General features: G+C 45.0%; 1 protein-coding gene across 2 annotated transcripts; it reads right to left on the bottom strand.

Annotated features, from left to right (window-relative positions):
• Window positions 1–18,559: 18,559 nt before the first annotated feature.
• On the bottom strand, window positions 18,560–47,885 carry CDC42EP3 (CDC42 effector protein 3). 2 transcript variants are annotated; one of them, XM_075596475.1, is made up of 3 exons: window positions 47,597–47,885; window positions 47,309–47,472; window positions 18,560–21,497 (listed from the first exon to the last, which is right to left on the bottom strand). In XM_075596475.1, the coding sequence occupies exon 3, from the start codon at window positions 21,241–21,243 to the stop codon at window positions 20,473–20,475; it is 771 nt and encodes a 256-aa protein (XP_075452590.1). In that variant the 5' UTR covers window positions 21,244–21,497; window positions 47,309–47,472; window positions 47,597–47,885; the 3' UTR covers window positions 18,560–20,472. The 2 variants fall into 2 exon arrangements, with proteins under 2 accessions (XP_075452590.1, XP_075452591.1); XM_075596476.1 differs by having other exon boundaries at window positions 47,801–47,881.
• Between the last annotated feature and the right edge of the window lie 24,204 nt (window positions 47,886–72,089).

Here is a 72,089-nt window from a genome sequence, read left to right on the forward strand (position 1 = left end):
GACAATCTTTCCTGTACCTCCGTTTCCTTCTATGTTCTCATCTCCAGGAGCCGTTTATCAATCCGGATACATAGAGCGACGAGCTCCTCTAGTTCAGTGGGACGTTCCTGTGCCGCCAGTTCGTCCTTGAGATTTTCGGACAAACCTTGCCAGAAGGGCGCAGTCAAGGCCTCGTCTTTCCAGCCAGTCTCAGCGGCTATGATCCAAAATTTGACCGCGTACCGGGCCACAGGACGGCTACCCTGGAAAATATTCAGAAGAGAAGAGGCAGCAGTTATCTTGCGTTCGGGGGTATCGAATACTCTGCGGAATTCCTTGGTGAAGCATGTGATGTCACTAGTAAGGTCCGGCCTTTGCTCCCAGATGGGTGAAGCCCACGCCACAGTGTCATCCATTAGCAAGAATACAATGTATGCCACCTTAGAACACTGGGACTGAAAGCGGGATGGCAAGAGTTCAAAGTGAATAGAACATTGGTTAAAAAAAACACGACAGCCCAGGGGGTCGCTACCATAGCTGTTGGGAGTAGGCAGTCATGGTTCGGAAGCTGCGGTCATAGAAATGGGTGCTGGGACAGGAGTCGCTGGGGAGGCAAAGTGAGAGGAGTTACGTTGTGTGTGGTTAGTGATGTCATGCACCAAGCGTTGGAGTAGCTCTATACGTTGGTCATTTTCTGCCAGGTACTTTTCTACTTTGTCAAACATGTTGGCATGTGCGTTCAAAAGTCGACCCACTTCAGCGGGTTCCGTGTTTGTGGGGCTGAGCATACTGTAATGTATGCATACTGTAACTGCATTTCTACAGCGGCATGATCCTTACCGGACAGAAGCAGAAAAGGGTGAGTACCCCTAAATACCCTTTCGGCACAGCTCTCTTAGCTCTGACCTAAACTCCCATCTTCCTTAACCCTTTCAGATCTGGCCTCGGGCCTCCACCCTGCTCCTGAAGGGGTACAGGGCTCTACACTCTTATGTTCCTACTGTTCTCACAATAATGTTAACAATAACCTCCACTAAATCTTTAATTTTCAAAATTAATATTTTGCATCAGTATTTACACTATGATTTCGCTTTCCGTCAATTACAACACATAATCACAAGATAACCCGTAGCCACAGTAACTTTTGCATAAATGGTTTGACAGAAAGTTGCAATATTAATGGGGCAGCATTTTGGATAATTTAAAATCACTATGAAATTGATAGTTGTCATTTGTGTTTGTGTTATAATTTGGGAAATGTGGGAGGCAGGAAACACGTCCCTTTGTGAAACCTACCACAAGGTTCAATGCCTTTGGTTCAAGGGCCGTAGGAGATGCTGCACGTGCTGTTAGCTTTAATTACCCATATATATATATTCTTCGTTGAAGGAGGCATCACATTTTTTTTCCTGCTCTAGCATTTTTACACAGTGAGAATGTGTCTCAGACACATGTTACTCAGCTATAGTCCATCAGTTAATTTAATGAGAATGTCTGGATATTGATGTTATTTTCATACAATTACAGCATGGTCATAATCCGTATAGGCTTCGCTGCTCTTTTGTGCTAATTGCACAACCAATTTGTCTAGTGACCATTGCAGTATCTCCACTATCTCCTATGGATGGCAATTGAGATGCCGTTTAATAAAAATATTCCCCATAGATATTTGGGCATACTACTTATTTAGCATAGCCACATGAGGAGATCCCACATTGTGGGCCTTATTTACTAAGCAGTACTATGCCACAAGACACCTTCTGGCACTAGACAAACACCGTACAGCCTACAGTATTTGACAGAACATATCTTCTGGTACCAGTGTCTGTGTTCTGCCGTACTACCACTTAATATGGACCTTTCTGCCATAACATCCATGCACATTGTGTCCCCATGAAAATAAATTCTGCCCTCTATCCCCAAATGAATGGAGGCCAATCCTAGCCCACTAAACTTTTCTTATACTTCTTTACATTCAAAAATATCACATTCCTCTATCAAACATATCTTACCAAACAGTTAGACTTCAGTTCCACCCTTTCACCCGCAGCTGTAGGTGTCTGTAACTTTGCATGTAGCAACTAATCTTTTCATCAAGATTAAATGTAAACTTGCGAAGGCTTCTAATGGCATTACCTTAAATAGAGCGATATTTTCCTTGGGATTTAGGTTTCTGTTTAGACTTCATTTGGAGATGTTTGGATTTAAAAGAAGTTACATACTGTATTCATTTCCAGCACACTGATTTGACTTCAAATTATCCCTCTATCTCAGTGTTTTTAACCTTTTTTTTGTTAAGGAACCCTATAATTATATTGTGAAATTCTAAGGCTGCGTCCATAGTTTAGCAGCCAGCGCTCCTCCATGCTCACGCCGAGGCTCGTCTGCGCAATCAGGATCAATTGCATGAACTAGCAGACGAGCCAGCGTGCCCGATCCGGAGGCGGGGCACTGATGTCACTGGGCCAATAGCCCACGAAGCGCCAACGTCACGGCGCCATGACGTTGACGCTGCTTCGCTCTGAATGGAGGTTTTCAGCCGACCGCACGCTCAGAAACAGGTTCTGCTGTCGACTGGGGACGCTCGCGGGAGCCCCCTCTCAAGACATCCTCATTGAGGATGATGGGGCTCATCGTGGTACGTCCGCACAGCTCAACGCTGATTGACCTTCTATGGACGCTGCCTAAGGAACCTCAACCCTCTCTCATAGCGAGACTGAGATCAGATGAATTGTATGGGACCCCAAACCTCTCCAACAGCGCGCCTGAGATCAGATGCATTGTAAGGAACCCCAACCCTCTTTAACAGCACGCCTGAGATCAGATGCATTGTAAGGAACCCCAACCCTCTCTAATAGCGCGTCTGAGATCAGATGAATTGTATGGGACCCCAAACCTCTCCAACAGCGCGCCTGAGATCAGATGCATTGTAAGGAACCCCAAACCTCTCTAATAGAGCTTCAGAGAACAGCTACATTGTTAATTCTTCAGTATTTGGTACAATTTTCAAATGACCTGAAAATTGCATGGAACCCTTTAGGGATGCCCAGGGAACACAAGGGTTCCCAGTTGAAAAACAATGCTTTATCATACATTTTCAGGATAAAGAAACATAGGCCCACAATCATATGACTGAGTTATTGATAATATGCCAATATATTCTGTTATGGAACAAGAGCCACATTTCTGACTCACCCCCCTCTCTCCTTTGCAGTTTCTGCCTGTCAGAGTTTATTCCCAGCTGCATGGAGTCTGCAGACACATACTGTGCCTGCGTGGCTTGCAACAATGTTGCACTCCTTGCCTGCGAGCATGACATCAGTGAGCTGCTACAGCAGTCTCTGAGATCCTCACCAGAATGGGCTAGTCTGCCCCCCCTCCTGTTTGTTCAGGCATGGTCTGCCCCTAGACTATTCCTTTGCCCACACCGCACCTCACTTCCTCTTTTCAACCCTGGAGACAGTGAGTAAAGAACCTTTCTCTGTTTATCCCCCTTGGTGAGGCCATCTCTTTTTACCGGTTCCTAACTAATAATCACCAATACACACCATCCACAAGCATCTGTACCCTGCTACCTTTTCCCAATAAAGTGGAGGAAATATTACAGGACTTGGAGTGATTTAAAAGGGAACTGTGTTAATGCTATCGGGAGCCATTCATACCAACGTGCCCTGGCTTCAGAATAGTAAAAAGAGGACCGTGTGCCTTGGGAAATACACACAGAGGAGCTGCTACCCACAGCCTTTATGCTAAAGATACAAGCGAGCAGCTTACGTAGCAAATAAATAAACAGCAGTCTCTCACCACATTGCACAAGCACGTTGCTACACAGAGCCACAAGCCTCTACACAGCAAACTACCACAGCTTTATGCAAAGACAGTGAGCAGCCTTACTTTGCTAATACTACACAAAGGAATCACACAGCAGCTACTACTCAAAGACTTTATGCTATACAGAATAGTCTCTGCACCCCAGGACAAGCAGCAGCTTCACTCTGCCAGACAGGGCAGCAAGCTTTATACAGCAAACTGCACACAGCCTTGCAACTAACAGTGCTTCTCTCACAATACCTAATTGCCTTTTTCTCTGTCTGAGTCCACCCGCTGCTCAGCCCCACAGTGAGGAGCCAACGGACATCTGTAAGTACAGCTACCCCAACACTGCACGCTGCAGGACACCGCTCGGCATCATCTGAGACAGACGCCCATCGCTGACAAGGTAAAAGACCGCACGCCACACGCACTGGCAAAGGCCTACACACACCTACAGCATGGCAGAACTCAGAACCTCACCAGACATCACGCAGGAAAGCGATCTCTCAGACACAGAGACCGCTGCGCATCTGCAACAGGCGCAGGCAGGCGCAAGGCCTAAACGGACAGTCACACTGACACAAAAGGCCCGCGAAAAATATGAGAATGACATTGAAGCACACCGCGAAAGGTTAGAGAAGGCCTGGGAGGACACTGGTCGCGAAATATGTAACGTTGCAAGCACTAGTGATCAGGAGAAACAAATTAGGCAAGCTATAGCCCAATTGAGGTCAAGTCACAAACGTTACCAAATGCTGTCACAAACATATCTCGCCTACCTAAAAAGAATTAACACAGAGGAAAGCCTCAGCGAACGCGACCAGCAGGAGGCAACTGACCTGGAGCGTGACGGCTTCATGCAGACCACTATTACTGAGGCCGAAGACCAGAGAAAAGACCTTTTGCTGGAAACTGCATCGCAGCGCTCAAGCATATCCAGACACTCATCAAGGTCAGCAAGATCAGTGCAATCTCACGCGTCTAGCGCAAGCGTGAGCGCTACCAAGGCGCGAGCCACAGCAGAGGCCGCACGTGCCAGGGCCGAATATGGTCGGAGAGAGGCAGCCGTAAGGGCAGAAAGAGCGCGCATAGAAGAGGAGGAGCAGAATGCCGCCGCCGCTGCCACTGCCGCCGCTGCCACTGCCGCCGCTGCCAATGCCGCTGCTAATGCCACCGCCGCCAATGCCACCGCCGCTGCTACCGCCGCCGCTGCAAATGCCGCCGCTGCCGCGGCGCGTAAAAAGGCTGAATTGGACGCGGATCTAGAGGCACTTAATCAAGAGAAGGAAGCCGCCGCCGCCATAGCCCAAGCCGAAGTCCTAGAAGCAGCTGCGAGACAGGACGGCGGGGAGCTACCGTACAGACGGGTAGCTTCAGAGGATCCAGCCCAACGCACTGAAGACTACGTAAGGAGCCTCTTCAGTGTAAACACCAGCGCACCATCTCAACACGGAGGGAGCGACACCACAGACAACGAAGACTCGCTAGGACCACGAGGAGAAGACGCTGCTCTGTCAATGGCATACGCTGCCTGGGATAGCCACAGCCGCAACAGTGATCCACACGCCAGAGCGCACACGGATGCACCACAACAGGCTCGTAATCCAGGTACACCCACGCGGGAGAAAACAGCCCCTCACACTGGCCAGCAGCCATCACGCGTCCACACCAAGGAAGAGGCGACCGCACAGACCGTCCCAGCAACTACCTCAGAACGGGGCAAACGCGCCGACGTCTCAGGTCTGACAGACATAGCCAAGTACATGATCCGGCGCGACTTGGTGCACGCAGGACTCATCAGCTTCGACGACCGCCCTGAGAACTACAGGACGTGGAAGTTCACGTTCAAAGACGCAATCGACAGCTTGGACTTCTCAGCAAGGGAAGAGCTCAACCTGTTAGTTAAGTTCTTGGGGAACGTATCCAGGGAGCAAGCGCAGAGACTTCGGACGGCAAACGCACATCAACCCCAAGTAGGTCTGGACCTAGTGTGGGAAAGGCTAGAAGAGACCTATGGCAGCCCTGAAGCAGTCGAGGATTCACTCTTCAAAAGAATCGAGAGCTTCCCCAAGATCACGAGTAAAGACTACTCGAAGTTACGAGATCTTGGAGACCTGCTGCAAGAACTGGAGTTCGCAAGGAAAGACCATTCCTTAATAGGTCTCAACGCCCTAGATTCAGCCCGTGGAGTGAGACCCATCCTGGAGAAGCTACCCTTCAACCTCCAAGAAAGGTGGCTTTCACAAGGTTCCAAATACAAAAGGGAGAAGCAGGTTGTCTTCCCCCCATTCTCATTCTTCGTGAGCTTCATCTGCGAAGCGGCAAAGACAAGAAACGACCCCAGCTTCATCTTAGGGGCGCAAACCACATCCAGCGCCAGCCACCCGAGGAACGAAAGGTCAACAGCAAGGTGCAAGGACTCCAGAACACCCATCTCGGTCCACAGGACGGACGTGCCCCCTACGACCCACGCGAGTCCCAGCCAGACGGCCGACAGGGACAAAAAACCAAGGGACCTTAACAAAGAATGCCCTATCCACAAAAGGCCGCATCCACTTAACAAGTGCTTCGGATTCAGGATGAAACCCATAGAGGAGCGAAAGAACCTACTCAGGGAGTGGGGATACTGTTTCAAATGTTGTGCTTCCACAACTCATTTATTCAAGGACTGCAAAGAAGCTATGAAATGCACAGAGTGCGATAGCGACAGGCACATAGCCTCTCTACACCCGGAAGCTATGAAGCCCAAAGCAAGCAAAGCCCCTAACCCTCCGACAAAGCAGGGCGGGGAGGAAGAAGTGGGAGACACACCCCCCCCGACGTCAGTAGCATCCAAATGCACAGAAGTATGCGGAGAAGGAGACGACGGTAGATCTTGCTCTAAAATATGTCTGGTAGCAGTGCACCCAGAGGGACAACCCCAAAGAGCCAAACGGATGTATGCAATCATCGACGACCAGAGCAACCGATCGCTGGTCAGGTCAGAATTCTTCGATATGTTCGGCATACAAGACAGTACTTCTCCTTACACTCTCAGAACGTGCGCAGGGCGAATGGAGACTACAGGGAGAAGAGTGAATGGCTACACCATATGCTCAATAGACGGCAAAGTGAGCATGCCCCTTCCCACACTCATCGAGTGCAATCACATGGCGGAAGATAGGACTGAGATCCCCACGCCAGACGTGGCGCGACACCATCCCCATCTAAAAACCATTGCCGATCATATCCCACCACTAGACGAAGATGCCCAGATCCTGCTGCTACTTGGCAGAGACATCATGAGAGCACACAAGATCCGCGAACAGCGAAATGGGGACCACAACGGCCCAAGCGCCCAAAGGCTCGATCTAGGATGGGTGGTTGTTGGAGAAGGATACGAGGACCCGACAACGTAGGCGCCCTACAGACGAACTTGTTGGAGAACGGTCGTATATCCCACTTCAAACCTTGTCCGAACCACTTTCAGGTCCACGAGAAGCTCGAGACCAAAAGGAACTACGGAGACGCGCCTGTGGAAAGAAAATACCCCAATGACCTAGGGAGTACAGTGTTCCAGACAACAAAGGACGACGACAAACAGGCGCCATCAATGGAAGACAAAGAATTCTTGAGGTTAATGGATAAGGAGCTCTTCAAGGACGAATTGGGCAGTTGGGTGGCCCCACTACCTTTCCGCTCGCCAAGAAGACGCCTCCCAAACAACAGAGACCATGCTATGTCTAGGCTCGCTTCGCTCCGCCGTAACCTACAAAGGAAACCGGAGACCAAGGAACACTTTGTGGCCTTCATGCAAAAAATCTTCCACAGTGGCCATGCAGAGTCGGCGCCCCCAATGAAAGAAGGCGAAGAATGCTGGTACCTCCCGTCGTTTGGCGTCTACCACCCCCAGAAACCTGGCCAAATCCGAGTGGTATTCGACTCCAGCGCTCAGCATCAGGGAGTCTCCCTAAACGATGTTCTCCTCACCGGGCCGGATCTGACGAACAGTCTTCTGGGAGTGCTGATCCGCTTCCGCAAGGAACCTATCGCCGTAACCGCAGACATTCAACAGATGTTCCACTGCTTCCTTGTGCGAGAAGACAACCGTAACTACCTAAGATTCCTGTGGTACCAAGATGACGACGTAGAAAAAGAAATCACGGAGTACCGCATGAAAGTACATGTCTTCGGGAACAGCCCATCACCTGCAGTGGCAGCCTACGGCCTCAGAAGAACGGCCCAAGACGGAGAAGCAGAGTTCGGGAAAGACGCCAGGAGCTTCGTCGAAAGAGACTTCTATGTGGACGACGGATTAAAATCAGTTCCCACCGAAGAAGAAGCCGTAGATCTACTCAAGAGGACACAAAAGATGTTAGCGAAGGCCAACCTAAGGTTGCACAAAATAGCTTCCAACAGTGCCACAGTGATGAAGGCGTTTCACGCAGATGATCAAGCACCAGATCTCAAGAATTTGGATCTGGGGACCGACACGCCTCCCATACAGCGGAGCCTGGGGATAAGCTGGAATCTTAAAACAGACACCTTTACGTTCCAGGTAGCCATCGAAGAAAAACCCTTCACACGTCGCGGAGTCCTGTCCACCGTTAACAGTCTCTACGACCCGCTAGGATTCGTGGCTCCTGTCACTATACAAGGGAAGTCCCTCCTCAGAGAAATGTCCTTCGAAAAACAGGAATGGGACACCCCACTACCTCCAGAAAAACGGAAAGAGTGGGAAACGTGGAAACACTCCCTGAAGGCCCTCGAGCAACTTCAAATCCCACGCCCCTATTCACCTATATCTCTCACCGCCGCACACAGCAAAGAGCTTTGCGTGTTCTCAGATGCCTCCACCAAAGCTATAGCAGCGGTGGCCTACCTAAAAACCACGGACGTGGATGGAAGTTGCCACATCAGGTTCATCCTTGGCAAAGCTAAGCTGGCGCCACAACCTGACCATACTATACCCAGACTCGAGCTGTGTGGTGCAGTGCTAGCAGTAGAACTGGCGGAGCTTATCGAGAATGAGATGGACAGCAAACCAGATGCCGTCAAACTCTACACAGATAGCAAGGTGGTACTGGGATACATCTACAATAAGAAAAGGAGATTCTACGTATACGTAGCTAACCGCGTAGAAAGAATCAGGAAGTCAACCCAACCAGAACAATGGCACCACGTGCCCACAGAGCAAAATCCCGCAGATCACGCCACCAGATCAGTACCCGCATCTCAACTGCAGAATACGTCGTGGCTCACAGGACCAATGTTTCTTGCGCAGCCTGCGGAAACGCTACCAACCCCAGTTGACGATTTTGAACTCGTGGATCCCGAAAAGGATATGGAGATAAGGCCCCCACAAGTATCCGTGGTACTCACCAATGTATCGCACAAAAACGCATTCGGATCACATCGATTCCAACGCTTCTCAAAGTGGACGGCCCTTCTGCGAACAGTAGCCCATCTCGGGCATATAGCCTCCTCCTTCCGCCAGACACCAGACGGTAAAACTACCGGTTGCCACGGCTGGCACATCTGCAAAGAGCTGCGCACCGTAGAGGAAATTACAAAGGCTAAGGAAACTGTTCTGAGTCATGTTCAAAGGGAAACATATGCGGAAGAGATCAATTGCATTCACAGAAAGAAGAGTGTTAACAAAAACAGTCCACTTTGGAAGTTGAATCCCTTCATCGACAACGACGGCCTCATGAGAGTAGGAGGCCGCCTCAATAAGTCCCAACTGAGCAGGGAGGAAAGCAACCCTCTTATCATCCCTGGCCGGCATCACATCGCCACTTTGTTGGTGCGCCACTACCACGAACAAGTCATGCATCAGGGACGACACTTCACCGAAGGCGCCATTAGGGCGGCGGGCATTTGGGTCGTTGGCATGAAAAGGTGCGTGGCCAGTAATCTCCACAAATGTGTTAGGTGCCGAATGCTGAGAGGCAAAAGCCAAGACCAAAGGATGGCGGATCTACCTGTCGACAGACTTAACACAGAACCCCCCTTTACCTATGTAGGACTCAATGTATTTGGGCCCTGGATGGTCATCTCACGTAGAACTAGAGGCGGGCTAGCAAACAGCAAACGATGGGCGGTACTCTTCACCTGCATGAGTACACGAGCTATACACATCGAGGTTATAGAATCTATGGATGCTTCAAGCTTCATAAATGCCCTCAGAAGGTTCTTTGCAGTCAGAGGACCAGTTAAACAAATACGCTCCGATTGTGGTACCAATTTCGTTGGAGCATGCAAGGAATTACAAATAAACACTAAGGACAATAGAGACAATAGTATCCAAAGATACCTGCGCGACCAAGAGTGCACGTGGACATTCAACCCTCCTCACTCCTCTCACATGGGCGGAGCATGGGAGCGCATGATCTGAGTGGTTAGGCGTATCTTGGATTCTATAATGCTAAAAACCGACCTGACTCGACTCACTCACGAAGTGCTAACCACATTCATGGCCGAAATATCAGCAATAGTCAATGCTAGGCCCTTAATCCCAGTGTCAACAGATCCAGAATCGCCAAGCGTTTTGACACCAGCAATGCTGCTGACCCAGAAAGTAGGGAACGTCCCCACCCCAGTCGAAGGCTTCCACTCTAAGGATATGCACAAACGACAGTGGAGACAGGTGCAGTACTTGGCCAACACATTTTGGGATCGCTGGAGACGTGAGTATCTGGTGACACTCCAAGAACGCCACAAATGGCAAAAAGTGAAACCAGATATCCAAGTGGGGGATGTGGTCTTGTTGAAAGATAAACAGGTGGCAAGAAATGAATGGCCCATGGGACTTATAATCAGAACTATCCCAAGCGAAGACGAAAAGGTTCGCAAAGTGGAAGTACGAGTGGCCCAGAAGGGGATCGTTAAAACCTACTTAAGACCCATTACAGAGACTATCCTTCTAATGCCCAAATCGGACTGTGATGGGGAAAAACTGGTTACCAGTGCCGTGGACTTTTAAGAGACATTGTGGTGCATCAAGCTGACCAAGAGCTGCGCACCCACCTGGCTTCCCTTACTGGAAGGCCTGGCCAAAGGACTTTGATGCCAGTGGTACCAGCCGGTATCACATTGCTATGGAAATATGGACCTTTGCAGTATATTGTTATGTTGTATGTATTGCACATATGTTCCACATAGCTTGCCATATAGTGGTATCTACAGATACCAGGCGGGGAGTGTTATGGAACAAGAGCCACATTTCTGACTCACCCCCCTCTCTCCTTTGCAGTTTCTGCCTGTCAGAGTTTATTCCCAGCTGCATGGAGTCTGCAGACACATACTGTGCCTGCGTGGCTTGCAACAATGTTGCACTCCTTGCCTGCGAGCATGACATCAGTGAGCTGCTACAGCAGTCTCTGAGATCCTCACCAGAATGGGCTAGTCTGCCCCCCCTCCTGTTTGTTCAGGCATGGTCTGCCCCTAGACTATTCCTTTGCCCACACCGCACCTCACTTCCTCTTTTCAACCCTGGAGACAGTGAGTAAAGAACCTTTCTCTGTTTATCCCCCTTGTGAGGCCATCTCTTTTTACCGGTTCCTAACTAATAATCACCAATACACACCATCCACAAGCATCTGTACCCTGCTACCTTTTCCCAATAAAGTGGAGGAAATATTACAGGACTTGGAGTGATTTAAAAGGGAACTGTGTTAATGCTATCGGGAGCCATTCATACCAACGTGCCCTGGCTTCAGAATATATTCAACAAGGCAGTACAATTTAGATTAAAAGACAATAACTGTCTTAAACAGATTAACGTTAACAAACAATACCACAATAGATCTGGAGGTTTCTGGTACAATGAGCTTACAAATCTAAAATTTAAATTCATACTCTACTTTACCACTAGATTACTATTGTACTTCTCCCATATAGTTTTAGCTATTAAACCTCTAATTTAGATGAGATATTACTTACTACATGTTTTATTATTACGGTTTTGTGCTTTTGATGTTAATGTCAGCTTTTCCTGTGCCGGGCATACATTTTATAAGCAGTTTTCTCTTAATCCATTAAAACATACAGAAAGTAGGAGGATTTTTGCTCTAACCACTTCAGTACCAGAAGATTGCATATATTGTGGAATGTGATTGGGTCACTCTCGGTACTGAAGAGTTTAGGGTACCCTCAATGGAAATTAGCTAGGCTTGGTATTATGTGGCACGTTTATTTGCACTTCCTCAATTGCATAGTAACTAAGGGGCCTATGCAGAGAGCAGCGCTTTTAAAAATTGGCGAGGGTAATAAAAAGTAGCTTTAATGGAGAGTTTTATTCTCCATATGCAGAAATGTGTGAAATCTGCAATTTATAGCATGAATGCGTGTGGCGAGGTTAAAATGGAGAGATGCGCGCTGCTGAAATGTGTGAGAAATAAATCGCGCATTTTTTTTTTCCTATGGCCAGCGAGCTCCAGCTTCTTGCCAACTTTTGTTGGCGGAGCTAATTGTAGAAAATCGCGCCATTTTATTGGCGTGAACAGCCGCTAGATGGCGATCGCGCCTTTCTGAATTCGGATATTTTTAAAACTGGCGAGATGTAGGTTCTTGCCAGCCGCGCGGCGAGATTTACAAATAGAAAAAAAAAATGGCGCGTTTTTCGTAACCCGCCATTTTGTGCTGTTTTCTAAGCAAATTTCTCCAAAAAATGGCGATATTTACTATAGCGCTGCTCTCTGCATAGGCCCCTTAGTTATAAACAGCAGAAGAGACTTTTGACATGGTAGTGATTGGAGTTGAAAGATGCAATCCCCTCTACCTCACCAAGAAAAATAAACATTTCCTTTCTTTTTACCATGATATTACTAGGGTTGCCTTTAGCAATACCACCCTTTTGAAATTCGGTATTTGCATTCTAGAGATATTGCTGAAAATATGGGACATTAAAATGGCCACTACCATTCACAAAGAAAAATCAATGGTGTACTCCTCTAGATACAAAGTTATATGTCCAGCATTACTACTTGGCACAAAACAGGTGTATCCGCGTTCTTCTACTGCACAAAATGGCAGGCAATAACACCCACAGTAATAATGCAAGGAAAACAGCAGCACACCATATGTGCACAGGGGAAAAAAAAATGGAGGTAAGTACTTTCCAGCATTTCGGTCCCTCCGGTATCTTCCTTTAGGGAACAGAACACCATCATGACATCCACCTTATAACTCCTTCCCCATAGCTAAAGAACAAAATGGTGTGAAAATTATACAAAAATTGGGAAGGAAACATCTAGAGGCCGAGTGCATTTAAAACGCGACCCACGCGGTTTTCTACTCAAAATGTGGGCAGACGGTAAATTGATTTGGATCAATGACAAAGGTGTTTTTTCTATAACACTTATTCTCTATATTTAGGTATCATTCTAAGACCCATAATGAAAACCTATCATGCCACAAAGTGATTACTACTATTTGTAGAGAACAAGAAATAAAAAAATACCACTTGTCTGAGACATGTGAATGTGCTCAGAGGTCTGCAACACTGCTCTTCACCATTATCTCTAATCCCGCAGTCAGGGATTCTGGGAAATAACATGCAAACGAGCCCACCGTGTTACCGTTTGCTCTGTGTCAATTTTAACATGGACCCCTATAAGCATACGCCTGCCGTAGAGAACAAGATACATTATCTGGTTTCAGAAATAGTGATATATTTTCTGTCAAAGGTTGAGAAGAGGAGATTAGTTGTACTTTGTATGCTGTGAATTAGTCTAAATAGAAGTAATTTATAGAGGGAAAATAAGTGGTCCAATAAGTTATTAGTATGTAAATATAACAGATTAAATCATCTTGTACAGTATTCTAAAAGATTTGTACACATATTTACCCAGTTAGTAATAGAGGTAATTTTTTTTATGGATTAGCTTGTCTCCAGTGAATTTTTGGTATCTACCATGCTAGCATCTAGAAATAAAAATAAAGTATAATATTAATTTTACGTGAAACTTAAGTGAAAAGGTGATGTTACTGTAATCAGGTATCATAATAGCACAAGTCAATTTAAAAATGAATTTATAATATTTTCCATTCAAAATGTTTTTTTTTTTTTTTCGAAATATACATTTATTTGGAAATTGACTTGTTTTAGTTCATATTTAGGTATGTTGATTGTGGATCCGTGGTTGCCAACATTAAGAACTTTCAAAATATATTTTTAGTCTGCCACTAAGGCCGAGTCCATAGAAGGACAGGCCGTGCTGAGGCGTGCGGACGCTCAGCGCTGAGCCCTGCATCCTCAATGAGGATGCCTTGAGAGGGGGCTCGCGCGAGCGTCCGCAGGCGTGCTCAGGCTTTGGAGTTTTCAGCCGAGCGCCAAGCTGTTTTTCAGCGCGCTGTCGGCTGAAAACCTCCAATGAGAGCGGGGCTGCGTCAACGTCACGGTGCCGTGACGTCGGCGCCGTGACGTTGACGTCAGTGCGTCGCGGGCGATTGGCCCAGCGACGTCACTGCCCCGCCTCCCTCAGTCTCCCCCCAGTCTCCCCCCACCTCCGATCGCGGACGCTGGCTCGCCTGTATGTGCATGGAATCGCACAGCTTCTGCAGGCGAGCCTCAGCGTCAGCGCGGTGCAGCACGGCTCCCCCCCTCTATGGCCCGGGCCTTACATTGTAATCTCTCTGGGGCAGGAAGATTGTATGGGTTTTTTTTTTTTTAACCTAAGGTATTGTAAAACCTTGCATTCTACTGTTTTTTTGTTGTATATGTCGAGAGATACATAATGGGAAATAGATTTTCTACATATGAATTCATAATCATCATCCGATTTGAAGAGAGGCATTGTATTTTTATTTCAGAGTGGTAATATTTTTTTTTTACTTGCACCTTAAAAACCGGTTTCTCAGACCCAGCAGAAGCCACAAGTTGCAATAGGCATTTAGATTACGTGAAATGTGTTATTACAAACTGGATTTGGAATTCAACCATGTGTCTAAAATGTACAGTATGGAAAGCCGTACTATTCCTGTGGCTATATCTAGGAGGATTACAGTGCTTATCAATACGCTGATCTTGACATCTTCTTTCACTTCGTTTGGGAAAAGGTTCAGCTACGTCGATATAAAAACACAGCCAAATATAGCATTGTTGTATCGAGAAGGCCTGGCACATTTTTTTTTCTTTCTTCAGTACAAGATGGAGAAAAACAAGACAAGAAAGAATTGTAGCATTGTTCTAACTTGAATAACACGGCTACAGGAATACGATGTACTCTTTTGGTAAATCTACAAAGCTTAATTGTTTTAGGTTTAATAATGATTTCATTCTAGCATGAGTCACAAAACCAATATCATTCATTTGATGGATTTCATTACATTGCAAATCAACAGTCTTTCTCCTTGCATGTGAGCACACGAGAAGATGCCGGATATTTGATGTGAAGAGAACTAGAACATTCAAAACTTTAAATCACTGTTTAGGACCATAAGAAAAAAAAAAGTAATTTTTCTTACTGGCACATACAGTAAATCGGTAGGTATTTCTGTACACCGCAGTAATCTACCACTTCTAAGGTCACGCTTATAGTCCCGGCTATGGCGATGCATTGGTGTGATATCATCCATCGCCGTGGTAATAGCGATTTCTGCTTATAGTGTAGGAGACAAGAGATGGCGACTGTGGCGGGGGAGTGACAGTGAGAAGTTCACCCTCATTGGCTGAACCACTAGAGTGCCGCCGACAAAAATTAATATCCATTGACTGCCGCGATTTTGGTTGCTGTGTCGCGCCCACTATAGGCGCACGTGACGGATTAAATCAACTTGTTTTGACGTGACATCGCTAGGACAATAAGCGCGGTCAATATATAGGTGTGAAAAGCTTTCATTGATTTTTGTGACTCAGATGAGGATTGAAAAAAGAAAAAAAAATTATACAAGTCACTTGTACTTGGCCTTTTTGTAACAGTGGTAAAAAAAATTGGCTATTCGCATAAAGTTATTAAAAAAAACAAACCATCGTTCTAATTTTTTTGAAAATGTTGTGAAGCGCATTTGAAGATATTCACACATCTATTGCCTACTGTAAATAAAATGGTCTTTTGGATTAAATAAGTTTCGGTAGTTACCAATGATTTTCCAGGATGTAAATTTGACATGCTATGCTCAGAGGAATCACTCCTTATTTAAATTATATCTGGTGATTTGTTAAAATTTTCTTCAGTAGACTTTAATATTTTTAGATATTCTAAATAACCATCTTTCCTATGACTTATCACTCTAATGGTCAATAAAATATCCTTATACTGTATGCATGAGAGTGGTCACAATTAACATACTGTATTTCCTTAAAACATACATAGAAAAACGACAAAGAAAATATCTACCATAACTTTTATATTGAAAATAATTTGCTTTCATAAATCAGATCTCCCTAGCCAGGAAGGGGCAGAGGTCAAAACAACTGCTTAGCACGCATAGCTGATGTGAATGTTAGGCACGTTGACACTTCCTGTGCATGGAAGTGGAAGGATGTCAAGCTTCTTACATGGGGGTTAGCAGATATATGTGAAGGTAGCGTTTTTCATTTTCATATCTGAGTAATGACCTTAAATAGGACGTCTCTTTTTTCGGTGTCCTCTTTACATACTCCGCTGCAAGAACAGAGTTTAGAATTACAGTCTGTGAAAGAATGGCACTTCAAGGCTACTCTAAATGCCCTACCACGGTGGCCCCTCTGTTCACACCTGTTTCACATAATTGAAGAGAGCTGACTTTGACCTACCATTGACACATTCCTTTGTATGTCACGCCACAGGGAGCCCCATGTTGTCATTCTACTTGAAAGGACTGCATATGGCAAATTCTGTTTCCTGTAATCAATGGCACTCCATACTGTACTAAAAAGACACAATATATATACTTACTACTTATTTTCTGTAGTTAGAACATATACCTTGCAAGAGTAAATGGAGTTTCGGTATTTGCGAATAGGTTTAATCTTTTCTTCAAAGAGCTGCATCTGGATTTTTCTGCTGCCATTTCACAGCAGGTTTTATTTCCCCCTGAATTGTAATAATGCGGACATTCCCAAGATATAGTCAAACCAAATTCAAAGAAACAACCGTTCCTGTATTCTAATAAAAAGGTGATCTCTAAGTGTAGAAATTGTAATTGTTTTAATAATCTTGTGTTAACTATGAGAAAGTGAAGCACCAGGTTCTTGCATCAACAGGACCAGAAATATGGGAGTGTGTACATCCAAGGATTTTTTTTTTACCATCAGTGTGCCATAAAAGTCTTCAATTAGACTACGTACCTACCCCTTTACCAATATGTAGTTCATCTTTACATGGGAGAAGAAGCAGATGATCGATGCCGCCACCACTCCTAGAAGCACAGACTCACCAGGAAGTGGTTGTAGATTAAAAAAAAACTTTATTGGCTACATAAAACGGATATCTTGACAAACACTAGAGACCTCCTCCCACGCGTTTCACGCAAGGCTGCTCTTTCTCCTTGGAGAAAGGAGAAAGAGCAGCCTTGCTTGAAACGCGTGGGAGGAGGAGGTCTCTAGTGTTTGTCAAGATATCCGTTTTATGTAGCCAATAAAGTTTTTTTTTAATCTACAACCACTTCCTGGTGAGTCTGTGCTTCTAGGAGTGGTGGCGGCATCGATCATCTGCTTCTTCAATTACTTCCGGATCGTGGCCACGCCAGGGGAGACCGGTTTTCAGCCCAAGTGCTCCGCTATGCCGACAGAGGAAGAGATTTACGGTTACAATAGTGAGTACTTGCACTCCATACCGTTACCGTTATTGCAGTCATAACCCGCATAGATCGGGTCTGCTCTTAATATCCCCTCACGGACAAGCGGCTGACCGGGTATATCCCTTTATACTATACCTCAGAGATTATACAGCTCATAGTATGTGATTCCTTGAGTCACAGACGGCTCACATTTTCATCTTTACATGGGGCAATGGCTCTGCTCTAATTTTTAATCGCTGAATTACATTATAATGTAAAGATCTGTCACCATGTTTGATCTATTATTAGTCTATAATAAGTCTAAATTACCACCTTACCCCTTTTGGCTTCTCAATGGTTTATTTATGATCTGCAGTGCGATTACACATGTTCACATACATGTTCAGTATCTCTTCCAGCACAAAGTCATGATACATGGCCTCAAGTTTCAGCAGAATTGATAGTGTTGATGCCTTTATCCTTTGTGCCTGCAGTCAGGAATGACTTGGTCTGTGCCACCACGGGTTACTTAAAATTCTCCTTATACACTGGTCTACCAAGTATATACACTCATGTTTACTAAGCGGTGCTATGCCAGAAGACATCCCAGAGCTGGAAGACACCTTCTAGCTCTACAAGCAAAAGCAAAAAGGGGTCTTCTGGCTCTGGAAGGGGTTTAGCGGAGTAGTATATGGCCTATGTCTTCGGCACTGCTAGAAGAAAAAAAAATGTTAACTATTTGTTACTAATTTATTTCACTGTTTTTATAGAAGGTGTTCAGGTTTAAGATGACAAAGATTTAGCTATTGAAAAAATGCAAATGTGTTGAGCGGTTTTGATTTATACTGTACAGGTCAATTTATTTCTGTAATATTTTAACATTTCTTAAACATACCAGTATTGCATTTAAAAGTATAATGCGAACATTATTACAAGTGCTTTCATTGTGTATTTAAAGTGACAAGGCTAAATCTAACAAACACTTTTTACTGTATTGCAGAAAGCTTTTTGCATGTCCACTTATTTCTATATTTCCCTTAAGTATGACTTTTAAAAAACAGCCAAATTTCAAACAAACAATTAATTTAGTGTTTAACATATTATTTATTAATGTGAGAAAACAGTGCTTTCTTTACAAATAAAACATATCTTGCCCTAAGCATTGATAGGAATATACGGGAAGACAAAAAGTATAATACAGATTTTCTTGAACACACTCAAAATATACATTAAACCTGCAATGAAAATCTGCAAGCAATAAAACCGGTGATGCAATATCTATAAAATACAAACGTTGCTGTAATAATTCAAAGGCACATAAAAAGGATATTGAACTGAAATAATTTAGTTATGGACATACTGTAGCTATGTTCTATGTAACTAAAGGCTGATGCCTAAACAATCCATAATTAATGGAGACTGACATATTGCAGAAGCTGATAAAATTTGCACCTGTACATGTAAGAAATTAAAAGCAAACCATGACATGCTAAAAAAGTAAAATTAAAACAAATAGAAGTATTGTAACATAATTCAATGTGTTGTAATTTATTTTTTTGAATAAGGCATCTGTTGCCCCAATCTTTTTTTTCATAAACTGTATACTCATCTTGTTCCCATCTTCACAGAACAAGATAAAAGGCTCCAAATAACAGTTAATGATATACATTTGTTCTCTAGAACCTTTAAAAAAAAAATATACATATATATATATATATATATATATATATATATATATATATATATATATATATATATATATATATATATATATATATATATATATATATATATATAGTGCAGAATAAATGAGTTCACTGTATTAGGTGATACCTTTTTCATTGGACTAACAATTTATGTCATAGGACAAGCTTTCGAGAGTTATCCTCTCTTCTTCAGGTCAGCAATACTGATATACAAAGGATTCAATGGCTAAAACAGTGTAGAGGAAAAAAAAAACAGATATGGCCTGTAGATAAGGTAGGGTGTTAAAAGTGTTTGAAGCCAGTCACAACCATAGAACATTCAATGTTAAAGGATCATATAGCTGCACATCCAGGAATATAGTGTATATGATTCAGTGCAACAAATGTGACCAAGGTTGCTACATTGGGGAAACCAGCCAAAAACTACAAGGAAGAATGAATATGCACAGACACTCTATACTCCATCACGAAGAAGGAAGATACTGCTCACCTGTGGGACATCACTTCTCACAACCAGATCATTCCATAAATGATTTAAAAATCAAAATCCTCAATGGAATGTTTAAATGCACCCAAGAACGGAAAACATTTGAACTCAGAATGATAAGACTCTTTGACACCAAAACCAAAGGACTTAATGCGGACATGGGTTCTCTCACACCCTATCAAAATTGTTTGTAATTATCCTGCTTGCCTCTATTCTTATCCACACTTTCTCTTCCCCCCAGCATCCCTCCCCCTCCCCCTCCCCACCTTTCCTTGTCACTATCCCCTGGCTTCAAACACTTTTAAACACCCTACCTTATCTACAGTCCATATCTGTTTTTTTTTCTCTACACTGTTTTAGCCATTGAATCCTTTGTATATCAGTTTTGCTTGACCTGAAGAAGAGAGGAGAACTCTCAAAAGCTTGTCCTATGACATAAATTGTTAGCCCAATAAAAAAGGTATCACCGAATACTGAAGAACTCATTTATTCTGCACTATCGCAACTGGACTAACACAGCTATTTTCTGAGATATATATATATATATCTATATAAATCTATATATATATATTTTATTACACATACCAAGTGTTTCAAAATATGCAAATACATATTTTAACTAAAAATTCGTTTAGTTCTTTAACCTAGGTATTTCATGCTAAAACAATTAAAAACATGCGTGGTGCAAATATCATAAAAGACATCCAAAAAGTAGAAAAATTGTAAATCCTGTGGCGTGTTGCGGTAATGAAATGTCATCTACAATATGTACCATTTTGTGAGATCTATAAAAGCCCAACTGCTTTAGACCTTATTTCTATCCATTACATGAAGGACCTCATCCAAAAGAGATGGGCCCAAGTCAAGTTGCAGAGTGAGAAGAGAACCTGCCAGGTCGGAAAGAGACTCTTCCGGTTTCATACCTGCGCTCACTAACTCACATGAAAGATGGCCGTCTTCAAATAAGTCAATTGTTTGCCAGTCATTATATTGTTCTGAGAGACTGGAAGAATGGCTGGATCTTCCATTTGTAGAGCATGATGCTGAACCACTGACTTTCCATGTGCTTTCGATGTCATATTGGTGGCCATTTTCATATGGCTGACACTTCTCCAGTAGTTTTTCTTCCAACACAGGCTCACAGCCAAGCCTGGGTAACTTTGAAGGGCTAAACGAGTCCCTTTTGGAATTAAATGTCACAGAGGATAACAAGGGCAAGACTAGCGCTTGGGATCCACCAATGGTAGGTAGAGAGATTGCATTTTTAAGTACGGGTGAAGAGGTTTCTGAAAACATCGAGTCGCATGTGCTGTTTGCCCTGAAGAATTCGTTGTGTCCATTGAAATGACTATTTTTTGGTTTCCCTTTGTTACCAGGCAACAGCTCATAATTTCCTTGCAAAAAAGAAATGTCGCCGAATACATCATGTTGCCCATCTTTGCCAATATGTATAGTGTGGCGAAAATCTCCCAGAGGTGGGCTGATCAAGTCAGAGGACAATATGTCTCTTAGTTTAAATTTTTTGCCCTTTTTGTTGTTTCCAGCTTTCAGATAAATTGGTGTCTTGGCTGGCATCTTGAAAGTAACAGATTTAGCAATGCAGAATAAAATTACTTCATACGAGGTGCAGTTCTGTGTTGCAGTTGGTTCACATAATTGGCTGTGTTATTTACAGTATCCAATATACTCGTTTCTTTAGTGTGTGGCAAAATTCTACTCAACACTGAAGTTGAAGTAAACTTTAGGCTGTGCCAAGTAAAGGTTTATGCTTCAGTTGCAGCTAGTACAGTATGATCATGGACTGCTGTTGCCTACAAAAACAAGAGAGCCTGCAGGAGGAAAACAAAACAAAAAAGAACAGGTTATTAACTAGTTTTCCATGGTTCACTCATTCTAGTTTTAACACAACAATTCGTAATGGTACTGACAGTTCCAGTCTGCAGATTAGCTTTATGATGTTGATTCCCTCCATTAAACAGCATAAAAGAGGTCGGTGTAACAAGGCCTTGCTGGTCTCGGACTTCATTTTTTATTTTTTTATTTAATGTCAATGCTCCTCGTTTATGCTTACTGAACAAACTGCACTTGGCAAGCCTGTGCCATTTTCATTAGCACTTGTTTTCCCCTGATGCTTTGTAGTAAAAAAAACAACAACAAAAAAACCCCAGTATATTTGTGCCTGAATGTTTCTAAGTGGTGCTATGCTGTAAGAGAGGGGAGCGCAAACTTTTATGGCTGCGACCCCTTTCTGCCAGCTCTGGAGCTCACGACACCCCCCCCCCACCTTTAGCACTGCGTCAAATGACGCTCAGGGGTCATGTGATGTCAAGTCACGTGACCCACGGCGTCATTTGACACCGCGTTGCCATGGAGACGTGTCACCGCTTCTGAATCCAGGTAAGTTTTTTTTTTTTTTGGTTGCATGTTCCCCACGCAATCCCCCGGCATTTAATTTAAATGCCTGGGGGAAGAGCGCGGAACCTCTGCAAACGCTCGCGTACCCCCAGACAAATCTCCCGCCCCCCCTGGGGGGCGTACCCCCCCAGTTTGTGCACCGCTGCTGTAAGATATATGTTACGGCCTCGCTCCTTAGGAGCTGGGAAGCAGGCGTTCCTGCTTATTCTCCCCTTTCCCCCGGTCGATGGCCGACACAAACACTGGGCACACACACACACACACACACACACACACACACACACACACACACACACACACACACACACACACACCTCCCTCTCCCATTGCCACACTGTCTGCCACCCTTGCTCTCAATTCAGAGTCCTTGCCCCCTTCACTCCTACGCGCCAGTCACCCTCATGGCGGTCACAGAGTGCCCCATCCTGCTTTGCAGTCGTACTAGCAAAGCATGCTGGGAGCACTGTTGCTGGCAGCTGGGGTTACATGTTAGGCACCCAGGGTTTTTTCATCCCTGATAAATATATACATCTACAGAGAGAATCAATGGATATATTTACAATCCAAATCAAAAAACTCTGCTGGCTGATCAGCGCAAAAAGTCCTGTTCTGTCTGCAATCTACCAGTCCTTGCTGTCCAGTACAGAGGAGAGAGAGGAGCATCTTCACTCCACTGAGCAATTGACATATTTGAGGTGTGTGGGAAGGTTTGAGGAAAGAGAGAAGAAAAGAGGAGGTTGTGTGGGGAAGAGTGGGTGATGTCTGTTTGTTGGGGGGGGGGGGTGAGGGCTTTGTGTGGGTAGAGTCTGGGAGGCTAGTGCTTTTTTGGGGATGGGGGAAGGTACAGTATGTGGAGTAAGCAATTGAAGAAGGGGTGGGGGGGAAGTGTATGTGAAGCATATATGAGCTACGCATTAGTATGCTACAAATATAGATCCAGTACATACTGCCATTTATACAGTATACATTAAAGACAAAATAAGTTATGTTAACATTATGGGCAAAGTAACCCACTATATACTAGCTGCAACAGGAAAGTGTCTAATTTTTACAACTATAAAAATGCAAAAAAATTACAGCAAATCTGGTATTAACCAATAAAAAATAAGCTTAGCTTCCTGCTTAGGATTGCCAGGTGGCATCTACACACACACACACACACACACACACACACACACACACACACACACACACACACACACACACACACACACACACACACACACACACACACACACACACACACACACACACACACACACACACACACACACACCTCTCTCTCGTTGGGCCCCACTCCCACGCTCCTGATGGAGGAAGCTGCCCAGTCACCTAGCTATCTCTGCTCTCTCCCTGCTGGGGGGATATCAAGCAGCCACATCTCTACTTCTGAACAAATCAGATTCAGGAACGCTATAAAGTGCTTTAAAAAAAGCACACAGTTCAGCACATAAATAGGCGTCTCTGGTACTAATTTATTCTACAGTTTAATTATGTTTTTGTTGAAAAGCAAATACTTAATACAGTCATTCAGCAAATAATCCTACCTTTTGAAACTTATTTCACAACAGCCACGTGTTTGTTTTGCTCATGGCATAGAAAATATTATTACAAAAAAAGGTGGGTTTGCGTAATTTAAATAACAAAATACGAGTGCATATCTGCCAAGAACTCAGCCTACAATACCTTTTGCATGATTCAGTTACCCAATTACAACCTGCCACTTGAATGCACTGATGCCTGGAGAATGAAAACATTAAAAGCACACAATGAAGTCCTACTTGCAATAAATAAAATCAATAAGCAAAGTAACAACATCTGTAACATTCACTAAAGAAAGATCAGTAAAATGGTCATTATTCAAAAATGGGATTGCGGTAATATTTCAGAATTAACACTGTAGCCTATCCACTGCAAATTATTTTTTTATTCATTAAAAGGGTAGCAATATTATAATTCATTTAATTTGCTCTAACAAGTTAAAAGCCAGATGGTCAAGGGAATTGTGTGACACAAGGAGGTATCAGCAAAGAAGTGCATATTGTTCTTTTGTTTTCTAATTCAATATAGTTGTATGGGTATCTTCCAGTGAAACGCTTTGCTTTAATAAAGTGCAGTTTGGTTTTTACTCCTAGTTTTGCATACGGGAGAGTTGTACATATCCTCCTAGGTGTTTAATTAAACACTAACAAGGCTATTTACGGTATGGGATTATTATTTTTTTAAATTGAAGTAAATAAAAAGTTCAATATTCTGAACCTATTTTCACATTGAACAGATCCATTGATAAAGGTAAAACAAAATCTAGCAAGAGAGGTTTATCAAACAACAACAACAACTGCAATCTTCCAACGTAGGTGAAGAGCTACAAAATGAGCAGTAGGGTCGCATGGGAGTTTGTGGTTGAACATGTAGCCCTGTTTCCTAGTGAACACCATATGCTGCTACCATATGCTGTATGACCTGTAGGCTCACAGGGCCTGAGCCTCCGCCACGGAGAGCCTGGGGCACGCAATATAATAGATAATACCTGATACATGGTGCAGCGCCTCCACCTGCGACAGCTCCCGCCACAGGGGGAGTGGTTCTTCGCAGGACACTTATGTACATCAACACACACACAGCAGTATAACCAACCAAAAACTTTACTAGCATGAACGGGTTTGCGTGTCTCTCACGTATCAACAGGTGTCCCTCCCTAGAAGGGACACTATCTACGGCGTCTCGCAGGACGTTAACTTCCCTCCTTCACCGGGTGATCCCACCCCGTGTCCAATTCCCCCCAGTCCAATATATCCCCCCACCCTCAAGTGAGATACTGAGCCTATATGTGTGACTGCGCAGCCACTGTGTCCTGAATAAGAGGTGATATAGTTGGTGCACTTGTGGTTTACCTGCCGGGCACTCCAGTACCCGGGCCTGCAAGGGTCTTCACAAAGGATCAGTGGGGCCGAGGTGACGTCGGCAGTAGGCGTCCGGGGCGATCCCACCCAGACGTGCGGCAGCACAGTAGCAGGGTCTGAGCCCAGACCTCCTGATGAATAGGCAATGTCCTTGTTAACGATCACGTACAATCTAAGGGAACCGGAACCTGTCTAGGGCCAGTCCCTATCTCTGCTAAACACTACTGGGGCTCAGGGCCTAACTGGGCCTGGGGTATAAGGCCTAGGTAGGGGCTGACATGCCTCCCTACACCGGAGCTCCGTCCTCTTCCTCCTCCCGCTAGCTCTGAGCAACGTGCGCACCCTTCAACCCCTTTTTCCCCCTTCCTCACGCCTGATTGGTTCTCGCGCGTCACGGGGTCCCACGGGGTGTTGGGACTTGTAGTTCCTGGGCTCCCTCCGTATCAGAGCTCTCCTCTTTCGCAACTATGCCTGTGCATGCGCAACCTCCTGCTTCGCCGGTCCTGCGCCTGCGCCAACCTCCAACATGGCGGCGCCCTCTACGCGGAACCTACGATATATATCGGAGCGTTCCTTGGACTGCGCAATCTCCCACCCCCCAACAACAATGGGGGCAGAGGGGAGCCCGGCTACAAACATATAATGCAATAGTGGATAATAAAGGATGACAGATGTTGCTTGAGCTTTGGAGGAATTTAAAGAGTGGAAAGAGACTTGATTTAGTAGTGGGGTAGATGCAAAAACACACACCAGTCACAGACTTCATAGAGAAGAGAACCCTTGAATGACACAGTCAAAGTATAACTATGGGTCAGATGTAATATTATTTAAGATGGGGAGTTCAAGATTTAATCACCAACTCCAATACAGGAACGTGTTAAGCATCAGCTTCCAACACACAGCCTGATCAAAGGTTTTGTAAAAAAAAAAGTGTACATTTCTACATATACTATTTAAAAAGGCAGGACATACAAACAGTACAATACACCATCATATTGAAATGTCTAATTCAATGTAAATTACCATGTTTGTTGATGGAATTAAAATATATACATTAATATTTTAAATAAAATAGGTATGTTTGCTCTAAACATGCTACAAATATATTTTGTATTAATTTCCTATGTTGGTGCAGTGATTCAATTGTTTTAATAACTTTACTTGGCAAATGTTGCATACTTCTTCGCAATAACAATGCCTGTAATTTTTGGCAAGCATCTATTGATGCTTTCCATACCACAACGAAATGAGTCCTGTATCTATATTTTATCAAAGGGAAGGTTTACCCAATAATCGCGAAATATCCAAGAACACAACCCTGGCTGCTAGTTTAAGGGAAGGGTAGTTTGTGACCTGGGGTTTCCCAGAGCTGAACCACGTTCTTTACAGCTCCAGAGTACCACACGTTAATCGAGATACTTAACAATGAAGGTACCAGCGTTTCAATCACCTCCAGGGGGCAACAAAACGCAGTTTGAATCTCCCGCTTTATGCAGACCAATAAGAATATTGGCCTCTGTGATGCAGGAGATTTAAAATCTAGGAAGTCATGCCAGCAGCTTTAAATAATGCAACTCTGGGGACCCCTTGGTTCTCATCCTGTATAAAAATAAAATAAGGGGTTGAGTAGAAAAGGATTGCTCCTTTAATACCATGAGTCAAGCAATAAGGGGGAGAAGGAGTGGCTTAGTGAGTAAAGACACTGACTGACACTGAGATTTGCTGCAGGGGAGCCTGGTTCAATTCCCGGTGCCGGCTCCTTGTGACTTTATCTCCCTGTGCCTCAGGCACCAAAAAAACCCCATAGATTTTAAGCTCTACGGGGCAGGGATCTGTGCCTGCAAAATGTCTCTGTAAAGCGCTACGTAAAATTAGCAGCGCTATACAAGAACATGCTATTATTATTATTATTAACCACTCATTATCGGTACTCCCGCACTTTAATTAATAACCTCTGTCTCCATTGGTTTAGATCACGATTTACAGGGCAGGTAAATGGCAGATGAGGTTTAATACAGATAAATGTAATGTTATGCATTTGGGATGCAAGAATAAAAAGGCAAATTACAAATTACATGGGGATAAATTGGAGGAATCCTTGATGGAGAAGGATTTAGGAGTGCTTGTAGACAGCAGGCTTAGCAATAGTGCCCAAAGTCATGCAGTAGCTGCAAAGGCAAACAAGATCTTATCTTGCATCAAACCGGCAATGGATGGAAGGGAAGTAAACACAATTATGCACCTTTACAAAGCATGAAATCTGTAATGAGGAGGCTCGAGAGCTGATGGCGGTGAAATTTTAACGCGACCCCGGTTGTAACGCGGTCTTGGGGTTGTGGACCCCAAGGACCGCGTTATAACGGGGTTTAGCTGTATTCATCCCACGGGCAGTACAAAGGACTCGGGCCATCCCTTAATGTTGGAGGAAAGGAGATTTCACCAGCAACAAAGGAAATGGTTCTTTACAGTAGGGCAGTTAAAATGTGGAATTCATTACCCATGGAGACTGTGATGGCAGATACAATAGATTTGTTCAAAAAAAAAATGGTTGGACATCTTTTTAGATAGGAAAGGTATACAGGGATATACCAAATAAGTATACATGGGAAGGATGTTGATCCAGGGATTAATCCGATTGCCAATTCTTGGGAGTCAGGAAGGAATTTATTTTTCCCCTTATGAGATATCATTGGATATGACTCTGGGGTTTTTTGTTTGCCTTCCTCTGGATCAATAAGCAAGTATAGATATAAGATAAAGTATCTGTTGTCTAAATTTAGCATAGGTTGAACTTGATGGACGTTTGTCTTTTTTCAACCTCATCTACTATGTAACTATGATTTACTAAAATGTGATCATTAATAGATACGGCGAGTGTAATGTACAGTTTGAGTAGCTGAATTAGTCATGTGGGAGTTTTGAAACCTTTTAAATGGACCAATAGGGGAGTTAATCATATATTGTGCTGTACAAGAACTACCAAGACCTCATATACTGCATCTTCTATAGATGTACAATAGGGTACAAGCAATGAACCGAAGTACTTCTTAGAAGTCTTTACCCAGTACAAAAAGTAGATTTAGTGTCTGACTCACACAGAAGTCGGGAAAATGACCATATGTACCAGCGATTCCCATAACACAGACCCCTTATGCTTTGTTATTAGATGATAGACTACCACTAAATTACTTCCTTTTCTCCAGGATGTGTTTAAAAACTTGGCACTACTGGTTTCAGATGTGAAAGCTGCGCTCATTGTCTCATGTCTAGTTATTCCTACTATTTGACTCATGTAAACTCTGTAGATTTGCATGTGTTCTTCTTGGTTGAAGGGGTCTAATCATATGGACATGCAATGTTCCCAATTATAATATATCATTAAAAAAAGGTTTTATTATGTGGACCATGCCAGCACCACATACTGTATATGTAGAGTTCCAACAAACTAGTAAAGCAGTCACCAGCCCTACATTCTCATTGGGCAAGTGCAATTTCCAAAACCAATGGCATGCCACAGGCTTGTTTATTACAGAGCAATGGCAATTGTAACACTTACCAGGTTCTTACCAGTGTTTTACAGTGTAGCTCCCTCTTGGTTGGATACTAATTGCTAGAAGGGTTTCATTTCTAGAAGGGGTTAACTGTGGGCTCACAAGGTTATGCCCCTCCTTTGCTACCGCGTCATCTCAGTGTAAAAGGGTATAAAAAGCAAGACCTTTACTCTAGAAGCAGGTGCTTGAGAGTTCAAACTGGGGTCCTCATGAAATTCCTGTAAATAGATTGTATACAGTATGTGTTGTCTGCAGCTAATTATGTCCTGTCAGTATGTTATGTTATGTAATAGTTTAGTAAAATGTCTTGCTCTTTAGTCAGTGCCTCTTAGAGGATCAAGAAGCCCATGTCTGTGGGAGAAGTATGCAGCATACTGCAACCTGAACGTCTATTGAATCAGGCCAACTGGAAAGTGCTTAATGAAAATCACTGTCTTCGTACTCTGCAACAGGTAACCAAGATATGTACCTCCTCTGCATAGTACTGTAGCCTAACAGCAGATCATTCCCTAAAAGCTTTTATTTGCCATGCGTTTTGGATCGTATCATTCATGTCTATATATGTGAAGTGTTTCTGGACGGTATTCAATAAACACTCTGTTTCATAAAAGATCCTGGCGCCCATTTCTATTCCATACTTTCATCTACGTCCAGCCAGCACCCATTCACCTAAGAGACTGACTGAAATGTATGTGTGTGTGTGTGTGTGTGTGTGTGTGTGTGTGTGTGTGTGTGTGTAACATGGCCTCCCTGCAGTTACTTCTGTTTCTGGACCTTTCCTCTGTCAGTCCTGTTAGTGCAGGCAGTGGAAAGGTTAAATCCAGTTTTAGGTCTGTATGTGTATTTCAGCCTTGAATGTTGTAGCAATATTCGAGGGCGGGCCTTGCAACTCTGAGATTGTCAATCTAAGGGGTGAATATTGGTTGGAACGGCCCCTGCTGCGTGTGGGCCAATCTGTATCCGGCTCTGGCTTGTAATGAGTCAGAGTTAGAGACACTCCCCTGAGATGTTCAAATTGGGACATGCGTCCTAAATTATGTGTCAGTTATTCAGTTAGTCAGTAGAGAGTTAGTTAGACAGAAAGAGAGGAGACAAGAGTTGAAGAAACTGTCTCTCCCTTCCCCATGCTACCAGGGGGAAGGAGGAGATATTCCCCACCTTAGACCCAGAAAACATGAGAGCAGAAATGATGATTACTACATGAGAGATATGCTGCTACTGCTTCTTTATCATGGAGTCTGCTAAATAAAATACTGAAAGACATTGCTTTGTGGCTTGCTGTCTCTACATGAAGGAGTGTCAGTGGGGGGTCCATCCTCTGAAGACCCCAGAGGATCCTTACTGGCTGGAGGCACTGCACCATCTGGAGATACAAAGGTAATCTGTCCCGGTTCTCCCCACACCATCGCGGAGCCCTCAGCCCTCCTGTTGCCAGCAGTTTGCAGCACCCAGACCGCTAGAGATAACCAGCAAGCCTGCCCATGCTCTCCAGGAGTGTGACAGTTTTTTATTTAGTAGACACAGTTGAGCGGCAGGGGGAGGAGAAACCAGAACTCCCCACCCACACCACTCAACAATATTTTGGCTCCTAAGTTAACATTTTGTGTCCATCCCAGTTTATGTATACACACACGCCAAAATGTCGTGTGTAAGACTTTATTAGAATAGTGCGGCGACCGATGATCTCCAGCTCCAAGTATAAACTGTGTGGCAGAAGTGTGATCCCGGACACTCTTCAACTGCCTTCACATTAAGAAAAACTACACCCACTGTAATTATCTAAGCGGAGTGCGGTAAGATCTAAAACCTTTATCCTGACACACACACACTTGATTCACCACCCCTCTCTAACAGCCTCCTCCTCCTCATGTAAAGCAGCAATGCCACCCATTAAGGGTACCATTTTTTTAATGGAATTTAAATCAGAGAGTCCTCCAGAGCTTCTGTAAACTGCACTATTTTTAGCTCCAGGATTTACTTAACCATTTTAAAGGAGAACAACAAAGGAAAAAAAAAAAAAAAGTTATTAAACAGTGATATAATATATTTGTATTTTGTCGAGTAATTCTGTTGGGCAAGTATGTTCGTAACTAGATAGGCACCGAATATGCTGATACAACTACTAAGCATTGGTACTGTACCCATACTTCAATACCTAAATACATTGTGGGCCATAAGATACCTTGCAGCCCATTCAAAAATCAATGGGCTGGAACATGTCGACCAGTGCTGGAAGGTCTCATAGCACAAGACTGTTTGGGAAATATGATATGTAATGTCTTTCATGAAACTACAACTGTACATATATTTCATTAGGCTGCGTCCATAGGACTGCAGCCGTGCGGAGGCCCGCTGAGAGAATGTGGGTGCTTTCCCTGGCCTTGGTCCGCGCGCCGTCCGGGGGCGTGTCGGGGGGGGACTGTGACGTCACGGAGCTGGTTCGCCCTCATTGGGCGAACCGCTCACGTGACCGGCCCTGCGCTCCCTTGAGCGCTTGAAACTAAAAATTGATTAGGACCTACGCTTCCGCACGCCTGCGGAAGCGTGCGCGAGCCCCTGCTAAAGCCGCTCTCATTGCGGCTGCAGGGGTTCACAGGTGAGAGCGCGCCTCAGCACGGGTCAGCGCCTAAGCGCTGACCATGCCCGAGGCCTTATGATTCGCAAATGCACTGACCCATTTGGCTTTCTCTATATCTGGACACGATTTGTATAATTATCCAGTAGAAAATATCAGTACTACAAAAACAAATGTAGTATTTCCAAGTGCAAAAATACCTAACAAAAACCAGCATAATATAAAATATATATATATATACTGGGAATTGAAATGCAGAACTGATACTAGTTGAATTAATATGATTTTGTGATCCACACCAAGTATAATATAAATAACTATGCAAGAATTCTGACTACACACACACACACACACACACACACACACACACACACACACACACACACACACACACACACACACACACACACACACACACACACACACACTTGTGAAGGTATTACAAAAAAAGGAAGAGAGCCAAGTTACTTTAGTGTGTAGCATTCCTGTAGGAGTCACTTTAAAATTGTTGCCACGAGCCGTAAGTCGGATGCTTAACGCTCAGACTCAACAAATGACATGCCCAATATATTTCAATAACTTTATAGACTAATTTCTACTCCAATGAGAAAAGAAGAGTGGACAGAGTTGTGCATTTCAGTTATGTTCTCGGGAGCAGTTAATTTGAGTTTAGTGGCCAACAAAAGAATGAGTCAATGATCCGTAAATGGCCATTTCATCACTCTTAGTGTGGGAATCCTAAATGTTACTAAAACGTAGAATTGCCCCTGCTCACATATTTCTTCAGAATACTATACAATATCTGTTTCCACCTCTACAGTCATTCACTTTAATTGTGCATCACGTGCTTCACTTTGCTTCTCATAGCTGCCAGTCAAGGTTCTAAATCTTACTTATGTGAGCATATTGATGTATATAGCATTCCCTGTTTGTAAGTGCTCTGCTGTCTGCCACAGAAAACAGATGCTTCTGTTTATAAGGAAATGCTGATACTGCATTGAAATATCAGGATTAGATTTTAGTCTTATTAAATCTCAACAGACAACCTTTAAATCCTGACAGTATTGAAATACCCAGTTCTCCTCATCCAAAAATAGGTCATAGTTCAAAAATATGTGGAATTTACATGTATGAATTGCTTAGTTCTGCACCATTGAAAGTCTCCTGGTTTTACCCATAAGTAAAAGGCACACATACTGCGCGATAGAGGATTACATAGTGACTAATAAATGAAATGTTTCATGCATCGTTTTGTATTTAAAGATCATCCCATACACACCCTAAAATGATATTGATGCTTTTTATTATGAGCATGTCCTATAACTAAAGTGTTCTGAAACAGGAAACATACTGTATGCATAAAAGTACATCCAGACCCTCATAATGCCGATAGTGTGTTGATCTTGAAACAAAGTACCAGTCAAGTCCTCTTTAAGGCAGGTTCTGCAGAGAGTTAAAAAAAGTAATTAGGGGAAGGCTGTGAGTTTTGTGAGGGATAGCATAGATTGTTGGAATACTCCAGTTTTAACTTTGGGGGGGGAGGGGCTGTTTTCTAAAGAGAAATGGCCAAACGGCTTGGTATTACCCTATACAGTATTAACTTTCATATAAATGAGCAGAATAGCAAAAACCAAAACAAACAATCTGCTGCATTAACGATTTTCTTGTCAGAGATGCCTGCGAGGCAGGCGAGGGGTTAAAAGATCATGGTGTACACTTAGTTTTTCTAGTATTTAACATGTTACATTGTTAACCTCTAACTTCTTACAGTAAGTAGAAGTAGCCAAAATCTACAGAGCGTCATGCCCTCGGAATTGTAGGTCGTTCAGCCCTCCTGCTCTCTAGCCCACAAAATTAGCCTTACTATAGATTTTTCTATGGGTGTTTGAAGAAGGTTACAGGTCAGTAGGTGGAATAGCTGGGACTAACATTTTTTTTTTTTTGCAGAGCCTCTATGTTCGTTAGTTTTCTGTTCTCTGCAGAAAAAAAAACTGATCAGAGAAGAAGTGTGCAGTAACTGAGGTTTTGCTTGGCATTAGAGCTGGTTTGCAAGGGCTTCTGCAATATCAATGCGTTTGGTATAAAATATGCATGGAGCAAAATCCCTACAAAGAATAATGGGGTTCACAAGTGATTTATCACCAACCAAGTGAACATACCAATCAGAAAACGCAGCCTGTCCACCAGAAAGCAGCCAAGATATACTGTGTTATAGCTGAAGCATGACCAGTGAAATTTCCATATATAGTAGCTGTACATGGAATGATTTAGCAAGCTCCTTTTGCTCTTGGTTTTTAAAATACTAACAAATGCCAGGTGTTGGACTACCATGAAGTAATCCACAACTTTCAAAAAAGGACCGTTGGGTAAAAATTCTTTGCTGTCGTTAATGCCATGTGCATGAATTTACTGTGACAATGACACTTTTTGGAGAGAAGAGGGCATCTCTCCCATAAACAGGAGGCTTTAGAAGTGTGGATGTGCAAGTACAAATCATTACGAATTTACCGGTATGTTTCAGCATGGGCATTTTAAAACATTTTGTTGGAAGGGTTTGATGATCATAAGCTGCTTTGTATTAATGCATGCAAATAGTAAGAACATTCTTGTTTCAAAAGTGGAAATACTATACTTCAGCTGCCTGTTCAGTGCCCAGCAGACCCAATTGTACTGAAAGGATTGAACTGGACTTCTAATCTCCCCTTGGTTTGACTGGACTAAAAATAAATAAATAGACTATTTTAAATATAAACATTGTACATCTGTAATTTATGATGCAATGAAGTAAGCTGCCAAATAATGTATATGTTAATTTCAAATAGAGCACTGCATAAAACAGCTTGCCCTTATATACACACTTTAACCCTTTCCCCGTCAGTGGAAAGCATTGTAAATCCCATGAAAGGGTTTACAACATCTCTAAAAACCCTACATATTTATAACAGCTTCAATGGTAAAATGTCCTTCTACATAAACAGTAACACACCCACTATTACAGACAGTATATAACAATGTAGAGGGGGGGAAGAGATGAGGATGTTAAAACGGTTGGAAGATATTTTAAAGAAGAAGGGAGGAGGAAAAAGAGACAGATAATGAACTAAACAGAATACAGTAGATAGGAATGGGGAAATCACTATGGGTCATGGAGGCAAAATGGGGGCAAGTGGGAGTTTGGCAAGCAGACAGACACCCATAATACAGATACCAGAAAACTCCCAAAGACTAAATACAATTGGAGTGGAAAGGCAGGAGCAGATAAGATAATAGTACAGACTGGAAAAAAAAAATTAAATTAAATGCATGCTTGCTAATACAAAAGGCCTGCCAGATAAAAATGTGGGAACTTGAATTAATAACTATAAGTTATGATAAGTTATGATGCAGTATGGTATCATAGGCGTTACTGAAACATGGTGGGATGAAACTCATGACTGGCCAGTTAATTTACAGGGTTATTCCCTTTTTTGGAAGGATTGAGCAAATAGAAGAGTAAGTGGAGTAGGTTTACAGTACAGTAGGGCCCCCGCTTCTCGGCGATCCGCCAATACGGGGGTACTGTTTCCTGACTGAAGTAATTTTTTTCACGCATGTGCAGAAGGGACCTCAGAGTCCGCGAATGCTGCATTGTGGGACGGCACAGGAAGGAAGAGAGATAGCAAAATCGCCAGTAGACATAGCATTGGTGCGCTCTGCACAAAAAAAAAAAAATCCGCTTTTCGGCAGGGGCCTGGAACAGAACCTGATGAATGTGTGGGGCCTTACTGTATATGTTAAACCGGATCTAAAACCTAAATCCTATTCTTCCCTTCTAAGATGTTTATGAAGGAAATTATGAAAATGTGGAGACCTTGTGGATATAACTTAGCAGTGGAGGTATAAGTACAAAGACAAAGTTTGTAGGGATATGCTATAATCCACCAAATATCTGTGAGATAGAGGAAGCCAAGAAACTTTTGAAATGGAGAAGGCATCAAAAACTAGGTCATATTTGCATAATGGGTAATTTTAGCTAAACAGACCGACTGGGGCAATGAGATTAGCTTTACAACTAAAGGAAACAGGGTTTTGAGGGTGCTTAAAGACAATTACATGACCCAAATTATTGATGAACTAAACAGGAGAGGGGCAATACTGGATTTGGCAATATCAAACAAACAATGTAGAAGTAATAACAAATATTCAAGTCCGGGAACATTTGGGAAACAGTGATTATAACATAGTCTCTTTAGAAATAACTTAACAAAACCCATATTACATGGGGTCAACAAAAGACTTTATATTTTAGAAAGACAGGTTTTAATAACCGGAGGCACATAAAGAGACAGGCTCCATGGCACTCCCAAACTGATCCTGATCACTTGCTTGATCAAATAAAATGAAAAATCTTGGTCCCAATGTAGAAAAAAAAAGTGAAAAATCTTTATTGCAGCATACAAAAGTGAACAGTATAAAACGTCCCACGCGTTTCAACCAATGACTGGTCTTTCTCAAGGACTCCATAACCACAGGCTCAGTACCACAAGACTGGCGTAAAGTAGACGTGGTGCCAATATTTAAAAAAAAAGGGAGCTAGATCACAGCCGGGGGATTACAGATCTACAACCTAACATCAATAGTGGAGAAGCCACTTGAAGATTTAGTATGGGATAATAAACAGGAATACCTAATGGGAAACAAAATAATTAGTAACAGTCAGCATGTATTTATGAAGGATAGGTCCTGCCAAACTAACCTTATTAGTTTCTTTGAGGAGGCAAGAAGGAATTTAGACCCGGGTAATGCAGTTGATGTGGTCTACTTAGATTTTGCAAAGGCTTTCGATACGGTTCCACACAAGAGGTTAGTGTACAAAATAAAGCAAAATTGGACTCGGTAAAAACATTTGCACCTGGATTGAAAACTGGTTGAAGGATAGAAAACATAGAGTTGTAATAAATGGAACTTTTTCAGGTTGGGCTGAAGTTGTGAGTGGCGTACCTCAAGGATCGGTACTAGGACCCCTGCTTTTTAACTTGTTTATTAATGACCTTGAGGTTGGCATAGAGAGCAAAGTCTCCATCTTTGCTGATGACATTAAATGGTGTAAGGTAGAATCAGAGCAGGATGTAATTTCTCTCCAGAAGGATTTCTATTTGGATAGGTTTGTACTGCCTAAGGGCAGTACAACCTTGGGCAGGTAAATAGCAGTTGAGGTTTAATACAGATAAATGTAAAGTTATGCATTTGGGAAATAAGAATTAACAGACGACTTACAGTACAAATGAAAAGGGGAATAAGTAGGAGAATCCTTGATGGAGAAGGATTTAGGAGTGCTTGTAGACAGCAGGCTTAGCAATAGTGCCCAAGGTCATGCAGTAGCTGCAAAGGCAAATAAGATCTTACAGTATCTTGCATTAAAGAGGGAACGGATGGAAGGGAAGTAAACATAAGTATTGTCTATAGACCATCAGAAAGATCATACCTTGAATATGGAGTTTATATTTGGGCACCACTCGATAAAAAAACAAAAACACATTATGGAACTAGAAGTGCAGAGAAGAGCCACCAAATTAATAAAGGGGTGGAAAATCGGACTTATGAGGAGAGGCTAGCTAAATGAGATTTGTTTACATTAGGGGGGGAAAAGGCATCTTAGAGAGGATATGATAACTATATACAAATATATTTGTGGACAATACAAACTTTCAAAAGAACTATTCATCCCAAGGGCAGTACAAGTGACACAGGGTCATATCTTCAGGTTGGAGGAAAGGGGATTTTACCACAACAAAGGAAAGGGTTCTTTACACTAAGGGCAGTTAAAAATGTGGAATTCATTACACATGGAGACTGTGATGGCAGATACAATAGATTTGTTAAAAAAAGTGCTAGACATCTTTTTAGAAAGGAAAGGAATACAGGGATATACCAAATAAGTAAGCATTTTATTTATTTATAAAATATTTTACCAGGAAGTAATACATTGAGAGTTACCTCTCGTTTTCAAGTATGTCCTGGGCAGAGAGTTAAGACAAATAATACATGGTTACAAATACTGTTACATAAATGAACAGGGTATACATTATATACAAGACATTGCATGCACAGTTAAAGAAAATATATATTATGGGTGTATGAAACAGTTACAGACCAGATTAAAATGTGAGACAGCCTTAGATTTGAAAAAACTTAAACTGGTGGTGGATGTGAGAGTCTCCGGTAGGTTGTTCCAGTTTTGGGGTGCACGGTAAGAGAAGGAGGAACGGCCGGATACTTTGTTGAGCCTTGGGACCATGAACAGTCTTTTGGAGTCTGATCTCAGGTGATAAGTGCTGCATGGGAAGAATGTTGATCCAGGGAGTCATTCGATTGCCAATATTTGGTGTCAGGAAGGAATTTATTTTTCCCCTTATGAAATATTAGATTACATGTCACTGAGTTTTTTTGTTTGCCTTCCTCTGGATCAATATACTGCAAGTACAAATATAGGATAAAGTATCAGTCATCCAAATTTAGCACAGGTTGAATTTGATGGACACATGCCTTTTTTCAACCACCTCTACTATACCATGTGTAGCCATGTCCGCCTCTAGGCTCCCCCCTTGGCTACACTTAACTCCACAGCAGCAAAGGAACTGCGGTATGTGCGGGCACCACCAGGGTCCGCAGCAGACCCGCCGATTAGGTAGAGAGGTGCAGGTAGCGCTCCAGGATGGCACACCGATAGGGTGCCGTCATTTTGAAATGCCAGAGCCTGGATAGAGCGGCGGCCATTACAGGAGCAGGTCCGCAGGGGAACTATATGCCCCTGAATGCACAGGGGTTGCCAGGTATGTGAGCCAGCACAGCCAATAGGGCTGCAGCCTTCTCTCTGCATGAGAGTGGATACATTTGGCGCACCTGCACCACGATTCAGTCGGAGCTGGGACACTGAAGGGTAAGGGTGTATGTGCGGGTGTCTGTGGCCCCTGCACTAGGCTAGAGACCCCTATTAGGCCCCAGCTAGGCTCCAACTCCCCTGTAAGTTTGTGGCTGCTACAGGGACAGGCCCCTTAAGACAGGGACATTGCCCCATTAGCTGATCAGTGTCAGGACACAACTGAAGATGCCGCTCAGCAGAAGTGGCCTGTGGTCTGAGATCAGACCACCGCCGCAAGGCTAGAGTGACTCATCAAGGTGGGACCCTCCAGCTGGGTACCACCCCATGTGGAGGCGGACCAGACTGTTTCTCTTCAGTCGGTGGTACCGAGTACCGGAGCAGTCGGCAGGTATCACACCCCATCTTCAAGTGCACCAACTTAACACTTTCTGAGCAGCTCTGTCACACACATTGGGTGGGTTGGCTCCTGTGGACACTGGGTGGTCAGGTGCCCGGGGCATCTCAGCACTTTGGGGTAGACCTTACCAGGATGTGGACAAGGTGGTTGGGAGCACCTGAACATCGGAGCCGATGCTCTATCCAGAAGACCGGGACTGAGTACCACACCAGACGACAACCTCTGGGAAGAAATCCCTGGACCAGGGCTATGTGCTTGACCTCAGCCATCGTGGAAGACAGAGTAGCCGTCACAGAACAGAGGGTCGCAGACTCCATTGGGATGTCAATCAAAGGCTACCCCTGCCGCCTATTGCCACCCAGATGGAATGAATATCACCCCAGACAAGATCATCACCTGGAATGATCTGTGCAATACAAAGGATCCAGTGGCTGGAGCTATCCGCCAGGCCTCCATCAAAACAAGCCCTCCCTGATGAAGCATGCTCCCAGCGACACGGTCGCAATACTAATGCGTGAAATGGACCAATTTAAAAACAATAAAAAAACCGACAAGGGTCTCCTCTATCGGGTGGTTCAATACCATAATCACCCGGATAGAAGGCAGCTGGTTCTACCCAGGAACAGCACATGGTCCAACGATCACTACTGTAACGGATCAGGGGACACGCGCCTCTCAGCGGGTCCCCGTCACCTCTGGCCCCAGGGCGGCTCTCTGCCCCGGTTCCCCGCTCCCTCAGCCTCTTGCCCGTCGCATGCTGAGCCGTTCCTCCGCGGCGCACGCCGCATCCGCACGCACACGACCAGAGTGCGCGCACGGCAGCCTTACAGAGGGTGCGCGCACTCGATCCTCTTACCAGCCCTTCCGCGCTGCTGGCACCGCCCCCTATCGGCTGCAGGCCATAACCAGGAATCACACCCCTGTCTCCCTCCCTGCTCACCTGGACCTATCCCTGAGATTACCCAGACAGGCCTCCGCTCCACCCCTTGCTACCATTGGCCCTCCTTCCTTTATAACCCCAGTCTGCCCTCTCCGTCGTCGCTCAGCATAGCTTCTCTGTGGCTCCTATGTGCAGTGTCTATGCCAAGCTCTGTTCTCTGTTGCAGCTCATGTGCCTGTCCCTGCCCCTGTTTGGATACCCTTGGATTGATCTCAGCTCGGTTTGACTACGTGTACCTCTCTACCCCTGGACTCTGCTTTGGACCTCACTACGCTGCTTTCTCCTGCCCCTGACCCTAGGTTCTTGGACATTAACCCTCCTTCTGGCACTCCGGACTCAGCAAGTATATCGTTAACCCTTTTCTCACCAGGCCCGGCAACGCATCTTAACACACCCTCACTGCTGCGGGTGCGTGTTATACCCTTACCCACCTCAGTACTGGGGACTGGCCAGGTCTGCAGGCATACAGGCGTTACAACTACACTACATCTTGGAGTGGACAAGACCAGTTCTTCTGGCCTAGGATGAAAGTCTGTAGAACACCATTGCCGCTGATGCTCACGGTGCATCCAACGAAAGACACTCCCTACCAGAGCCGCTCCAATGGTTCACCTGAAGAGCTCAGGTCCCCTGGACCTCGTATGCATGGACTTGGGAATTGAACCAGATGCCTGAGGCATCTGCAATGTACTAATGATCACAGACCACTACACCCGTTATGCCCAAGCCTTTTCAACCAAAGACCAGAAGGCCATTATGGTGGCCAAGATATTGTGGGAATCGTACTTCATACATTATGGACTACCCAATCGCCTACATTCGGATCAAGGCCAGGACTTTGAAAGTAACCTCATCCGGGAGTTGCTGAAGCTACTGAACGTCACCAAGTCCCGAACGACCCCGTACCATCTATAGGGAGATGCTCCGGAGATCGTTCAACCGGACCCTCCTCTACATTCTCGGCACCCTAAAGGGTTCTCAGAAGAATGAGTGGTGTAAGCATGTGGAATCCTTGGTGCACGTCTATAACAACTGCACCCGCCACGAATGTACGGGATTCACTACATACTTCTTAATGTTCGGGCGAGAAGCACGGCTTCCTGTGGATATACGTCTGAGGGTATCTACCAACAGGGTACCCAACAGGACGCACTTCAAGTACGTACAGCGGCTCAGAGAAAGCCTGCAACGAGCCTACCAATTAGCGGAGAAAGCATCCACTCATCTGAATGCCGGTAACAAAAGACGCTACGACCATAAAGGTCCGCCATATGGAAATTTGTACTCTAGACCCCGCTCTCCTCCGTAATCTAGGGATCCCCGGCAAACACAAACTGGCCAACCATTGGCACGACGGAGTCTTTGAAGCAGAATCTCAGATGCCGAGCCTCCCGCATAAGAGACGCGGATGGCTGGGTAAAGGTCTGTCACCGCAACCATTTCCTGCCTATCCCGCAAGTGGGGGATGATGATCCAGAAATAGAGTTTATAAAACACACAGATACCCAGCAAGCTCTAAGAAACCCCCCAGTTTTCAGTTAGGACCTGCGAATTTGGTCATGCCCTGACTGGCTTAAACGCTTTGGCCAAAGAGTTAACTAAATGACCCATTTTCAAGAGATATAGAGAGATATTTCACTGTGTATTTTTGTCACATTGGATGTTGCTCTGGACTTTGTTTATTGTTGTATCCAGAAATAGGAGGCCACACCATTTGCTGGTGAGCCAGAGGAAGCTGAAGAGAATTCAGAGACAGTAACTAAAATAACCGAGGATCCGATGGAAGGACCCTCTAGTACGACAGACCTAAATCAAGGGGCACCGCCCGAAGGAGCAACGAGTAATGGGCCCAGGGCGCATACACCTACTCCGGTGGTTCCAATGAGCCCTCCTCTGGACCCCAAAAGTCCTTGTTTTATACCCACCAGAGACTGTTCTACTCCCACTGAGAGAACCTGAGCCTCAAGCGTACGATTACTACTCCCCAGAGGGAGTTTCAGAAGAACTTCGCAGAAGCCAACGTGTAAGGTACACTCCCCACCGGGTAGCCTATGATTCATTAGGGGCACCCCACTACGAATCTCAGAGATTTTATTTTGCTGTTAGACTGCTAATTGTCATGTTCAGCTAGATGTATAACCTGATGTAGTGTCATAACAATGTGTTAAGTTGTACATGCCTCAATACATGTTTATTATATAACTGTGTTGTGTTGATGGTTGTCGTTCCCAAGCGGGGACGTTGGTTTTTTCACCAGAAGGAGGATGTAGCCATATCTCCCTCTGGGCTCCCCCCTGGCTACCCCTTACTTCCGTTGCAGCGGGGGAACTGTGGTACGTGTGGGTCGCCATCAGCGGTGGACCCACCGGTTAGGTAGAGGAGGTGCGGGCAGTGTGCAGGGAGCGCACCGGTGGCTCCGCGGTGGGACGCTGCCTTTTTGGAATGCGCGCAAATGCGCAGCCAACCATGCACATGCGCAGAGCCTAGATAGATCGGCGGCCATTACAGAAGGTCCGCAGGGGAACTAAATGCCCCAGAATACACAGGGGCGGCCAGCACAGCTTTTCCCCTGCACGAGAGTGGATACATTTGGTGCGCCTGCACCACGAGTCAGTCGGAGCTGGGACACTGAAGGGTAAGGTGTCTGTGGCCCCTGCACTAGGCCAGAGACCCCCTGTTAGGCCCCAGCTAGGCTCCGACTCCCCGGTAAGTTTGTGGCTGCTACAGGGACATGCCCCTTAGGCCGTGCCTATAGTGCCTGCGACGGGCGACGCTGTCCAAAAACAAATACACTTGCGAACTTTGGAAGCTGTCAATATTTCATTTTTCAAGGGCTGTCGCCTCATGTGACAGCCCCTGAACCAATCAAATGCCAGTACACCCGCGACACCGCCGCAAAGCGAAATTTAACTTTCGCTAGTGGCGACGTCACTCGTCCCCGGTCGCGGGCACTATACGTGCGGCCTTAGACAGGGACACTGCCCCATTAACTGATCAGTGTCAGGGACACAGCTGAAGACGCCGCGCAGCAGAAGCAGCCGTTGGTCTGGGACCAGACCACCCCCGCAAGGCTGGAGACTTATAAAGTTGGGACCCTCCACCTGGATACCACCCCACATGGAGGCAGACGGCGTGGGACCAGATGGTTTCTCTTCACTCGGCATGTATCACACCCGATCTACAAGTGCACCAACTTAACACTTTCTGTGGGCAGCTCTGTCACACACATTGGGTGGGTTGGCTCCTGTGGACACTGGGTGGTTAGGTGCCCAGGGCACCTCAGTACTTTTGGGTAGACCACCAGAGTGTGGACAAGGTGGTTGGGAGCACTGTGGAGTTACGACTGTGCGAGACCTAAGTTATACATGTTGTGGTATAATCATATATGTGGTCAGTAAAATCTGTTATCTATACCATTGTGCGCATTTCTTGTATTGGGTCCTGGGACGGGGTTATCCAGTATTGTTAGGATCGCTCACAGGTGGAGGCGCTGTCACTAAATGAACCAGGTACACCTAGGCTCCCTGCAGCAGAGGGTCAGGCCGCCTGTGAGCCTACAGGTAACAGTGCACCACACGTAGTCACCACCGATAGTCGCCTGATATGAAAATGTTTAGGCTTTTTAAAGAATAAGGTAAAATAATGAAATAGCGGAGTAAGGCTGCGTCCATGGTTCCTGATTGCTTGCTGAGGCGCGCAGAGGCTGAGGGAAAGCGGGTGCTTTCCCTGGCCTTAGATCGCGCGCCGCCCGGAGGCGGGCCAGTGACGTCACGGAGGTGGTTCGCCCTCATTGGGCGAACCGCTCACGTGACCGGCCCTGCGCTCCGGCGAGTGCCAAATCTAAATGTTGTATAACACCTACGCTTCTGCACGCTTGCGGAAGCATAGGCGAGCCCCTACCAAAGCCGCTCTCATTGCGGCTGTAGGGGCTCACTGGTAAGCACCAGCACGCCTCAGCACGGGTCAGAGCGTAAGCGCTGACCATGCCCGAGGCCTAATGCAGAATGGGATGCTCTAAATAGAATTCCATACAAGGGAAATACAGTATATACAGTAGTGTGGTACCAGTGTGCTGTCAAGTTGCAAATTATATGGTACAGTGTGTAAATTTCATGGAAAAAAAAAATTTGCTTTATACATTTATGCCCAAAAGTGTTAGACCAAAACAAACGTTTGAGAATATACAGTATAGAAAGTTTGTCAGAGGTTCAATCGTATGCGAAGAATGCAGCAGCAGTTCCAAGATTGCACTGTTCAACCACAGTAAAAGATGTACTGTATATGGCATCAATATTTTCCAAAAGAGAAAAGTACCGATTTCTCACTGATGTGTGTAAAATATCGAATTAAAAAAAAATTGAAAGGAGGAAAGCCTACACCAAAATATAGTACTACTATATATATTTACCCTACATGTTCAGTTAATACAATACTAAAATGTATCATGTTCAATAGAAAAAAGCACAGCCTAACTAATTTAGAGTATGTGGAGACACAGAAAATCCAAGCCTTGCATGATACATTTTACTTCAGGAAGGATGTAAATGTGAGGCCATTGTCACTGGTCTGGTCTGACGCGTCAGCCTTACTTCCCATTCACCGCAGTTTTTTTCCCAGGATGTTGTTTAATTTAAACAATATCCACAAGGAAATCCTGCCATAACTGTGCAATGCCCAGTGTTTACTGAACAATACAGTAGTCTCATCTAATTCTGTACTTTGGCTGGCTTGAGATTTGGGAAGACACGTTGCAGGTTCTAGATATAGTGATAAATTGCATAATATTGTAGATTTTTCAGTTTTATGCTGATGCGTGCTTTTGATATAAAATCAAAACATGCCGTATAATGGCATGTGATATCAGTCAACAGAACAGGTCCAACAATCTCAGAGGCATTATGTCATGTTATACTTTATTGTATGCAGGCAAGCCCCCCCCCCCCCCCCCGGCACAGGTGTGATCATATAAACATAGAACATCAAAGGTTCACCACAATAATACGAGACATACATCTCAAGCCAAGATGATAATAACAACTGTCTTATAACTACCAGTCTCTATTTATAATGCACACAACTCTACATCACTATTACAGTTTACCATCACAAGTTAACAATTTCACACAAGTGCACGTTACTATTGCCCTACTTTTAGTGATAACACACACATTCACACATTACAGTTTTCTACAAAATTGACAGCAAGCTCCTTCATGAGCATTTCCTTCAAGGAGAGATCATGAGCACACATGCATAACAATCCCAATTCTTCCAATATATATACATATATATATATATAAAAAAAATCCATGAGCACTTATATCCCGCTACCTCTAGTTAAATTAGATCCAAACAACTTCTCTCATTCTACCTACATCCCTTTCTTCTCATGACAGAAAAACACAATAATAATGCATCCATGTCTCGCACAAAAAGTCTGGAGGATAGACAGCACTCTAAGTCAGGGGTCTCCAAACTCAGTCCTCAAGAGCCGCCAACAGGCCAGCTTTTATGAATATCCCCGTTTCAGCACTGGGGGTGAGGGGGGGGGGGGGGGGGAGTTCCCAGCACTCAACTAGAAAGTGCTAACCCCCGCCCCATAAAGAAACATTACCCCCTTATTCCCGTATAACCTTTGTCTTCCCCTTCCCTAGTGTTGTTTTATAGACCGTATAGAGTTTGATGGTCTCGCATTACTGTGAATACATTTTCTATTGTCATTTGACCTTTTTCTCTACACTGTTTATACTTCACGCACATTGTGCATTTGTGTACATTGCAATATATATTTACTTACACATTAAAAACTATCAATTGGCATATTCATGATCTCTTCGAATTCATTGAGTGCTGGGAACGCCCCCCTTTTTTTTGGTTCATCTCTTGCACAGGTTCCCCAATACAGTACTATGCCAGACTCCTCACGTTTAAAAACTGTATATAGCCACGTGATGGGCGTGAACATGCAAATTACCACACTCACCTAAATTACAGACATTATTCCTAATCCCCACCCTCTACTTTACGTTAACTAAGAATACACACACCTATTCCTCCCTTTTTAGCACTGAAGAAATAAATACACCTTCATGTATCATCTATGTATTGGAATTATACCAAAAGAGCTGTGAGGTGTCAAAAAGATCTGTACACTATAATTGAACCTATGAAAAATCTCTTATTACTCAATTAAAAAAAAAAGTATCACAATTTATGACAAACTTACATTTCTTCAGGGCTAAAATGACAGCTAGCACTTCAGTGAACTTAAAAACACACACCTATCTCCTAATAAAATAAAGGAAATACATAATTATCTATCGTGCACTCATCTACCCCAGACTCACCAAGGACAATCAAGAACATTCACACTTATTTTAATATGTTGAAATCCAAAGCACCAACTGAAATCACTATGACACATGTCATATGCACCGACCTTGACCCCGTCTCCATGTTCTCCCTACTTCCCACTTAGATTGTAAGCTCCTTGTGGCAGGGACTCCTTTTCCTAGTGTTACTTTTATGTCCTAAAGCACTTGTTCCCACTTGTGTTAAATTATTGTGATGTGTATTGCTGCTGTGAAGCGCTATGTACATGGATAGCGCCATATAAAGATATACATACATAGTAAAATCACAGTAGCATGCCTGAAGGGGACTTGAATTGTCCTTAAACCTTGTAATCTTTTAGACATCAGGGAGTCAATACATGCATTACTTTTACATCTATTTAATTACAAAAGCCTTTATTTTTGTCTACTATATAGCCCAACACAGTACCAATCACCTATATATATATATATATAGTAAAATCATGATCATGTATATACAGTATGAGCCCATCTTTCAGTACAATATTAACATTTGTATACATGTTGGCCTACCTGGTGAAAATCACCACTCAGAGCTTTATTTAAAAAAACAATACATGAACATGTAGCTGCAGTGATGCGGACATCTCTGTATATCAAAAAGCTCTGCATTGCAAAACACATTGCAGCATCCCCCATATTTTCCAATCAGTCTGCAGATCATTCTCTGATTCTGCTTCTTTCCATTGCAGTCTATTGGTCACCACATATACTGTAAGTGATCAGCAATGTTCAAGCACAATGTATTTCACCCCTCCATTGTATTATTATCAGTTGAATTCTCGAAACAATAATACACTGCAGTAATACATTTTGCAGTGTTAAATGGACATTACACAGATATAGTGTATAGTAGTAATCAAATGAATCCAAAGCAACCAGTTAGTGGAGCACTGGATTTGATTAGCTCACACTCTGCCAAGGAGACTGATCCGCTGCTTTCTATTTCTGTCCAGCACAGGCTCTCTAATTAAACAAATCATTACAACATCTGCAGTACACGAATCGCTGTGTCATCTCAGCCACATCCACAAGATCATTTCATGCATGCGAGAGACCCTGAACCCACCCTAGCCAAACAGCGAACTAACCCCTTACAGTAGCTCGAAGATAGAGGAGTTGCCATGCAAAAGGTCTCCAATTTTTTGTTAAAAAATACATTGCAGCTTGAATATCATGTATTCGGTTTTTATCAGACCTATTTTCATTCATTTGGCATTTTTCAAATACAAAAGGTTTGTGTATGAATGTATATATTTCAGTACATAGTACACTATACTGCAAAGCAGGTACAGTTAAATGCAATATTTCTGAAAATGAATATCAACATATTAAGAACAAGAATGCAGAATGGAGTAGTTATATCATATGCCGAAAAATTAACAGAGCACTAGTTAAATAAAACATTCCTTAGGAAATTAGGATTTACTAACGATAATATATGATGTAGTGATAATGATATGAAATATTAGTACATAGCAGTAATATTAGGTAAAGATATACTTGATCAGAACAATACAAAGGGCTTGTTCTCCCTACGTTTAAGCAATTCTCTGCCTATGATCTAACGCGGAACTGGAGGAGGTGCACACAAAACATGCAGATGGTTTCAGATCGACTTACAGATCTCTGGGCGCTGTCTGGAAATGTCTCTTTCTTCAGCCTGGTTTTCTTATCTCACCACATGCACCTTCTGCTTCTGTTGTCCAGATCTCTATTCCCCTTTAAAACGTGGATTTAGCACAATTGGATCTCCAAGCTCATCACCACCAACAGCTTTTCCCTGTCTGGCAGCAGTAAAAAAAAGGCATCAGTGTTAAAAGCTAGAGGAAGGAGGGCAGCTGCTTCCTTCAGACACCTCCCTTCTGCGTGACCCTCAGACACAGCAACAGCATCTACAGTACACAGCACCTGTGACAGTCCTTCAGGCCACCTCCCCAGACGGCTTCCAGATGACTCCTCTGCTTGATCTGCCAAGATGTGTGTTTAGGGGGAGGGAAGGTGGAAGAGCTAATGCCCATTAATTCATTACAATTAATCTGTTGCTGGTGGTTTATTTTATGTGAGGCTCCAGGGATTTTATAGGGAATGTGAGAGGGGGGATTAGCAAATCACCTATGCAGAACAAAGCTGGGTGTTCGGGTGGGATGTCTGCTGGAGTGGGGAGGCTGCAGGTAATAAGCTTCTTGGAGAGGTGGGATGCCTGTTTCAAGCACAGCTTGGCATGCTGAGCAGAGGAGGAGCCAGCATTGGATGGGGGCAGACTCAGCGTTAATTAACTGGGCTTCAGTCAAGACAAGGGCACTGCTGCTACACACACAGACAGCTACAAGATGCCTTGGGATTGTGAGCAGATCCTTAATGGGAAGCTGTCTTAACCCGTGTAGTGCTGGACAATATTGTCTGCATCATATCTGCAGGTCTTTGCTCCTATAGGATCCAGCAACGGTCCTCTGGCTGAAGTGGCTTTATAAAATTCAATTCAAAATTAATTTAAATGGAGTGAGGGGAAGCTATTTGCACCGTGCAGTATTTTAGAAGGATTCATACAATATTTATGCTTAGAGAGTAGAAAGGGAGAAAGACACCCTCATTTTTTTAAATTGTTATTTCAACAGTTTAACAAAAGAAAAGTAGAGGCATTGTTAACCCGCCCTATTTCCTTGTACAGTACCATCACACTTCAATCACTGGTCTAGTGCTGTTCTGTTTTACATTCTTGCTTGGTACAGTATGTCATATTATTTTAAAGCAAAAATAATCATCAGAATTCATTGCAAACCAAGTTCATTTGTAATGCAGCCTTGTTTCCCAGTTGATGACCCTTCGTTCAATTAAGAATCAAACAAGTTGCCGTTTTTCAATGTGTACTTGGCCTCGTTATTTTTTTTATTATGGCGGTTTGTGTGGGTGCGTATACAAGTATAACAGCCCCCTCCCCCCCCTCCCGGGTCCCGCTTACCTCTACTGCTGCGGGGGAGGTTACTGAGCGATGTGGGTGGTCACGGAGGCGATCGGATCGCCGGAGGCTCCCTGAGCAGGGCGCCACCATCTTCGATGAGATCGCACATGCAAAAGGTGGCTATTACCCAGAGCAGGCTCCGTTGGAACTACAGCCCCCAGGATGCATAGGGGCGACGAGACACATGGGCTGCAGCAGCCAATAGGGCACCAGCATTCCCTGCACCTGAGAATTGCTACTTTGCGCACACTGGAGACCTCTCCAGTCGGAGCTGGGACGAGGAAGGGGTAGGGTGTGCATGTGCAGGATGTCCGTGACCCTTGCACTAGGCCAGAAACCCCTTAGGCCCCAGCTAGGCCCCGACTCCCACCTAGATTGTGGCTGCGCTAGGGACTTGCCCTTAGATAGGGACATTGCCCGCTTAGCACCCCAGTTCAGGGACACAGCCAAGACGCGGCTGCGGACTGGTGATCCGGTGGTCTGGGACCAAACCACAATATTTAAAGACTATCTGCAAAGGTGATACACTCCTCGCAGGAGGGCACCCCACGTGGAGGCGGACGTCGTCGCAGACCACCGCTGTTGCAAGATCCAAGGATTCTATCCTTCTGGGTGGCGTTACCGGGTTTCGGAGCACCCGGCAGGTACTAAAAGTGCACCAACTATAAATCACATTAGTTGGGGCAGCGCTGTCTCACACATTTAGGTGGGAGTTGCTACTCGTGGACACCAGGGTGGTTGGGTGCCCTAGGGCCCCTCAGGATGTAGTGGGGCTATATCGCCAGTGTGTGGACACAGGGTTGGTATTTACTGGAGGCACGGTCGTGCATGACCGGTTGTGTGGAAATATATATATATATATATATATATATATATATATATATATATATATACACACAAACGAGGTACGCTGATTATTTTGGACACACACACATATATATGTATCAGTACTGTGTTAGCCGAGCTTCAATAATCAAAAATGAATTCACTATACCGTTCTGTGGCTAAGGAAATGCTTTTATATGTTATCTGCAATGTAGTGTACCTCATCATGTGCATGAAATGCCCAGGGGGCTGCTACTACATAGGTGAGACAGGGCAGGGGCTAAACAAGAGAATGAACCTGCATCGCCACAGCATCACACGCGGAACAAGAGACAGTCCTGTTGGCGAACATTTCTCTGACTCTGGCCATAAGATGAACGATCTGAGGGTTGCCATACTCAAAGGTAATCTTAAAACACAGAAAGAGAGACGGTTGCATGAATACAAATTTATGCAACTGTTCGGGACACTTAGCAGTGGCCTAAACAGAGATCGAAATTTTATGAGTCATTACTGACACAAGTGAACTCTCTTCCCATGAGCGCTAAAGGCCATGTCTGTACATACTGTGCTATATGTATGCACACACAGCTGTCTCTTACACATACTAATACTCCTTGTTTTTCCATCCCTATACACCAATAGGGACCACAAAGTATCCACACACACTTTTAGTTGTGCTACAATCTCTCACATTTCCACACCCACCCACACCATTTATATCCACTCCCACTCCACACACACCTTTTGTAAAGCACTGTATATACTGTGGGCTCTCCATTCATTTTTATTCACACTGATACACACACACACTCTTACATCACTTGCTTTCAGGAACCTTTTGACACCTCTAGCCATAAAACACATCCACACCGGGGGAAGGACCAGCACAGATAACATTCCAATAGACTCTGTTGTTAAGTATACCTTTTGCTTGCTTCATTCATTGTAACATCGCCGGAAGAAGAGATCAGTGTATCTCGAAAGCTCGCACAAATAAAAGCATTTCGTTAGCCACAGAACAGTATCATCTATTTTTTTTTATTATATATATATATATATATATATATATATATATATATATATATACACACACACACAGTTAGGTCCGGAAATAATTGGACACTGATACAAGTTTTGTTATTTTGGCTGTGTACCAAAATAAATTCTAGTTACAGTTAAATAATGAATATGGGCTTAAAGTGCAGTCTATCAGCTTTAATTTGAGGGTATTCACATCCAAATTGGATGAAGGGTTTAGGAATTAAATCTCTTTAATATGTAGCCCCCTCTTTTTCAAGGGACCAAAAGTAATTGGACAACTGACTCAAAAGCTGTTTCATGGACAGGTGTGGGCTATTCCTTCGTTAATTCATCATCAATTAAGCAGGTAAAAGGTCTGGAGTTGATTCCAGGTATGGCATTTGCATTTGGAAGCTGTTGCTGTGAACCCACAACATGCGGTCAAAGGAGCTCTCAATGCAAGTGAAACAGGGCATCCTTAGGCTGCCAAAAAAAAGAAAATCCATCAGAGAGACAGCAGGAACATTGGGAGTGGCCAAGTCAACAATTTGGTACATTCTGAGAATAAAAGAACGCACTGGTGAGCTATGCAACACAAAAAGGCCTGGACGTCCACGGAAGACAACAGTGGGGGATGATCGTAGGATCCTTTCCATGGAAAAGAAAAACCCCTTAACAACATCCAGCCAAGTGAAGAACACTCTCCAGGAGGTAGGCATATCATTATCCAAGTCTACCATAAAAAGAAGACTTCACGAGAGCAAATACAGAGGGTTCACCACTAGGTGAAAACTATTTATAAGCCTCAAGAATAGAAAGGCAAGATTAGACTTTGCCTATCAATATTTTAAAAAGCCAGACCAGTTCTGGAACAGCATTCTTTGGAAAGATGAAACTAAGATCAACCTGTACCAGAATGATGGGAAGAAAAAAGTATGGAGAAGGCTTGGAACGGCTCATGATCAGAAGCATACCACATCATCTGTAAAACACGGTGGAGGCAGTGTGATGGCATGTACATGCATGGCTTACAATGGCACTGGGTCACTAGTGTTTATTGATGTGACAGAAGACAGAAGCAGCCGGATGAATTCTGAAGTGTATAGGGATATTTTCTGCTCAGATTCAGCCAAATTCAGCGAAGTTGATTGGACGGCGCTTCACTTTACAGATGGACAATGACCCAAAACATACTGCGAAAACAACCCAGGAATTTTTTTAAGGAAAAGAAGTGGAATATTCTGCAATGGCCGAGTCAATCACCTGATCTCAACCCGATCGAGCATGCATTTCACTTGCTGAAGACAAAACTGAAGGTAGAAAGACCCACGAACAAACAACAACTGAAGACAGCTGCATTAAAGGTCTGGCAAAGCATCACAAAGGAGGAAACTCAACGTTTGGTGATGTCCATGCGTTCCAGACTTCAAGCAGTCAATGCCTGCAAAGAATTCTCGACAAAGTATTAAAAATGAAAAATTTATTTATGATTGTGTTAATTTGTCCAATTACTTTTGAGCCCCTGAAATAAGGGGACTGTGTATGAAAATGGTTACAATTCCTAAACGTTTCATACAATATTTTTGTTCAACCCCTTGAATTAAAGCTGAAAGCCTGCACTTCTATTGCATCTCGGTTGTTTCATTTCAAATCCATTGTGGTGGCGTACAGATCCAAAATGATGAAAATTGTGTCAGTGTCCAATTATTTCCGGACCTAACTGATATATATATATATATATATATATATGTATGTGTGTGTGTGTGTGTGTGTGTGTATATTCAGTGTTTTTTTGCATGCAGTAAAACTGTTATACGTACCAGCGTGTGTTTTATTGTATGGGGTTCCTGTAACGGGGTTATACCACATAGTAGGATCCCGTACAGGTGGAGGCGCTACCGATTTCCGACTCAGCACACCCCAGGCTCCCAGCAGCGGAGGCTCAGGCCTCCTGTGAGCCGCAGGTAAAGCAGCACATATACCGTTGCCGCTATATCTCCCAGGGGGTGGGGGAATATGTGCTACATTTGGAGGTGCTGCTGAGATCTCAGCCCTGGGGTGCCCTACTCAGCAGTCCAAATTTGTGAAAACCCTTCGACCACCATGTTTATGCCCTCGCAACAGTCTTTGACTGGGCCTTAGAGCTCTGAGAACCTCCACGACACGTGGTCGCAGTGGGATGAGTCCCTGCATTCACCTCTATGTCCGCTGTACGCGATCAAGTAAATAGATCCCCTGGCATAGGCGATGTCAGGATCATCAGCAGAAAATATGACCCGCTTGTCAAGGGAGTGTAGTGTTACTGGCCACCAGGCAAGAGATATGCCCTGAAGATGCCCCTCAGGTTATATAACTGCCTGAGACTTTGCCCCAAGGGTGTCCGCTCATATATCTGGGCTAGCATCCCCCCAAGCTACCTCCCCACTTCGACCCTCCACAAGGGTTTCCCCACCGATTGAGGCCTCCACTGCCTCCTATGACCCCGGGGAGTGGAGAACCATAAAAATGGTCACCAGCACTCCCGTGAGGCCAGGCGTATCCATCCTCCGGGTAACATTCATCCCAAGTGCCACGCACGGGACCACCAGTTGGGCTGGAAGTTCACCCTAGTCACCGCCTCCTAGCCGAGCGGTTAGAAGTCCAACGCTAGCCCTCAGCCCCGGGCCGGGCAATGATAATCACTTGTCAAGTGGCGGCTCAGTTCTATGAGTAACCTTACCACAATTAGTGGAGGCCCTGACCATGTCGTCACAAGCACAAAAGTACAGGAAGTTCAAGGCCTTCTCCGGTACAGCCCCTACCCCAGAGGGTGAAGAAGGGATCGAGTCCTGGTGGGAACATACCCTCAAGGTACTTGATGAATGGCCCTGTTCCGAGGCGGTGAAACATCAGCGAATAATGGAGAGCCTCCAGCCTACCACATCCACTATGATTAGTATGCATCGCAATCAAGATGCTAACATCTCGGCCCATAGGATCGTGGATCTGCTGGTACACATCTACGGAAAGGATGAGGATGAAAGCGAACTGTGGTCTAAATACTGCGGCCTCAGACAAAAGGATGGGGAAGACCTGTACATCTTCATCCAACAGATCCAACTGGTCCTCTGGAATCGGCGAAATCACGCCTCCATGGTGGATGAGTAACGTCGCAAACACTTCCTTAGAGGGGCCATCCCCACCCATCACATAGTGATCATTATTAGGTGTTCTCTACTGCAAGGACCTCCCTCTACCTTCGAGGACATACTAGGAATAGTAAAAGGGCATGAGTCATACTGTACACTCGGTTACACACTCCCAAGAAGGACAAAGAGCCCCTGGAGGGTGAACCCAAGGGAGCATCAGCTTCAAAGGTCAAAGAAATGTACATCACTGAGGGGAATCCTCCTCCCAAGTCGCATACAACCAAGTTCAGGGCGTCTGGGTGAGTGTCCCCCACCTACTGGTCCCGCCTGGACTCCAGTGGCACAATCTGCTTCAGCTGCGGCCAGAAAGGCCACTTTTCAAGGGACTGCCTGAAAAGAAAAAAAACTCCATCTAGAACGTTTCATCCCAAGGCCATGATTTGCAACATGCAAACTGCAGAAACAACTTCCCCGTCCGCAGAAAGCGCACCAGCGCCAAACCCCGACGAAACACCTCCATCGGATGCATACTGTCGCGTTGGACCAGCTGTCATCATCCGAATCCTCGTGGACAGAATATATGCATCGGTTTGCTGGACACTGGGGCCCAGTTGACCATTATGTACAAGTCATTCTACGATCAACATCTCAAACATCTGCCATTACAGTCAGCAGACAAGATAAAGCTGTGGGGCCTTGCAATGAGGTGTACACCATCAACGGCATGGTGCAGGTTCGGCTGGAAATACCTCAGCTGAATACCGGCAAGTCCCACACCATGGATGTGGAGGCACTAATCTGCCCCGAACCCCCCGGGAATGCCCAAGTTCACGGTCATATTGGGGACCAACACGACGTAGTGAGGGCGGTGATCAGAGCTTTCTTGAAGGATGCTGGAGAACTACCCCTGTCTACCCTGCAGATTAACCCTGTGCTAAAGGAAGAGTGTATCGTGAATAAGTGAATATAAGGCGCTAACAACTTAAATACATATAATAGTGATACGTGCAAGTGCAATAATAATTAATATTAGTGCTCTAATAATAAGAAACCCTGCTCAAACCCTCTGGTAGAACCTGTTTCCAGGGTTCCAAGTAGAAAGATATGTTTCAAACAATCCAGGAGGAGCAAAATATAGGGAAATAAAAAACAGAAAACAGTGCAAATTTAAGTGCAGACGTTGAGACTATGATGAAATATTAATGACGATATCTTGGCTCTGCTGGTCTATCTACTTACAAGATGTAAGTGGTAAGCATGCAGTTGGCAGATTGGGCTGCCACCCCAGGTAGTATCTGTGTATTTGTGGATATCCCTCCAGGCTTATCTCGTCAGGGTAACCATGGTGTACATAGGGAGGAAACAAAGCTACATAGCGCGATCTGTCTTTCCAAAAACTTTATAAAATGAATATGAACATATAAACATATAAAATGTGCACTTACAATGTGCTAGAATTAAAATAGCATTTATCACAATCACAGTGATTCTAGGGGGTTTAATCCGATCTCACCGCCTCCTCTCTGGCTCTGGATATCAGCTGTCTGCAGCCTGGAACGCTCAGCTCCGTTTCTCCTCCGGCGCGTGTGACGTCACTGCTCAGTGGAAGGTACAGCTACGGATCCCTCACTAGACCAAAACACCACTCTACGCGTTTCGCCCAGCTCAGCAAGCTGTCAATGGCTTCGTCAGGAGTGTGTCTTGACACACTCCTGACGAAGCCATTGACAGCTTGCTGAGCTGGGCGAAACGCGTAGAGTGGTGTTTTGGTCTAGTGAGGGATCCGTAGCTGGAGGAGAAACGGAGCTGAGCGTTCCGGGCTGCAGACAGCTGATATCCAGAGCCAGAGAGGAGGCGGTGAGATCGGATTAAACCCCCTAGAATCACTGTGATTGGGATAAATGCTATTTTAATTCTAGCACATTGTAAGTGCACATTTTATATGTTTATATGTTCATATTCATTTTATAAAGTTTTTGGAAAGACAGATCGCGCTATGTAGCTTTGTTTCCTCCCTATGTACACCATGGTTACCCTGACGAGATAAGCCTGGAGGGATATCCACAAATACACAGATACTACCTGGGGTGGCAGCCCAATCTGCCAACTGCATGCTTACCACTTACATCTTGTAAGTAGATAGACCAGCAGAGCCAAGATATCGTCATTAATATTTCATCATAGTCTCAACGTCTGCACTTAAATTTGCACTGTTTTCTGTTTTTTATTTCCCTATATTTTGCTCCTCCTGGATTGTTTGAAACATAACTAAAGGAAGAGTGTTGCAAGGTGGCCCAAGATAGACATGGGATCATCTACATCCTAAGAGCAGGTATAACCGATATTTCACCAGAGGGAGTGAAGCGCATGGCCGCAGTGTGCTGATACCCGGCCGAGACAAAGCCGATCACCTCTTCTCCCTAGAAAGTACTCCTGAGGAAGATGCTCACAGAGGCTACAAGCTGGTGCCCGAAGTACGGGAATGGACATCCAAGCTACCTGGGCGAATTAACGTGTTCGTCCAGAACATCTCCCCTTACCCCATGTCCTTTCGACAAAGGCAAACAATTGGGCCGAATATATCCAGGTACTCCCATCGATACGATGGCTGCGCAAGCAACCACTGCTGCGGTACAAGATCCAACGGTCGGGCTGGCCTTTGACTTCGGGGACTCGACCCTGTCTACAGAATGGAGGGAGCGGCTAACGGCCAAGTTGGAAGCCTGACGAGAAGTCTCATGATTAGGGAGATGGATGTGGGCTGTAGCCGAAATGCCCAATACACCATCAGATTAAGTGATACCACCCCCTTCCGAGAACGGTCCCGTAGCATCGCCCCCCCCAAGATGTGGAGGACGTGAGAGACGTTCTACAGGAGATGGAGACAGCGGGGATTGTGACAGAGTCCCGCAGCCCATAAGCGTCACCCATCATGGTGGTGAAGATAAAGAATGGGTGGGTCCGCCTGTGTGTGGACTATCGAACACTGAATAATCACACCGTACCTGACCAGTATACCCTTCCACAAACTGAAGACCTTCTTAATGCACTGTCGTGGAGCAGTTGGTTCAGCGTGCTGGATCTGAGATCGGGGTAATACCAAGTACCGATGAGCGAAAGGACCAGGTGAAGATGACTTTCATGTGTCCTCTGGGCTTCTAAAAATTTACCCGTATGCCCGAAGGCATTTGCGGAGCTCCAGCAATGTTTCAATGCCTGGTGGAGAAAACAATAGGTGACATGAATCCACGGGAATGCTTGGTCTACCTGGATTATATCATCGTCTTTGGCAAGACCCTGGAAGAGCATGAAGAACGCCTGCTGAAGGTGCTGGATCGGCTGGGCCAGGAAGGCATGAAGCTGTCCTTAGATAAGTGCCGCTTCTGTCGCACATCTGTGACACGTGGGACATATATTTTCTGCGGAAGAGATAGCCACAGACCCTGTCAAAATAGAAGCCGTGGTGAACTGGCCCAGACCCGAGAACGTCTTGGAACTCCGTTAATTTCTAGGCTTCTGCGGCTACTATCACCAATTTGTGGATGGGTATTCAAGTCGAGCAAAAGTTCTTAACCTCCTAAAAATATACCCTGAAGATACCGGGCAAAAGACCACCTCTGCAAAAACACCATTTGGTGACAAGTGGACGGCCGCCTGTGAATTGGCTTTCAACGGCCTGAAGTGGAACTTGACAGGCGCCTGTCCTTGCATATGCCAACCCTGAACAACCCTACATTCTCCATGTAGATGCGAGCCTCAACGGCCGCGGTGCAGTCTTGCACCAGAAGAACCTGGCTGGCCTCTGCCCAGTGGCTTACGTGAGCCGCAGTCTGACTCTCAGCAAGTAGAATTATCCAGTCCATAAGTTGGAATTCCTCGCTCTCAAATGGGCAATCGTGGACAAACTCCATGATGATCTGTGCGGCGTCCCGTTTGAAGTACAGATGGATAACAATCCATTAACGTACAAACTAACGTCTGCCAAGCTGGATGCCACTGGCCACAGATGGCTGGCGTCCCTCTCCAATTACCGGTTTACACTGAAATATAAACCCGGAACCCTGAACATTGGAGTCGATGCTCTATTTCGAAGACAGGGACTGGGTACCACACCAGACAATGATCTCTATGAGGAGATCCCTGGACCGGGGATGCGAGCTATGTGCTTGATGGCGACTATTGTGCAAGATAAAGTGGCCTTCTCCGAACTGAGGATTGTGGATTCTTTAGGATGCCAATCCAAGGCCATTCCAGCCACCTACTGTGACCCCGAAGGGATGAATATCACCCACGACAAAATCATTGCATGGAAGGATATGGTGCAATATCAAATGCGGGATCAAATGGCCGGCATTATCCACCAGGCCATCCAGCAAAACAAGCCTGCAATACTAAAATGTGCCCCCAGCGACATGGTCACGATACTCATGCGAGAAATGGATACATTCGAGATTGATAACAGTCTACTCTATCGGGTGGTGCAGTACCATAACCACCCGGATAGAAGGCAACTGGTCCTGCCCAGGAACCTGCAACATCTGGTCCTGAAAGCACTGCACGATAAACACGGCCACCTTGATGTAGAGAAGACCTTTGGGTTGATACGAGACCAGTTCTTCTGGCCACGGATGCAAGAGTCAGTAGAACAACACTGCTTCTGCTGCTCAAGGTGCATCCAGCGCAAGACCCTTCCCACCAGAGCCGCACCAATGGCTCACATAAAGAGCTTGGGTCCCATGGACCTGGTGTGTATGGATTTCCTATGCATTGAACCAGATGCCTGAGGCGTCGGTAATGTGTTGGTCATCACGGACCATTACACACGCTACGCACAAGCTTTCCACACTTAAAGACCAGAAGGCCATCACGGTGGCGAAGATCCTGTGGGAGCAATACTTCATGCCCTATGGCCTACCCAACCGCCTACATTCAGACCAAGGCCGGGACTTTGAGAGTAAACTCATCAGGGAATTCCTCAAGCTCCTAAACATTACTAAGTCCCGAACGACTCCGTACCATCCAGAGGGAGACGCTCTGCCGGAGCAATTTAACAGGACTCTCCTTGATATGCTCGGTACCCTGAAAGGCGCTCAGAAAAGTGTGGGGAGCAAGCATGTAGAAACACTGGTACATGCATATAATTGTACCCGCCACGAGTCCACGGGATTCTCTCCATACTTTCTCACGTTCGGTCGAGAAGCCCGGCTTCCGGTAGATGTGGTCTGAGAGTATCAACAGATGGAGTACACATAACGACGCACTTCAGATATGTGCAACGACTCCAGGAAAGCTTGCAACAGGCTTATCAGTTAGCCGGAAAGTCCTCTTCCCAGCTAAACGCTAACATTAAAAGACTAGATTCGTCCTAGAGACGCCGTGCTTCTCTGCAACCTCGGAATCCCCGGTAAACATAAATTAGCCGACCATTAGCGAGACGGAGTGTTCAAAGTTGAGACAAATGCCGGGCCTCCCGGTCTACCGCATAAAAGACGCGGATGGCCGGGTAAGGGTCTAGAACCAGGGATACCGGCTACACCTCTGGATGGTGAGCCAGCAATATCGGAAGACAACGAAGGCGCTATAAATGAGAATACCGAGGATTCTATGGACAACAAAGAAACAGTGAACAAAACCATTGATGATCCTATGGAGGGACCCTCTCAAATGGTACTTCGAAGTTATGGGGCACCTCCCAAAGGAGCTATGGGTAAAGGACCCAGACGACAAATGCCTACCATGGTGGCTCCAATGAGCCAAACTTTGGACCCAAGAAGTCCCTGCTTTGTACCACAAAGGGACTTTATAGAGACATTAGTACCCCCAATGGGAGAGGCTGAGCCTCGGGACTATGAACATTACTCCCCAGAGGGAGTTGAAGAATTGCTCCGCAGAAGCCAGCGGACTAGGTATCCTCCACACCGGGTAACCTATGATACAATTGGGGCACCCCACTTTGAGGCTCACCAGTGGATTAAGTCGGTTATAGTCAAGTTACCGAGATATATAACTTGATTTAAAGCTGATTAATGTGATAAGTTGTATCCATGAGACTGCATTTTTATTATATAACGCCTTATGTGGTTATAATGTTATGGTTTACACTGTGCCCAAGCGGGGTTGTTGGGATTTTCACCAGGGGGAGAGTATAATTGTGTTCTCCCTTGGTCCTGCTTACCTCCGCTGCTGCTGGGGAGGTTGCTGAGCGATGCGCGTGGTCAGGGAGGCGATCGAATCGCCGGATGCTCCCGGCGGCTCCCTTAGCAGGGTGCCGCCATCTTGGATGAGATCGCGCATGCGCAAGGTGGCCATTACCCAGAGCAGGCTCCGCAGGAACTACAGCCCCCAGGATGCATAAGGGCGACGGGACACATGTGCTGCAGCAGCCAATACGGCACCAGCATTCCCTGCACCAGAGAATTGCTACTTTGTACGCGCTAGAGACCACAACAGTTGAAGCTGGGATCAGGAAGGGGTAGGGTGTGCATGGTGTCCGTGACCCTTGCACTAGGCCAGAGACCCCTTAGGCCCCAGCTAGGCCCTGACTCCCACCTAGATTGTGGCTGCGCTAGGGACATTGCCCGCTTAGCACCCCAGTTCAGGGACACAGCCAAGACACGGCTGCGGACTGGTGATCCGGTGGTCTGGGAGCAGACCACCATATTGATAGACTATCTGCAAATAGTGATACACTCCTCGCGGGAGGGCACCCCACGTGGAGGCGGACGTCATCACTGACCACCGCCATCGCTGGATCCGAGGATCCTATCCTGGGTGGCGTTACCAGGTGACATAGCACCCGGCACGTACTACAAGTGCACCAACTATAAACACATTAGTGGGGGCAGCGCTGTCTCACATTTGGGCGGGAGTTGCTACTCGTGGACACCAGGGTGGTTGGATGCCCCAGGGTCCTTCAGGACTTTGTGGGACTATATCGCCACTGTGTGGACACCGGGTTTGTGGTTACTGGAGGGCACGGTTGTGCAGGACCGGGTGTGTGGGACTGTATATAATATATATGTGTGTATATATATATATATATATATATATATATATATATATGTATATATATATATATATATATATATATATATATATATATATATATATATATATATATATATATATATGTGCATGCAATAAAACTGTTATACATGCCAGCGTGTGTTTTATTGTATGGGGTTCCTGTAACAGGGTTATCCCACATAGTAGGATCCCATACAGGTGGAGGCGCTACTGATTACTGACTCAGATACACCCCAGGCTCCGAGCACCCCAGGGGGTGGGGCAATACGTGTTATACATATATATATATATATATATATATATATATATATATATATATATATACACACACACACTTACCTTTAAATCCCAGTTTTTTGAAGCGCAATATCTCAGGAATGGGATTAACCCATTTGCTGACAGAGGGGCCTGCTGCAACTCATTGCCCTGTAAAAAAAATAAAGGAATCAGTATATGTGTTTGAGTTTTTTATGTAGACTGCTGCTCGAAATAGTTTATTCTAGATACTCTACTTGCATCGGTTTGTACTTTACAGTAGTTTAAATAACTATATTGTACTTGATGGTCACGCCAGATGCATACATAACTATATCCTTGCCAAAAATAGTCTATAACACCCTATCCAGAAGAAATATAGGAAAACTGCCAACAAAGTGAAAACATTTTTGTGACACATTTGGTTATTGGTCATATTTCAATATTATTTTTTACATAATACCAACCACATGCACAATTGAATGTACATACAATAAGTTAATAAGATAAGTAAGTTAAAATACCACCAAAAGTACGTATTCGATACAGAACAACCATCATAAAAAAAAAAACCGAATGAAATCTCACATGTAGTTCTGGGTTTGACACCTTCACATATACATAGTGTACATATACTGTATGATAAACTGTTATTTTGCTCCATTAAAATATTACACTTTCTACAAATGATCTAGGTTTTTTCTGGGGCTTTGAATTTGAGAGAGTATTAATAGAGATCGTTTTTTTAGGAGTCCAATATTTTTTAATTCGGAGTACCTACTGCATGTAGAAATTGTAGACAATAGGACTCTTGACAAAGGGCCATAGCCTGAAACGTGTCTCATCAGGCGAGTGTGTCAGCTATGTATGTTTTTTCATGTTTTTGTATCCAGCGTGTCTACTTATCAATTGCACTTTTTCTGTGTATGTATACATAAATACAAATACTTTTTTGATAGAGACTGGTGTCCTCCCTTTTTTGTAATCTAGATTGAGTGTTTCCCCCCTACCCCCTCCACATCTTCTGGTGATTGCATCCTGGATTCTTTGAATGAAGTGTCCATAAAGGGGAGTTAAGACCTGACCAGTCCTCAGCGAGCATAGTAAGGATGTTTCCCTGTTCTTCGCATGCAAACACAATAATACGCTGAAACATATACCTGCCAGGTTTTAACATCAGCAGGTGAGAGCGCTTATATAATTTTGTCAATAGGAAGAACGTCGCCATAGATATGATTGCTCTATTATATAAAGATGGTTCATATTCAAAAACATTGGCCTCTGGACTAAATAAGAGAAACATTTTCATTTTCTTTGTGTCTACTTGCATTGTATTGCTACAGCTTTCTGATGACACTGACTTACCACTGGTTTGGTCTTCCGGTATGCCGTGCAATGTAACCACATGTTATTATAGTGGCCACACTCTGCTGGTCACACCTGGCTTGAGTGTATAATTGAATCATGGTACATTCTATAAAAAAGACATAATGGTATAGTGCTGTCTCAAAGACTATAATTTATGTGATGATGGTATATTTAAGTCCATCACTTCCAGCACATGCACAACAAGCACAGAGCTTCAAGTGGTGGGTGGGGCAGTTTTACTTCACAGTAGCTACTTTTTTTTTTGGTCAAAATAAATGAATCATAATATTTATAAAATGTTGAAGATATGAATAGTTAACTTTATTTGCTGGTATTTTTAGTTTATTTTTTTCGGTACTGTCCAAGGTTTCAATATATAATGAAGTGGCTATTTCGTGAAAACACTTTGCTACATAACTTCTTATTTACCATTTTCCTTTTTAGCTTAACAATTGTCTTCTAGTAAATGAGACACACTTCAAATACATGAGCCTTTGATTAAGGAAATTATGTTGCACCAATTCTGAAATACTAATGCAGTCATCAAGGCTGAATTATACAAGTCATATCAGTAGACCGTTTTATAGCCTGTGAAAATATTATTTTGCATTAAAATTTTTGAAAAACAGAAAACACTCTCCGTATAATTTTGTATATATCAAAAAAACTTTCTATTCAACACAAACAAGAAAGCTCATAGTAATATATACACAGGGCTCTGGGAGTCTGCTGCATTTGATGCATACCCACAAAATAATTATACTCCACAAAAATATTCTCATAATTTTCATTCTCTTTGAAGAAACAGTCTCACAAATTCTTGTTCTCTACCCAGCTTTAAAATCTCCCCAAAATTTCCCTACCAAATACATTAATGACATTTAAAACTAAAAATATCTCTTGCACACTACAGTAGTTAAAAACGTAGGTAGTTATTTATCAAAGTCTCCCAGCTGTAAAACTAGGGCAAATAAACTGCACAAGAGATACCGTATTAAAGAAAAACAAACCCATTGAAACCAATGGGATTTTCTTGATTGATAAATCTAGTGCAATAATTTTGCACCAGTTTTGTCCTGTTTTTGCAACTCTGAGACTTGGATAAATAACCCCATTAAAAACAAAAAGTTAAACAGCAGGAAATGAAATCTTGAAAATCATACTGAACAATTGAATTAGCCAAGGAACTTTGCTCCATCCAAAGATACTTTTTCAGTGGTCCTCTATGGAAATTTATGAGTAGATGATGTTCTGCCATACAGTACAAAGGAGAAACATGAGATTACCAATCATTTTACAAGCTCATACACACTCAAATTGATTACTAGATGGTTTTGATGGAAAGTAAGTCACACCAAGTTACTTCCATTGAGTAGTAGATGCAGGTGAAAAGGTGATCTACCACATCAAAATGGAGAACATGAAATGGACATATCTAAATTGACTCAAGTCAACTGTTGGTGCTGGATGGGACCACTCACCTGAAAACTTTTGAAGGGCTGAAGAAATTCACGGAAAGAGAAATGTGGTTGTCCAGAATTGGTTAGCATAGAGCTGAGCACACTTGAGTTGATCATGTAGTGGTAACTATTGAGACTATCATAAAATGCCAACTGTTTGCACCTAAAATTAGTTCTTCAGTGTGTAGAGGTGCCTGGTTTAAATCATCAGGATGTACTTTTGGAAAATGATATGTGGTAGATGCAAATTCAAAACATTTTAGGGAGAATATGGAGTCAAGGAGGCTTCAGAGGAGATTTTGCTGTACAACTGCAGCTACACAACTTAACACAAAAACGATACGTAAACGGAGGATTTATCATTACCCAGCAAGACTCAGACAAAGTAAAGCTGACTCAATAGATGCATTTTAACTGACTCCAGGTCATCTGAGGGTTTTCTGGACTGGCCTGACCCACCCAATCTCATATTGGCCCCTGTGGTCTAACCAGTCCCCATTACAGTGTGATGTCTGGTGGTGCACCTGTTGGCAACAGGACTCCTGAGTCTCCCGCATGATGTTGTGTTGGGGATTGCCAACCCAGACAGGCAGCTGAGGTAGTGTGCTTGAGTCCTACCTATATCCAGTGCAGCGCCTCCACCTCATCAGGATCCCAGCGTGAGCTTGTGGATGGTCCTGGTGAGGAACTCCTCTGTGGTGCAGCCCCCTGCGTAATCACTCCACACTTACACACAAGGGTATCTTTCAACGGGAACATCTTTATTGTTGGATGTGGCTAGCTGCCTTCCACAATGGGTGTATTTAGCCACACATGATTGTCCAGCAGCTTCCCTCTGAAAGGTATATTCCTCCTTGATTAGGGATTCCCTCTCCCCGTAGGGATATCTACCCTGTGCCAGGTCCCTGGTCACAGTCTCATTATCCTGCAGCGTATATATCAACTCTGAACTCCTCTAACTACTCGTTCTACTCTCTTCTAACTTTTGATCAGTGCTGTGCCTTATGTATCCTCTGGGCTGACACAACTCTGACATCACCAACCGTGGAGTCAGAGCCTGTGACCACTCCCATCCATACATAGGGCACCTCACCAGGGTGTGAGGGCAAACCTCCATGATTACTGCTGGCATGCCCATAACTTACCAGGCCTTACTGTCAGCAGGAGAGATGACTGCAGCCATTTTACAGCATGGCTACATTCTCCCCCTGCTGAATCCCACCGTCCCCGGCTGGGACCTAAATTTGAAGTACCTTTCTTCAGGAAGCACTGTAAAATGGAACACACACATTTTTATTAATCAACATGAGATTCAGGAAATAACAATTCACATTGCGCCAAGCACGCCCTGACCAGCAGCCACGAACCCGCGTAATGCTACCCAGTACCTCCTAATAATAGTGCCGGGGATCAGGTTTCTTCACCTCCCGACCCCCCATGTCCAGTACAGTCATGCTGTAAGTGCGCGGCAGACCTCTCTCAGGCCGATACATTACTTTATGTTTGTACACACTTCGCCCGATACTCCATACCCTTATCAGGTGCTCAATCCTTTCTTCTGCCTTGCTGCCAGTAATGGCACCCCTTTTGTTGACCATATACTCTTCTATGGTCTCACTTAACCACTGGTCCCTGTTATCCTCAATCTCCTGCATGAGGGGTTCAGGGACGTACGGGTACTCCAACCCATGGGAGTACTTATATTTTGCGGTGATTGCCCTTTCAGCCCGACTACTCCTTGTTAGATTGGTGTTCCCCGCTCTCCCTGGTAATACCCAGGACAAGGGCTTATCTGGGTCCACAGGGTCTGACAGTATATCAGGACCCATGGGTTCGATCTCATTCCTGCCTATCAGGAACCACCTAAATTGCATCTCCTTTTTCCTCTCGGCGGGCGTGAACTTTAGCCCACCAGTAGTCCACAATGTCATCTTTCTCTAACAAGAACCGCGTGCGGTCCATCCACCCCACGTACCCCTCAAATAAGGGCGCCCACCAACGGGTCTCCCTAGGCTTCTCGGGCCCAGACTCTAGAGAGTCTCCCTCATCTGTTCCCCCCCAGGAGCATACCCCAGAGGTCCCTGCAGAACGGGGCCTGGACCATCTCTCATGTTTTGGTGCCTCCTCAGAATGTACACCCACCTCTTCAGGCACCCATCGGGACTTTGACACTTGTCCCAATTGTCCTCCTCTCCTTGACCCACCCTCGGAAGCAAAGCTGCCCAGTCTCTCCCCAGTCCGGTTCTCACCAACCCCCAAGGACCCTTCCGACACCCCCAAGCTGGACGAGGATCCCCGGGAACAGGTGACTGGGACAGGGGCATTATCTAGGGCGTGGGGTTGGGCGTAGGGGTAGGCGGTTGGCAACCGCGGGGTTCCGACCCGCTCGCCTTCATCAGACTGTCCCGTACCACTGGACAGGGGTATCGCCGGCTGCGTCTCACCCTTCTCTGTCCGCCGCTTGCTCCGGGTATTTTTAGTCGATCGGGAACCACCACCCGATCGCCGAGACACGTGTCCGCGACTTCCGCTTGTTCCGCCACCTCCGCCGGAAACGCCGTCATCGCTGGAGTCGGATACGCCGCCATCTTGGGATGGACCCCCATGCGGGATCTCTTCCTCCACGATTATATCCGGAAGTCCGCCTGCGCCCAGGTGCGCCGTCCTGGCCTGGCATGGCCTCTCCTCTTCTAGCGGCGGCACCGGAGCCTGGCAAGGACAGGGACTATCTTTACCAGTTCGCAGGGTGGGCGTGGATCGCCCGTGGCCACTGGACCCGCCGGTCCCCGGATTAGATGGGCTCCGCCTCTCCGGTCTCCGCTCCACCGGTGACACTCGACTCCTTCCGCTGTCACTCCCGGTACGTGGTCTTTTTACTCCATTCCCTCCGCAGGACACCGCCACCGGCCAGACCAGGGTACTGGTTAGTTCTTTGGGCCCCTCGTCCGAGGCATCTGCACTAAGTGTACTTGGGGTCGCAGAGCGCGGCGACCGCCTTCTCTTTTCCCGGTCAGTTGCCTGACCGATCACTTTACGCTCTTCTGGATCCGCACCCTTGGTCCATAGTGCACCGTGGGACTCGGCGGACAGCCTAGCCGTATCCCCCACTGGGTCATTGGTCTGGATGGGCACAAATGTGGGCATCGGCCACAGGTATTGTGTGCCACACTGGGGACAGCGCGCCGCCGTGCCCATGGTGCCGCCGGGCAGTCGGCATTGCAGGCAGAGGCCCACCACTGTCTCCGCGTCCCCTACACGTATCACTAGTACCCCCCCTGGTACTGCGTAGGGCTGAGTAGATACCATCTGGTTCACGTCTGGGGAGCTGGCCATTGTCCTGGTGGGAGCCACTTTCAACAATGGTCTATTCTGGAAGCTGGTTCCGCGTGAGTGACCAACAGGGGTTGGGGGATCAGCCACTCCTTGGTTCAGCTCCGCCCTCATCTGACACAATTGGAATCCGCCACCAAGAGTAGCGATTATGGGCGGGTCCCACAGGCGAATATGATGCCTTTTAATTGCGGCCGCACCTCTTTCAGTCCTAGAGGGCGCGGCCACAGCTTTCGCGCCCTTATCCCCAACAGGGTGGGGTTCCTCTTTTGCCGCCAATTCCAGCCGTTTTCTTTCAGCGGCCTTGCGTGCAAAGTATCCTTCCTTTTTGCACACAATTTCAGCTGCCGGAACTACCTCTGGTAATTGTGCCGTCAGCGCACCAGCTCCTGGGCCCGCGGGATCCATACCCACGGGGCATAGCTGGAAACCACTCCCCCTGGTTGATATTAGGGGAGGGTCCCATTGACTAATCGTTTGACTCAGCACTGGGGCTGAGTGAGTTACTGTCCATGAAGGCGCGGCCGCAGCTTTCGCGCCATACCCCCCATGCGGGCGGGGCTCTCTTGTTGGCGCCGCTTCTGGCCAATTCTTTGTAACTTTTGCATTTGCAGAATGGTCTGAAATCGGCCCACGCGGTCTCCCAGGGAAGCGGGAGCCGCCATTTTGGGTCACTCTGTCAGTCTGATCAATGAATGAGGTAGCGTTCATCTGTTTGCAAGTCGACTGACAGTCACTCTCACTGTGTTCTCCTCCTGGTATAACAATGTCCTCAACACAGTCCTCCAGGGTAGCGCCCCGGTGCCCTAGGCAGGACCAAAATGTGGCGGCCACGTCTCTCACTCCACTCCATAGCAGGCTCGTGACAGACATGTCGATAACAGCTTGTTCTTCAGTGGGGCGCACGCCAGGTGTTTTCTCCCCATCAGCCTCCGGTCACCACTTTGGACTATCCGCACTGTGCGGATCCTCCATTCTTGCAGTCGCCATTTTCTCGCCGTACTTAATAGTATTGTACATGGGGCTCCTCTCTGCGGGGCAGCCAACCACACCGGCACAATAAAGATTTCCCTGATGCACCACCATATGTACCTAATGTAGGCTGGACTCATGTATGCACTACCTCAGGCTAGGCTCACTCTCTCAGTGTCTGCTGTATCTCCTTCCTCCCAGTCTGTGCTCCCTACGGTAAGTGGTCTGGAATGGGCTAGAGTACTCTGGGGCTTCCATGCAGTACTTGGGCGTCTACCTATCTTGGTTAGCCTAGCGCAAACCCTCTCCAGGATTCCTGACCACGTTAACAGTCTATCCCTTTAGGCATCCTACCAACTAGCACTAACTCAAGGTGACTAGGACAGCTATAGCCCGGCTCCAAACCCCTAACCCCTTTCAGGCCCCTAGGTCGTCCCTGCGAACTGACAAACTCCGTCAGCCCCCTGACTACCCCTAGGTCCGTCCCAATGCAGCACAAAGTGGCAGCAGACACTCTCCCTGTTTCCAAGTGACCTAGAAAAAGCCTATCCTCCTCTGTGGTGCAGCCCCCTGCGTAATCACTCCACACTTACACACGAGGGTATCTTTCAACAGGAACATCTTTATTGTTGGATGTGGCTAGCTGCCTTCCACAATGGGTGTATTTAGCCACACATGATTGTCCAGCAGTTTCCCTCTGAAAGGTATATTCCTCCTTGATTAGGGATTCCCTCTCCCCGTAGGGATATCTACCCTGTGCCAGGTCCCCGGTCACAGTCTCATTATTCTGCAGCGTATATATCAACTCTGAGCTCCTCTAACTACTCGTTCTACTCTCTCCTAACTTTTGATCAGTGCTGTGCCTTATGTATCCTCTGGGCTGACACAACTCTGACATCACCAACCGTGGAGTCAGAGCCTGTGACCACTCCCATCCATACATAGGGCAACTCACCAGGGTGTGAGGGCAAACCTCCATGATTACTGCTGGCATGCCCATAACTTACCAGGCCTTACTGTCAGCAGGAGAGATGACTGCAGTCATTTTACAGCATGGCTACATGAGCAATAATGACAATGGTTTTATATTCCCTGTTGGCAATTTACAGGAAGTATAATAGAGTAAGAAGAAGAGAAAAAAAACAGTCTGCATATTTGTTATTAAAAATATTTATTCTTCATGCAGGTGAGAATATGCCTGTATGCTAATGCATTGTTTCTACTAATATGTCTGCCTTCCCTGTTTCTTTAGAAGACTGGTTTCATTTTTCAGGGCCTTCCTGAACGTCAAAAATAAAACCAGCCAGAACAACATCTAAAAACAAGAACAATATATTTTGATGGCTCTCGTGACATAAATATAAACACGGGGATAAAAGTGTAAGCAAGCCATGCTCATTGTTTGAGTAATTTCCAGCTTTTTGGATAGATGTTTAAAACATTTACAGAATGAGTAAACTTTTGTTTTTATATAGTAAGAGCTCCTGGGATTAAGTTGAGCTACCTGGTATTTGAGTAAACTTTTTCTTTATCATTGTATCCACATGATAGGGGAAAATATAAGTATAAATAGAATCTCTCTGGCGCTTGCATTTTTCCCTGTTTGTGCAAACTATGTCAACATGGAGCCTCATGCATAGATAGCACAATCTGTTGCCACGACAACAACTGTGCTATTGCAAACAGGGAATCACTGTTTACTAGTATGCAAAAGGGAAAATTGGTTTGTATTCCTGCAATTTCCTTGTTTGGTGATGGATTTCTAAACGATATATTTTTTTCTCACAAGGATGTACATGACAACAGTAAAACTGGAGCAGACTTGCATGGGAATGGAAAACAACTTTTAAACATCATTGGTACTATATAGGAATTTGTGAGCGCACTTACTGTACCTATCAACATGTTTTTTGCAACCATTGATGTTTCATTATTTAGGATGGTGATCTTCATCCACAGTTCGAGGACACTTCATTTAGGGTCTCTTTGCTAAAGTATCCTTGCTGCAAAAACAGTGCAAAAATCTGCACCAGATTTAGCAAAGAAAACGAGTTCCATTGAAATGGAATTTTTCCCTTCGCTAAATGTGGTGAAATCCTTTTGCACTGCTTCAGCTCCAGTTTCATAGCTGGTATACAATGCCCAATGTCCCCTGTGGTTCCCAGTGGCCATGGCGGTGGCGCACACAAGGAACGTCTCTCTATGGGGCCAGCCCCAGTAGCTGCCTGCGTGCCCTGGCACAATGCGCGATGCGCGACTACATTTTGCAAAGACATAGATTTTGTCTTTTCTTGTGGCGATGGAGCGCTGGTCACGTCACGGCGATGGTTCAGTCAATGAGGGCGAACCAGCCGCGTGACTTCACGCCTCCCTGTCGCGTGCTGCCTGGAGTCCACCAGGTTGTGCTGCTACCGGGAAACGGGCGCCGTCAGGCACCCCGTCGCGCGCACTGGGGCCTTAGCCTTAGACAAATCTGAGGGACCATACAGCATGTATGAAAGTCTCCCAGCTCGAAAACTTGGGCAAACGTGGGGCACATAACTGCATCAGATTTACAAAAGTAAGGGTTTATTTGTATGTCTCCAAGCTGCAACTCAGGTACAAAAACGAATGGGATTTGATTAAATTGATTAATTTGTTGCAGTTTTGCATGAGAAAAAAATTATTTAGATGCCCATTGGAAAAGAATTTGGATGTGATTTAGCGTATTAAGGATTTTACATCTCTTGTAAAATAATCCAAGGCTAGAAAATTTGCAATGACCTTTATAAACACTACAGGCATACCCCGGTTTAAGGACACTCACTTTAAGTACACTCGCGAGTAAGGACATATCGCCCAATAGCAAAAGGCAGATCGCGCATGCGCGATGAACAGCAATACCGGCTCCCTACCTGTACCGAAGCTGTGCGCAAGCGGGGAGACTATAGAGCCTGTTACAAATGCGTTATTTACATCAGTTATGCACATATATGACGATTGCAGTACAGTACATGCATCGATAAGTGGGAAAAACGTTGTGCTTCACTTTAAGTACATTTTCACTTTACATACATGCTCCGGTCCTATTGCGTACGTTAATACGGGGTATGCCTGTATAGGTCTATTGTGCTGATAACACTGTGATTGAAAATGGAATTGGACAAGTAAAATGTAGTGTAAGTTAGGAATTTAGTTTTAGCTAGTAGCTAGTTTTATGACAACTGCAATATACTTGATACATGAATTAATTGATGAATTTATTGATACATGGATGAGATGACTCGACAACTGGATGTTAGACACAGTGCTTCCTTGTTAAAAAAAAATACTGATTAAAGACAAGGGAACTATGTAATAAAGTCTTGCGGCAGGAAAAGTGGGGCAAAAGTGAAGCCACAAAAGAACACCATGTTTAGCAAAGCAGAAACTCATAATGTATCCTGTAGGGCCTTCTTCTTTAAGTCGACTGCAATGGTTTTGTTCAAATCTGCCTTAGATCTGCAAATCTTTGCCTTACATTTGCAGCTGGAAGACTTGGATACATAACCCCCATTGAGATATATGGTGTAGTCTACTTGTCTGACATTTTTGCCCTGGAGCGGGGGGGGGGGGGGTAGGGGAGCAGGGACTTTGATAAATAGAACACATGGGCCTAGATACACTAAGCTATCTTACTATATATTTCTGAAAGCATTGTATGTTTCTCTGTCTGCGATGTCCCTAGCGGCAATCTCATTGGTCCCTTGGCCCGCCCGCCCCCGCACACCTCTCATTGGCCTGAGGCGGAGTGACGGGCCAAAGGTCCAAACACACACACACACACACACACACACACACACACACACACACACACACACACACACACACACACACACACACAGCACCTCAACTTCCACCCCCCCCCCACCCTCCCTCTCCCGGTGCCCGAAATAATTCGGCGCGGTGGGTCCCTTACCCGGAGTCCCGTTGTCCGGTTGGGCCTGCGCGGTTGATGGGGGAGAGTGTGATCACTAGGAGCCATTGGTGCGGCTGCTGTGGCGGCCGCTTGATCCCCTCCCGCTCGATGCAGGTGG

Source organism: Ascaphus truei, chromosome 4 (assembly GCF_040206685.1).
Source record: "Ascaphus truei isolate aAscTru1 chromosome 4, aAscTru1.hap1, whole genome shotgun sequence".
Classification (NCBI taxonomy): domain Eukaryota; kingdom Metazoa; phylum Chordata; class Amphibia; order Anura; family Ascaphidae; genus Ascaphus; species Ascaphus truei.

Bases quoted from the DNA above. Each gene is read 5' to 3' on its own strand.
- CDC42EP3 (XM_075596475.1), bottom strand. From the start codon at position 21,243: ATGCCAGCCAAGACACCAATTTATCTGAAAGCTGGAAACAACAAAAAG.